The sequence below is a fragment of the Nicotiana tomentosiformis genome, chromosome 11 (genome assembly GCF_000390325.3).
Source record: "Nicotiana tomentosiformis chromosome 11, ASM39032v3, whole genome shotgun sequence".
NCBI classification, from domain to species: Eukaryota; Viridiplantae; Streptophyta; class Magnoliopsida; order Solanales; family Solanaceae; genus Nicotiana; species Nicotiana tomentosiformis.
The window spans coordinates 58,537,817-58,609,905 of NC_090822.1; the positions used below are offsets into that span (position 1 = coordinate 58,537,817).

General features: G+C 39.9%; 1 protein-coding gene and 1 long non-coding RNA gene across 3 annotated transcripts; both read right to left on the reverse strand.

Annotated features, from left to right (window-relative positions):
* Positions 1–24,501: 24,501 nt before the first annotated feature.
* Positions 24,502–25,302, reverse strand: LOC104110126 (uncharacterized). The gene is made up of 2 exons (XR_689384.3): positions 25,038–25,302; positions 24,502–24,925 (listed from the first exon to the last, which is right to left on the reverse strand). It is a non-coding gene; the product is annotated as an uncharacterized lncRNA (long non-coding RNA).
* Positions 25,303–28,767: 3,465 nt separating this feature from the next.
* On the reverse strand, positions 28,768–31,534 carry LOC104110124 (protein RER1B-like). 2 transcript variants are annotated; one of them, XM_009619551.4, is made up of 4 exons: positions 31,203–31,534; positions 29,896–30,267; positions 29,140–29,320; positions 28,768–28,987 (listed from the first exon to the last, which is right to left on the reverse strand). In XM_009619551.4, the coding sequence occupies exons 2-4, from the start codon at positions 30,246–30,248 to the stop codon at positions 28,961–28,963; spliced, it is 561 nt and encodes a 186-aa protein (XP_009617846.1). In that variant the 5' UTR covers positions 30,249–30,267; positions 31,203–31,534; the 3' UTR covers positions 28,768–28,960. The 2 variants fall into 2 exon arrangements, with proteins under 2 accessions (XP_009617846.1, XP_009617845.1); XM_009619550.4 differs by having other exon boundaries at positions 29,896–30,282; positions 31,203–31,519.
* Positions 31,535–72,089: the final 40,555 nt, after the last annotated feature.

Here is a 72,089-nt window from a genome sequence, read left to right on the forward strand (position 1 = left end):
GAGTTTTCAAGAAGCAATGCTCGCGTTCGGAGAACCTTTCAAAGCGTGTCATAATTCGAAAAAATAGCATTCGCCATAAAATAAAGATTTTCAAAATGTTTTCTAAAATATAGTAATTTGTTCCACCTACTAAACTTCGTGGCGTAACCATATCAAAGGTTGGGGCAAAACCAATATTGTGGTCGACACAAACCACCACCCCCCCCCCCCCCCGCTAAGAATTTGTCTTTGAGTGCAGGGCCAGTAAGACGCAAGGAAATGTTGGGAATACACTGGGGCAAATGGCGGATCTGCCACTCTCTCGGGATTATCACCCCTTTTCTTTCATCTAAATTTTTCCTGGTATAACTGAAACTAATTCATGAATCCTTTGCAGGTATATTGGAAACGAGCCGCTGGTTTCGCCAATTGGAGCCCTGTATATAGCAAACCGTCTACTCAACCAATTGGAGCACCTTGTACAAAATGAGTTGCCGGCTTCACCAATTGGAGCCATGTATATAGCAAACTGTCTGCTCAACCAATCGGAGCACCTTGTACAAAATGAGCCACCGGCTTCACCAATTGGAGCCCTGTTTATAGCAAATCGTCTGCTCAACCAATCGGAGCATCTTGTACAAAACGAGTCGTCGGCTTCACCAATTGGAGCCTTGTATATAGCAAATTGTCAGCTCAATCGATCGAAGTGTTCTGTACAAATCAAATGTCAGTTTCTCCAATAGAAGCCTTGTATATGGCAAACTGTTCATCCATCAACGGAACAATCCGCTTCACCGCTCCGTCACATCGGAGGCCAGAATAGACAGTCGCAAACCTCATCACCGACGTTCTGCCAATCGATGGCCGCACCTTAGCTTCGCAGTCAAGAGTATCTCTTGGGCATGCTTTTCTTTTCCTTTATTATTATCTTGAATGTTTTGAAGTTTTGCTTGTGCAACTTTAGGCATGATTACATTTTTTTACAAGTCAATCGCTCCCAAGCGAAGATTACTTTACATTTTCAGTGCAAAGCTCTCCCAACAAGCGGAGACGCACTCTACAAGTCAAGCTCTCCCAACAAGCGGAGACACTTTTCAATGCAAAACTCTCCCAACAAGTGGAGATGCATTCTGCAACTACTCGCGACACAAGGAGACTTAATGCTCTGACAGTTGTGGAACGGTACATAGCCCGGCTAACAATCGAGTCAGGTTCAAGTATCCCATCATCCCAATCTCAAATAACGGCTCACCGGCAGCTAGGCATCATTATTCCTGCATCTTTACATCACATATTAACATATTCTGCATTGCAATAAATGGGTATGTGTGTATTTCATTTTTGTAGGAACGAATATCGCAACGTGGAACTCCTTCTAAGCAGCAGACCAAACTACAACGCTATGAGGGACAGCAAACTCATTAGCGAGCCAAGGATCTGAGCTCAAGTTTGAAATGATCAGTAGGACGCTAATATTTCAAGTCAAGCCGCAAATGTAAAGCTTTCATGAGTACCGAATCTTCCGTCTTGCAGTATCGTCATAATAAGATACTGTGGCAATTCAAGCGAGCATTTCTTCCTCAAAGTCTTCACTCCAGAACTACATGAGACCTAATCCTCGTTAAGCCTGAGGTATGTAAGCAATTCAAAGTCAGAATTCGGCCCAAACTCCCCAAAATTCTCCCGGAATCTCCCAGCCCATAATCTTTGTGCCATTCCTACAATGTACGTGGTTCAATTTCTTTGCCCGAAAACTCTTTCATCGTCTCTGGTCAAAGAGGGGCAGCTGTTGACGGCCAATTTTAACCCTCCCTTTTAAAATTAATTTATTTGTACTTTATAATTTGCAATGAATATTTTAAAAATATTTTCAATCAATAACACCTATCTTTGTTAATAACTTTGAAAATTGATAAATCAATGTTATAATTAGAATTATACCTTGCTTACTATTTGTAGATTATTAGAATAGTTTATATACGTCACATATGCTTTATAATTATTACTCTCTCTGTTTCAATTTAGATGAGGTAATTAGACTCGGCACGGAGTTTAAGAAAAAGAAGAAGACTTTTAAAACTTGTGGTATTAAAAGCTTAAGGGATAAAAGCTTTGTTGTTCCATGATATTTGTATAGTTATAAAAGTTTCTCATTAAGGGTAAAATAGGTAAAATGAAGAGTTTAAAGTTAAATTATTTCCAAATTTAAAAATTTGTCATTTATTTGGGAACAGACTAAAAAGAAAAGTACCTCATCTAATTTGAAACAGAGGGAGTAATAAATTATTTCTTAATTCCTAATTGATTAGATTACTATACTAATAATTCAAAATTAGTGATACAATTTAGAAAATGGAGTATTTTATAAATAATTAATCACAATAGGTAGTAGTATATTCGATAATTATAATTTTACCATATTTTATTGAAAATAATTAAGTTTATATAATTTAATTTCAAAAGGGATTAAAAGGGCTAAAGGTTATAATTGCAATTCTTTAATTAAACATAGGTGGGCCATCTTTTAAATTAATTTAGGCCCAATGTGCAAGCCCATGTCCGAAAATACCCAGTCCAAATAACCCATCCCTCTCCACTTTGACAATCTGTGCCACTCCCATTGGACCAATCAGCGATTGTAATGTCATCGGTCTCCCTCACTCACAAAACAAACACAACTAATCTGAGCCATTTATTTCTTAGATCAATGGCCCACAATTTTACTCTATTTTGCTCTTTAATTTTTAAAACACCCAAAGATTTAATCTTGATTGTTGGATCACAAGGATCCCCTATCTGCGAATCCTGCTGGAACCTTCCTGTTTCATCACACACTTTCAGAATCTGGAGTTCTTTGAACTCGAACATAAACATGAAACTTCAAGTCTTCCCAAGCATTCGATGTTGTCACGGCCCAAAATTCACTAGTCGTGATGGCACCTAACCCAACCCGCTAGGTAAGCCAACTAATATCTATCCAATTTCAATTAATTTTTTAATAAAACAATTAAACAAAGGAATTATCTAAATCTTATACATTCCCCAAGGACTTGTAGTACAAATCATGAGCTTCTAAGAATAGAGTTTACAAAGCTGATATGAACTAAATACACTTTCTGTTTGAAAAGTATATAAACAGAGTTTTAAAATCTAAGGCTACCATGAACAAGAGGCAGCTAAAACAGGGACGCAGGTACATCTTCCAATTCAGCACACATCGAACACATCAACATCGGCATCCGAAATCTGCACGTAATGTGCAGGAAGTGTAGTATGAGTAGAACCGGCCCCATGTACTCAATAAGTAACAAACCTAACCTTAGGTTGAAAGTAGTGACGAGTTGGAATATGGTCGGGTCCAACACCAATATCCAACAACTATTTATAACAATGTAGAGCATATAAATAAGGAAGCAATTCAGAAATAAAATGCTCAGCTTTATCACAATTTCCCGAAAATAGTTCCGCTTTTCAAGAATAACAGTGAAAACCCAAATCCTTTACCGAAATCGTCAAAAATTATGAGATAGTTTGAAAACTGTAAATTTTTCCAAAATTCCTTTCCAAAATAAGTAAGATGTTTCATTCCCTTTCCAGATAGCAAGTATGAAATACCTCTCGATGTTAACATATCAATGTGTGTAAAAGTCATGAATGACGTGATACAGTACAACATGAGGAAAATGTGTCTCTATGAATGCATGTCATGTGCGCATGCCAATGCCATGTATCTCAGAGATGAATCATGTAATCACACTTTCAGAGTAATCAATCTCACTGCTTCGCACTTTCCACTCATCATGCTCAACCACTTGGTACTGTATATGGCCCATACGGCCCAGGGAAATCCATCTCGGAATATATACAACACTGACTATAAGTCACCCAGTACCGAGGAAAAAAGGCAATCCAACCCTGTGGAGAAATCCATCTCCAGGTAGTAAGTACTTCGGACAAATCCATGTCTAGGGAAATCTATCCCTCAATAGTATCATCTACGCTCACTGGGGTTGTGTTATAGACTCCGGAGGGGCTCCTGCAGCCCAAGCGCTATCATAATCATTAATATAACCGATGCGGCGTGCATCCCAATCCCATAACTATCACTCATAGTCAGGCTCTCGGCCTCACTGGGTCATCAATCTCTCCAGTCTCACCCACGGGCTCACAATGTCATGAAAACTGACCTGGAACAATGATATGATGTATCAATAAGTAACAACTAAGACTGAGATATGATATGAATGCATGAATATGACTGAGTACGAAATATCAATGAAATCAGTGAGATGACAACAAGCAACAACCTCTATGGGTCCTAACAATATGAGCATAAAGCCTAAATATGATATCTAGCATGATTGACAGCTCAGTTACTTTATTACATGGTGAAAACACAGATATCAACACAAATAGGGCCACTATACAGTGCCATGGAAACAATGGAATCACAATTCACAGAGTGCACGCTCACACGCCTGTCACCTAGCATGTGTGTCACCTCAATACTAATCACACAACACGTAATTTGGGGTTTCATACCCTCGGCACTAAGTTTAGAAGAGTTACTTATCTTGAACAAGCCAATTCTAACACCGAGAAAGCCAAGCGATGCTCCAAAAATTCCATCACGCGGATAGGGACCTTCGAATGACTCAAAACTAGCCAAAAGCAACTCAGATACATAAGATAAAGCCTAAGGGAGCAATTACAAATGATAAAGATTGAATTCTACATCAAATCCCAAATCCGTCAAAAAATCACACTGGGTCCCATGCCTCAAAACTCGACAAAACTCACAAAATCTGACAACTCATTCAATTACGAGTCCAACCATACTAGTTTCACTCAAATTCGACTCCAAATCGGTGTTCAAAACTCAAAAATTCATATTATGAAACTTTAGGCCAAAACCCCCAATTTTCTCTTTAAAACTCATCAACCAATTGCTAAAATCGAAGATAGATTCATGGAATATAATCAAAACTGAGTAGAGAACACTTATCCCAATCTTTGTGATGAAATTTGCTTCAAAAATCGCCTCAATCGGAGTCCCACATCTCAAAATATGAAGAAAGAACCAAAACCTCGATTTTTATAACTCTGCCCAGCTATTCCGCATTTGCGGTCAAATTGTCGCATTTGCGACCACCGCTTCTACGGTAATTCCTCGCTTTTGTGAAACAGCCTCACCCAACAAAACCTTGCACCTGCGGTCCTTAAGCCGCTTCTGCGATCGCGCTTCTACGCACTTGAACCGCATATGCGGTTGCGCAGGTGCGTCCAAGCGCCCGCACCTGCGATCCTCACGTCCAGCTCCTTTTCTCGCTTCTGCGATGGCACGGATGCTTTTGCGGCTCCGCACCTGCGCTCAACACTCCGCAGGTGCGATCATACCAGAACCAGAAAATCTTCAGCAATGCAACATGGAGTGAAAATTATCTGAACCTCGTCCGAAACTCACCCGAGCCACTCGGGACCTTGTCCAAATATACCAACAAGTCCCATAACATAACACGGACCTACTCGAGGCCTCAAAACACATATAACAACAACGAAACGACGAATCACACCTCAATTCGAAATCATTGAACTTTGAAACTTCAACTTCAACAACCGATGCCAAAACCTATCAAATCATGTCTGATTGACCTCAAATCATGTCCACTCCCGGTTAAACTTTCCAAAATTCCAACTTTCGTTATTTCAAGCCAGAATTCTACTATGGACATCCAAACCACAATCTGGACGCGCTCCTAAGTCCAAAATCACCCAACGGGGCTAACAGAACAATCAGAAAATCCAATCCAAGGTCAAATACTAAAAAGTCAAAACTTGGTCAAACCTTTCAAATTTAAAGCTTCTAGCTGAGAATCATTCCTCCAAATCAATTATGAATAACCTGAAAGCCAAAACCGACGATTCACATAAATAATAATACATCCTACAAAGCTGCTCATGCCCTCAAACAACCGAGAGAAGTGCAAATGCTCAAAACTACCGGTCGGGTCATTACATCCTCTCCCGCTTAAACAAACGTTCGTCCTCGAACGTGCCCAGAGTTGTTCCAAAATCCATCAAATCACCGTATAACCTTACCATGCACATACCCGGGGGTGATCCCACGTCACCTTATACCATATAGGTCTGATAACACAACATGACTGAAATTTCTTAATCCAACCTAGCCCATAAGCCTTAGAATCCAATTTCCACATCCGAAATTTTTGATAAGATCAGAATCTCACATCTACACACTGTATAAGACTGAGCAAGTTGAATCCAGTCATAGCCATAACTCAAGATGAAATCACATGATATACCACATAACTCAAACACTCATAGTGATAATTTCTAATCACAACAACTGCTCAAAACAACCCAATGCCGGTAATAAACCTCTTATCGAACAAAGCCTTATTCTAACACCTTCATATACTGCCAACGATGAAAGAAACACGCAGAAACTCATAACCATTCGCCAGATCAACAAGTTGTGGAACTCCCTCCTTTTAGATAGGAACTATAGCAAATTTCTAAGCCGATCAGCATTAATATCCTTCCAAATATACCGCAATCAGATCTGATAGCACCCAATCTAGTATGATGACCTCATCCCATCTAACATAATCACTCTAGTGACATGACACATCAATACAGATTATAGCCATAACCCGTGCACCAAATAGCAACATTCCAAATGTACTCAATCCTGAAAATGTCTCAAACGAGAGGATTGTCCCGCGCTTAATAAGTACCATCACAACACCATGCTAAGAGCCTAGCACACATCGTAGTACCAAAACACACGAATCCAACACAAAGGATCATATCTCAACATAACTTCGCTACAATGTGTGACCCCATCCAAACACTGGTTCATATTATATACCTCGAGCCACCTTGCTCAAAATCAATAACCGCACGAAATTCGACATCAAGTACCCAAAGTGAATTACCATAACCACGGAGAGAAAATAACACAATACCATAATCCGGAAAGAACATAGCCAATGTGCAATCAATCATGCAATACCCAACTACTCATCTCGCTCAAATTTTGCTATAAAGCTCAAATAGAACCGCACCATACGTGCGTATAACCAATGAATCACAACTCCTCATGGCATAGAAGAGTAATTCACTAATCATTTCAGAACACGAATAAGGTCAACAATAACTGAATGGCACATCCCTCAACAATGGCAGTATGGAGCCAACTAATCTGACTCGGTGCAGAACACACATCCATATTGGGCCTACCAATGAACCCCAAATCAACTCTCATCACCCACAATAGATAAATAACCCTCCGAAAGTCCCCAATAATTGAATCACAACACATACTATCTTCTGACTAACCTTGTCTATGTTTTCACAGTCCACAACCATGAAACAATCTACTCATGAGAACTCCCAGTCTCCAAATCCATAGAACACACGAATCAGCATATTTGATCTTAACTCCACCACCTGAATGTCTAACACTTCTCCAATACACGATCACCCCACGAGGAATACTTCTATAATTCTTCTGTGCCACAAAGAAAAATTTGAACATCAGTAGTCGATCAAACAAGAGAGTGTCGTAATACCAATGAAGTATCCATAAATCAAAACACATTGCCCCTTCTGAAATATATACCCTCATCAAACCATACTAGATAGTAATATCATTTACCTAGTCGTCCAAAATTGTCCATGCTGCATAAGGACTCATGACCTTCCCTTCAAAATTGAACCATGACTTTATACATGCAATTCTCAATCCTACACAACACACCGCACATACCATGCCATCATACAAAAAATACGAGAGCTTCGTAATCCACTCCGAGTCACAAGCAACTGCATACTTAATTAACCAAGAACTTTCCATTTGATCCCATCCAGGAGAAAATCATTATACATCACATGCTCCTCACGCCAGTAGGAAATATACATCTCTAACCGTGGTAGGAACCATCAAGAACTCTCTGAATCTCATTTGCACAAAACCAAACCGTCAGGACTGAACCTCTCTAACTCAACCAGGCTATGCAAGCTATCAAAACCTAAGATTATTGCCATAAAACACTTGTAGAAACTCACTACATCAGAAGCACCAAAAGAGCCAATCGCATCTGTTACCATGTTGATCCAACTGGTTACTAAATTGTCCTAATTCTCCAAGTTCCTTCTGAATTACCTTCAAATTGATACTCCTCCTTGCCATAATACTTTAATCATCAACCCAAGACTCACCACACGAGACCCTAGAATAAAACCACACCACCCTAAAGCTCATAAGCCGTTGAATGCTCTCTTAAGCACCACAAAAGTACCACAATCAATATACTCACACTGAAGAGACCTTCTGTGAATTTCAAGTTGTTCATCTTACCTTCCTGATACTGAAATGTAGAATCTACAATGATGTAGAAATACTGCAAGTCTTGACACCATCCAGTGTAACCCTCCGATTTTAGCCATGCACAAATCCGCAAAATTCTTAACTCCCATATTTAAATCTTACATCCATTAGAACCATTCTTGAGCGTCTTTCACTCTACTCAGGTCTCAATTAAATTGATCAAACGAATCGAATGACCTATGCCCCATTAGCACAACAACACCCAAGGAGGTAATCCACTCTTCTAAGCAACCGAGTGAATCCCTACCCCATGCACGCTACATCTTTTACAAATAACAACTCAATCATCCAATGTTTCTCATATACCCATAAAGCATAACACAACCCTTATCCAAAATTTCCTTTACTCGAATCACCCTCGATCTCAACCTCTGTAAGCCATAACCGATTCACCAGTATACCTCAAACTAAAACCAATACAACACATAACCGTGCAATCAACTTGTCGATAACGGACTCCCCCACTTGGCTCAAGGCCAAGGAATAAAGCATCTGATAACTTACAATAGCCACCCCCATACTGGCATAACACTGCAATACGATTCAACTAAATCCTTCCTAAGCTCATGTAACATAAACCACATAATACTTAAATCATTTGCAAATATCACATTCATCTTCGTAACAGCCAAGCCAACTTCCACAATCAATCCAAAATCAAATTGCACTACATATAATTTACTGGTAAAAGAGAACTCTCAACAAAACAACATAGGGATCACACAACCTCAGGACATCCCGCAGGAGATAACCCACCTGCTTAGCCTCAAACTGACATCTTTTTGTACCCTTCCACAGTCATAACTATTACGCAACTACTTAATCTTCCTGAGTCTGAACTCATATCACGAAATGAAAATCTACTCCACTCCTCAACTAAACAACATGAAAAGGATCCTTCAACACAACCATAACTCGAAACTATACGTCAAATCAAGATGGAAATCAAGCACCAAATAGTTCTTTCTACACCTCAAGCAAACCCTTCTCGTCACATTCAAATCATATGAACACATCTCGCAGTCACGTCATACTCATCACGTAGCCATCCAGCCACCAATTCCACTAATAGGGACACTACCGAACATATAAATCCAAAAGCACGTGCTCACGCAGTCAACACCTCAATGCTCCAGCTACAGTCAAAACCTAGCCTCAAGTCCCCCCAGAATGGTCCACCATCAACACACAGAAATCACATCTCGCCCTCATCCAGGAAATCACCAGTCGTCGATGCACAGCTGATACCGAGCGCTTATGTGCGCATATGAATGCGTGGAAGGAATTCGAAAGATTACGCCTCAAGCAGAATCAATGCCGCACGATAATGAAACAAAGATGGGAAGTATATCCTAAATGTCATGTAGCCTCTCGAAGATAGGTATAGACGTCATCATACCAATCCGCAAGACTCTACTAGACACTTGCTCATGACTTGTAGAACCTATGAACCTAGAGCTCTAATACCAATTTATCACGACCCAAAATCCACTAGTCGTGATGGCACCTAACCCAACCCGCTAGGTAAGCCAACTAATAACAATCCAATTTCAATTAAATTTTTAATAAGACAATTAAATAAAGGAATTATCTAAATCTTATACATTCCCCAAGGACTTGTAGTACAAATCATGAGCTTCTAAGAATAGAGTTTACAAAGCTGATATGAACTAAATACACTTTCTATTTGAAAAGTATATAAATAGAGTTTTAAAATCTAAGGCTACCATGAACAAGAGGCAGCTACAACAGGGACGCAGGTACATCTTCCAATCTAGCTCTCATCGAACACAGCAACATCGGCATCCGAAATCTGCACGTAATGTGTAGGAAGTGTAGTATGAGTACAACCGGCCTCATGAACTCAATAAGTAACAAACCTAACCTTAGGTTGAAAGTAGTGACGAGCTGGAATATGGTCGGGTCCAACACCAATATCCAACAACTATTTATAACAATGTAGAGCATATAAATAAGGAATAAATTCAGAAATAAAATGCTCAGCTTTATCACAATTTCCCGAAAATAGTTCCGCTTTTCAAGAATAATAGTGAAAACCCAAATCCTTTACCAAAATCGTCGAAAAGTATGAGATAGTGTGAAAACTGTAAATTTTTCCAAAAATCCTTTCAAAAATAAGTAAGATGTTTCATTCCCTTTCCAGATAGCAAGTATGAAATACCTCTCTATGTTAACATATCAATGTGTGTAAAAGTCATGAATGACGTGATACCGTACAACATGAGGAAAATGCGTCTCTATGCATGTATGTCATGTGTGCATGCCAATGCCATGTATCTCAGAGATGAATCATGTACTCACACTCTCAGAGTACTCAATCCCACTGCTTCGCACTTTCCACTCATCATGCTCAACCACTCGGTACTGTATATAGCCCATACGGCCCAGGGAAATCCATCCCAGAACATATACAACACTGCCTATAAATCACCCAGTACCGAGGAAAAAGGGCAATCCAACTCTGTGGAGAAATCCATCTCCAGGTAGTAAGTACTTCGGACAAATCCATGTCCAAGGAAATCCATCCCTCAATAGTATCATCCGCGCTCACTGGGGGTGTGTTAAAGACTTTGGAAAGGCTCCTTCAGCCCAAACGCTTTCATAATCATCAATATAACTGCTTCGGTGTGTAGCCCGATACCATAACTGTCACTCATAATAAGGCTCTAGGCCTCACTCAGTCATCAATCTATCCAGTTTCACCCACGGGCTCCCAGTGTCATGAAAACTGACCCGGAACAATGATATGATGTATCAATATGTAACAACTGAGACTGAGATATGATATGAATGCTTGAATATGAATGAGTACAAAATATCAATGAAATCAGTGAGATGACAACAAGCAACGACCTCTATGGGTCCTAACAATATCAGCATAAAGCCTAAATATGATATCTAGCATGATTGACAGCTCAGTTACTTTATCACATTGTGATAACACATATATAAACGCAAATAGGGTCACTATACAGTGCCATGGAAATAATGGAATCACAATTCACAGGGTGCATGCCCACACGCCCGTCACCTAGCATGTGCGTCACCTCAATACTAATCACACAACACGTTATTTGGGGTTTCATACCCTCAGCACTAAGTTTAGAAGAGTTACTTATCTTGAACAAGCCAATTCCAATACCGAGCAAGCCAAGCGATGCTCCAAAAATGCCATCACGCGCGTAGCAATCTCCGAATGGCTCAAAACTAGCCAAAAGCAACTCAGATACATCAGATAAAGCCTAAGGGAATAATTACAAATGGTAAAGATCGAATTCCACATCAAATCCAAAATCCAGCCAAAATCCACACCGGGGCCAATGCCTCGAAACTCGACAAAACTCACAAAATCCGACAACTCATTCAATTACGAGTCCAACCATACTAGTTTCACTCAAATCCGACTCCAAAACGGTGTTCAAAACACAAAAATCCATATTATGAAATTTTAGGCCAAAACCCCCAATTTTCTCTTTAAAATTCATCAACCAATTGCTAAAATCGAAGATAGATTCATGGAATATAATCAAAACTGAGTAGAGAATACTTACCCCAATCCGTGTGATGAAATTTACTTCAAAAATTGCCTCAATCGGAGTCCCACATCTCAAAATATGAAGAAAGAACCAAAACCACTATTTTTATAACTCTGCCCAGCTATTCCGCATTTGCGGTCAAATTATCGCATTTGCGACCACCGCTTCTGTGGTAATTCCTCGCTTCTGCGAAACAGCCTCACCCAGTAAAACCTCACACCTGCGGTCCTTAAGCCACTTCTGCGATCGCGCTTCTGCACACTTGAACTGCATCTGCGATTGCATAGGTGCGTCCAAGCACCCGCACCTGCGATACTCACGCCCAGCTCCTTTTCTCGCATTTGCGATGGCACTGCCGCTTTTTCGGCTCCGCACCTGCGCTCAACACTCCGCATGTGCCGTCATACCAGAACCAGAAAATCTCCAGCAATGCAACATGGAATAAAAATGATCTGAACCTCGTCCGAAACTTACCCGAGCCACTCGGGACCCCATCCAAATATACCAAGAAGTCCCATAACATAACACAGACCTACTCGAGGCCTCAAAACACACATAACAACATCGAAACGACGAATCACACCTCAATTCAAAATCATTGAACTTTGAAACTTCAACTTCCACAATTGATGCCGAAACCTATCAAATCACGTCCGATTGACCTCAAATTTTGCACACAAGTCACATTTAACATTACGGAGCTGCTCCAACTTCTGAAATCGTAACCCAACCTCGATATCAAAAAGTCCACTCCCTGTCAAACTTTCCAAAATTCCAACTTTCACCATTTCAAGCCAAATTCTACTACGAACCTCCAAACCACAATCCGAACGCGCTCTTAAGTCTAAAATCACCCAATGGGGCTAAGGGAACCATCAGAAAATCCAATCCAAGGTCAAATACTAAAAAGTCAAAACTTGGTCAAACATTTCCAATATAAAGCTTCTAGCTAAGAATCATTCCTCCAAATCAATTCTGAATAACCTGAAAGCCAAAACTGACGATTCACATAAGTCATAATACATCCTACAGAGCTACTCATGCTCTTAAACAACCGAGCAAAGTGCAAATTCTAAAAATAATCGGTCAGGTCGTTACAGATGTTGCGACCAACTCTCTCATGCATGGCACATCTCATGATGATTATTCTAAACTAGAGGTCAAATGCAATGACCTCTGGACCGCTGGTCTTTACCCGATGGATTTTCACTTGCCATGGTTGTCATGCACTCGGGTAAGAGTCTCGCTCATTCTTCTCTCAAATTCACTCTGATTCACTCTGATTTTACCCTCCCTGCTATCATCATCTATCTTTCATCATCTTCCACTATTGATTCTGAATCTGAAACCCTAGGGATTCACAACCACTATAAATTGGGGCTTTGAATTCACTCACCTAACACACAGAAAATATACACCAACTACACCTAACATTTCTGAAGAAATTAAGATACAGTAAAGTGTTGCTTAGGTCTTTTCCGTTTGAAATTTCGAGTTTTCACTCAACCTTTGCTTCTCTCTTTCTTTTGGTTCTGATTTGGTCACTGGTTAAGAGCTAAGCTTTTGGTTTCCTTAATGGCTAACTTGAACACTCGTTTGGTTTGTTGCCCCAAAGGAGGTCGGTAAAACCTCGACCTTGTCTTTATTTTACTAGTCTAAATTCCTTAATATGAATTGCTTTACTATTTTTGTTGAATGATGTTATTAATAATGTGTTTATGTTTCTTTAACTGTCTTATATGTGTGTTAATGACTGTTAAGTAGTTTTTACGATCATGAACTTCTTTAAGTTATTGAAACTATAATTACATGCTGACATTAATATGCATCTGATGATTCATGTTTACTGTTAACTTTGAAAGTGACTAAAGAACTTCTTAACGTTCCTAATACCTAGTTTCAGACCTCTTTAATGATTCTATTAGTACTATTCTGATTGTTATGCTAATCTGCTTTGAATGCTACTTTTGTAGTTCCCTTAATAGTCTAGATGTAAACAAAGTATGAACCATTTAGTGTTGAGAACCATCTTGTTACCTTTGTTTAGAAATACTAACTCATGATCTTTAAGCTTGTTTTATCTCTTTAATATGCTCCTGTGTTTCTGTCAATTACTTGATTTAGCTCATGACTGTTTATGTAAACCTATCCTAAGCTAGTTGGATCCTTGTATCACTTTTGTGTATGTTGTGAGATTACTTTACACTTAACTTAATCCATGAAGTAAGGATGAGATGTATTTAAGTTATGATAGAATAATTATTGTTAAACATGAAATGATATTTTTATGGCTATAAAAATATATCACTAAAAGTATTATTAGAAGTTTAAAGTTAAATCATTTTCAAATTTATAATATGTCATTTTTTTAATAAAGTAAAAAGAGAAAAATAAGTTATATAAAATAAATTAGAGAGTAATAATTAATCAGTGCACATTTATTCCATATTCAAGAAAACAACATAATGGAGTCATATTCCCAATTACAAAAATACAATAAACTCGCAAACTTCTGTCTGTGGTTTCAGCAAACTAAAAAAGAAAAACAATTCTTAATTATTTCTTTTAAAAAAAGGGATATAATTAGGAAGAGTTAATGTCTCTGTGTATTGAAATGTTAAAGTTTAAATTCAGTTTGTGGTGTTCATGCTCTTATTAACATTTTCCTTTATAGCCTCTGTGGATTCTTCAGCTTTTCCCTTCACTGTATTCCCAAAATACATATAGGCAACTATGCAATAAAGAATGAAAGCATGGGCAAAAATGAATCTTCAGTAAGGACTTAGATGATGACAGACCACATGGGGGCCTTTTTGGAGAATTCAGGTAGTCTAATGATGTGATATGGGCCCAGTTGGATGCTTTTATTGACTACAATAAAATAAATTATTTTAGTGGCTGACAAAAACGGTTACTATAGCTACTTGTATATAGCTTAAAATTTCCTTCGAAAAGTGGTCCGTGCTTTTTGCTAATTGATTTGCTTAGCTAAAATACTGCTGCTAAGTTCCATTATACCTGAAACCCTATCCCAGACATACTTAATATATTTTCCTAATGTGATGATACTCTTATCCTTTTCCTGAAGCTCATATGGTGATACTGTTAGTAATACTTTCATAATATGACATCTGCTAGTTGTCCTTTGTGTGTGTTCTTGTGATCCTGCACTCATTTTTGTTCTTCAGTGCCTCTATTTGTCCTTCCTGATTCCACACATGCCCACAATATTTTGAAACTTAATTAAGCTCTCTTAAATGGATTAAACTCAACTTGTGAACTCTAAAGAGGGTCTCTTGTTGCTACTGCTTGGATATAACAACATGTTTTGTTCTCAACGAGATTAGTGTGAAGTTGAAACTCTCAGAAATAAGTGATTGTGTCATTGATATTAAAGTTAAGCAAGACTGATAGCTTAGTATTCTATTAATACTCTTAGAAGTCCTAAGTGAAGTTGTGAATCTGTGATTTTGTTAATATCTGTTAGAAGTCCTATTTGCATTCTATTGATTTGTAATCTTACTAACACCTCCAGGAGTGCTAATTAAGGTTGTGAATCTTTGACCTTGTTAGTACTTTTAGAAGTTCTGATTGTAGTTTGGTATCTCTGATAGTACCAGTGGAAGATCTAATCATCGTTACTGTTCTGAACCTCTGTTAACACTTTTTAAATGTTCTAATTGAAGTCATCAATATGTGCCTCTTAATTAAGGTTATTGATTAGTATCTCTATGTGAAGCTGCTGACATGTATCTGTATTGGTACTCTTTAGAGAGCATCACTTATAGTAATTAATCTGTAGTGTTGTTAACATTCTTCAGGAGTCTTAACTATAATTGTTAATCTGTCATCTCCTAATCCCCCTTAGAAGCTAAGTGAAGTTGTTGGTCTATATCTTTGTTAATACTTTTTTAGGAGTTTCAATTGGAGATGTTAACCTATGTGTGTACTAGAGAACAAGACCTAAGTTAAAACCAATATGTGGTTAGTCTAATTGAAGGTTGGTAAGGCACATGTGTTTGTGTTCATAATTATTGCCAACTTGGACTATATGCTCTTTCTATCCTTAAGATATATGATCTTAGGTGTTTGACTCTTTGACAGTAATGTGATAATGTTCTTGCCTCTATGTGTGTTTAAAGGTGATTTCTTTTGAACCTACTTAGCATGTTACTCATAGTGAATCATCTATTTAGCTTTCAAATATGGTTATAACAATGTGGATAGGTTGTCTTTTAGTCTTATAATGTTCTGCTTTATCCATCATGGTAAAGGTATATACTTTTGTGGTATGTTACCACTATGGTATTGGGATTTACATTGAGAGTGGCCCATTGACACTTAAACCTGTGGGGAAGAGTGAATGTGAGTGGTTAGGGGTATTTTGGACTAGAGTTTAGTTTTTGGTTGGGCTACTCTCCCTTGCACAAGCACTGCCTTAGGCCTTGAGACCCTTGGAAACTTTGAACTGCCAGGGATCCAAAGAGAGCCTTGACCTTGAATGGAACTCTACCCTTAGCCTCTAGTCTATTGACATTCATTACTCCTTTTAGGTTTAGTGCTTCATGACAACGAAAGGTTTTCAATGTGGATCACTTTACCATAAGTGACCCCACACTAGTATAACTTTCATAACTCAAATTACTATTGGTTATTATAATTTGTTCAATTCATTTACTTATATTTTTCATGTATGATTGTACGTATAGAGTATTATATATAATGACCTTTTTTTTACATGTACCACCACTGAGCCTGCCGAGTTCATAAAAGAACTCAGGCCCAAATTTTGTACCAGCGCATTCTGGGAAGTTTGAAGTCAATTGCTATCCGTTTTTTGCTATCTGTTCGGCCTGCCTCTTTGAGGCCCAAAATCAGAGTCCATCCTCTCTCTTCACTCCTCTACTATTTACTGCTTCACTACTTTACAGTTGTACTACTTCACCGCATTTGCTGCATTTTTGATGTTTTTATCTCTCACATGTATACAAAAATTATCATATTGGATTGAATGCATTACTTTACCTCTTAAATTATGTAAACAACTTAGGCAAGCCTTAAAAGAACATAGGATTAAAAGAAATATTAGGCTTGATAGTAATTAGTTTTCAGTCATTAATCATATGCTACTCACGCTATTAATCTCTTATGTTTTACTAACATTTTATGAAGATTTTGAAGCCAAAAATAGCTTAGCAAGGACGGCAGTCCCTCTTTTCAAAAACTAGAAATGGAATCCAAAATCGCCTTCTAAAAAAGAGCAAATCTTAGTGCTGCCACCAGCAAAAGGTTCTTAAATGTTTCTTCAAAAATTGAGATTTGAAAGCTAAGGTACATCTTGGACTCATTTTCTTACAACACTCTTATTTCAGTAGAGTTACACAAATAGCCACATCCTTTAAACACAAAGTATTTTATAACTTAGCCCTTTCTCATATGTTTCATAAGTACAAACATCATGCACATATTTTTTAAACTCTTTTAATCATATAAACCAACATTATTTTCTAAGACTCCTTTATAAACTCATATCCTTTAAAAACTACACATCCTCTTTGTAAATATCATATTCTAATATACAGTAAGTCATACCCCTTTAGCACTAGTTAAGCAGAATACAAACAACTAATCCTTTAACTTAGTCTAAGTCCTATGGAGCTACCGCACGTAGATTTTAAGGGGTGTCTAACACCTTTCCCTTAGAATAACAAGAACTCTTACCCACAATCTCACCGGTTAGTAGACCAATAAAGGATATGACTTTAGTAATCAAATAGGTACCCTAGTATACCTTTAAATATTAGGTGGCGACTCTCTTTCATCAACAATAAAGAAACCACAAGTTAAATCTTGTTTTGACTAGTGCAAAATAGGGTGCAGCAACTGCGTCTGATGCGACCGCCTCCGTTCTACCTGGAAAAGCATAGAATCTGGCCTGGCCTCCCCCTCTAGGGCGACCCCTACCCGCCTAACCTCCACCCCTAGCTGGCTATGCAGGTGGAGCGGCAACTGGAGCAGGAACCACGGCTTGTGAACCCTGTGGACCCTGTGGAATACATGGAGATTGAGTAGTCTATGGAGGTGAACCCCTCCTGAGTCTGGGGAAGTCCCTTACCATATGTCTGGTGTTTCCACACTCAAAACAAGCTCTCCGTGGGTGTGGCTGCTGAAATTGGCCCTAGCCGGGTCGGCTAGACTGACCACTGAAGGCACCTCGTGCAGGAGGTGCACTTGATAATGGCTGAGCAAAATGGGCAACCTGAGACCTCAGAGTAGCCAAAGCACCACTAGAAGCTGGAAGTGCTGAATGAATTGGATGACTCACATAGCATCTACCATGACGGGTTGTAGCTGCAGTGTGGCTACCACTAAATCCTCATGTACCTCGAGGCCTTTTGGCCTCCTTATCCTCTCTCTCACGGCCCCTGCATACCCTTCAACCTCCGTGCGATCTCTACCACCTTCTGATATAGGGTATATGTCTCTAACTCTCGAGCCATGCTGAATCTAATACTATAGTTGAGCCCCTCAATGACTCAGCGGACTCGCTCTCTAACTGTGGAAAATAAGGCAGGTGCATGTCTGGACAACTCACTGAATCTGACAGCATACTCTGACACTGTCATAATACCCTGGCGCAGCTGCTCAAACTCCGCGCGCCACGCATCCCGAAGGGCTACCCTCCTCGTAAGCCCGCCACCACTGATACGCTGCTCCTGACAGCCAGAATGTAGTAAAATCAACTATGCTCGTCCCCATAGTACCTATGATGCGGAGAATACGGTGGCACTTCTCTAGAAAATGTTGTGCATCCTCTTTAGCTAGGACGATGTAAGTAGGAGGATGATACTTCTTGAACCTCTCAAGTCTAAGTTACTCCTCCTCAGATACCACTGCCCTAACCTCGGGCTGAACAGGAACAACATGCTGCGTTGGCATAACCTTTAGGACCTAATCAACATGGACCCTCTGTCTAGGGTAAGGTCCGCGGGAGTTTGAGCTCCTCCCCTAGCCTGAGATGTGGCTGGTGCAAGGGGAATCAACCCCGCATGAGCTAGAGTACCGAACACGCTCAAATATTGTGCTAGGGTCTGCTGAAGCGCAGGGGTGACAACAGGCGCCTCGGGTTCCTGTCCCCCAACGGAGCTACAAGTGGCTCCTCAGTCGTTGCTCGGGGTGGTTCTCTGGCTGTACCACGTGCCCCTCCTCGGCCTCTGTCCCGACCCCGGCCTCTCGCGACTCTAACAAGGGGCGCGGGTGTCTAATTGTCGGATCCAACAGTGCGTGTCCTCACCATCTGTGAGAGAATAGAAAGACAAAGATTTAGATTTCGAAGTTAACAAATTCGCACGATAAGGAATCAAAGAAGTGGAGTTTTCCTAATAGTTTCGTAGCCTCTAAGATAAGTACAGACGTCTCTGTACCGATCCGCAAGACTTTACTAAACTTGCTTATGACTCGTAACACCCGTGAACCTAGAGCTCTAACTAACTTGTCACGACCCCAATTTACCATCTTAGGATGTCGTGATGGCACCTAGTCACTAAAACTAGGTAAGCCTAACATTCACGAATACTCAACAGAATTTAACAGCTAAGATAATAAGATAATTCAATAAACTCATAATAAATCCAAAATATAATTCTATAACAAAACTCCCAAAATCGGTGAAACTGAGTCATAAGCTCTATACGAGTATATTGTAAAATCCCTAGTACAACACTGTCTAGATAAAGAATAAACAATAGTAAAATAAGGACAGAAGGTGACTCCGACGCCTGCGGACACCGGGCAGGTATACCTTGAAGTCTCCGAACTGTATGATCCACTCACTGATGCCTAGCCTGAGTCGAGGTACCTGGATCTGTACAAATATGTGCAGAAGAGTAGTATGAGTACACCACAACGCTACCCAGTAAGTATCAAGCCTAACCTCGGTAGAATAGTGACGAGGGGTCAAGACACCTACTAGGATAAGAAGAAACTGAATAGGTATAGCCTAGTCTAATAATGAAAATAGGGAATAGTGGCAATAAAGCAATACAACAAGGTAAGCTACAACTGAATTTAAAGCAATAAAGGCAACAAGAAAGGAAACATAGTAAGAACATCAAGAAAACAATGCGGACAAATACAAGTGAGGCCAATGAGAGGTAACAAAAACAATCGCAACCGAGGTACCACCTCGTAATCTCATTTCATAATCACAATATTTCCTTATACCGTCGCGTGAGCCTTACATTTAGATAGTTTTGAAAATATTTTTCCCAAAATAGCTACACGCACTTTAGCCCACCTTATGTCACCTCGTGGCTTCAAGTAATTTCCTTACTAGCAACACACACATAGATCCCACCTTATGTTGCCGCATGGAAATTAACCCTTATTCTTTTACCGCTGCATGCATATCAATATCACAATATAATTACAACTCCCACCACAAGTGCCCATATGCCACAACTTGCCAAAAGAATAAACAATACTAATATTTTCACAACAAATAACAATGGCTCAACCATAATATGTACAAGAGTCTCAACAATAACAAGATAATAGTGAATAGCTCAACAAGAATGATATCTCAACAATTAACAACTTCGCCTCAAAGTGATAACGGCTTTTACAACTTCAACACCAATAACTAAACAAGAATATATTCCATGAAATAACAACTTCAAGTAAGTAATTCAACAATTAAAGAAGTAACAAGACAATAAGGAAGGCAATAACTTCAACTAAAGCATATAAGAGCCAAATAATAAGTAAGAGGTGGAACAAGTGCTAACAATGTCAAATAAAGCATACGAGGGTAGATTAACATATGTAAGGGTAGATTAACAATGAAAGATATAACATATTATGACAATTCAATTAAAGGCATGAAAAGAGTCTAAATAGCCTATACTGTCAAATACCACATATAGCCCGTGTACCCACTCGTCACCTTGCGTACACGGCTCTCATATAACACAAATAGCACAAACAACTCCAATCCTAAGGGGTAGTTCCCCCACACAAAGTTAGGGAAGATACTTACCTCAAACAAGCTAACTCAATCCACTAGTAAGCCTTTCCACGAATATCCAACTCCGAACGGCTCGAATCTAGCTAAAATAATTTAATACCATAAATACATGTCATAGAAACTATTCCGGTTTGCAATCTTTAAAGAAAATTAAAAGGTCAACTCAAAAAGTCATTTACGGGCCCGCACTTTGAAACCCAACCAAACTTATAAAATTCGAGCACACATTCAGTAACGAGTCCAGTCATACCAAAATTATCCAATTTCGACCTCAAATCGACCTTTAAATCCCTGATTTTTACTTTAGGAAGTTTTACAAAATTTCACCATTCTCTTCACTTTAATTCACTAAATAAATGATAAAACTAAGATGGAATCATGATTAATTAATAAATCCGAGTAAAAAATACTTACCCTGATCCAAGACGTGAAAAGACCCTCCAAAATCGTCCAAAACCGAGCTGTACAACTCAAAATACAATAATAATACTCTGACCCTCGATTTGGGTTTTAACATTCTACTCCCCAATTCTTACTCTACGCGATCGCGGGAAAAGCACTCGCGATCGCAGAGAACAAACTCCCCCAGCTCACAAAAGCCTCTTACGCGATCGCGAGACCACAGCCGCAAACGTGATGACCAGTCATCCTCTGGCTACACGATCGCGTCCAAGCCTACGCGAACGCGATGAACAACGCGTGCCACGGCACAATCTCACCTTCCTTCTACGCGGTCGCGATACATTACCCGTATTCGCAATAGACAACATTCCAACCTTCCACGAATGCGTCCCCATTTATGCTATCACGAAGAACAATTATCCATCTGCCAACAAAGACCTTACGTGATCACGGCTGAACCATCGCAAACGCAGTGAAGGAAACCAGAAGCACAGAAAACCAGCAGTCTCAATACATGAACATATGTTCCGAACTCAATCTGAAACACTCCTGGGGCCCCCGGGACCCCGTCCTAACATACCAACAAGTCCTAAAATACAAAATAAACTCGCTTGAAGCCTCAAATCACATCAAAAAAATACCAAAATCACGAATCACATATCGATTCAAGCCTAATGAACTAATGAACTTACAACTTCTAAAACTAATGCCAAAACATACCAAACCAAATCCGAATGACCTCAAATTTTGCACACAAGTCATAAATGACACAACGAACCTATTCCAACTTCTTGAACAGAAATCCGACCCCGATATCAATAAAGTCAACTATCGGTCAAACCTCTCAACCTTCCAAACCTTCAACTTTTCAACTTTCGCTAATTCAAGCAAAAAAGACTCACGGACCTCCAAATCAATATCCGAACATACGCCTAAATTCAGAATCACCATACGGAACTATCGAAATCATCAAAATTCCATTTCGGAGTCATCTACACAAAAGTCCAACTCCGGTCAACTCTTTCAACTTAAGCTTCCAACTTTGCAACTAAGTGTCCCAATTCACTCCAAAACTTCTCCGGAACCAATCCAACTACCCCGACAAGTCATATAACCATAATTGAACATAGAGGAGGCAATAAATAGGGGAATGGGGCTAAAATACTCAAAAATGCCAGCCGGATCATTACATCCATAATTCCAATGAATACACACATATATACTGTTTGTCTGTCTCAATATCAAATATGAACTTTCTCCACAAAGAGGCAGTGGTAAAATCACTAAATGTTCAAACGGGATCTAAGACATTATTTATGGCTCTATTCATTAGTATTCTTGAGGTGTTACTATTAATCAACTATAACACCATTCTTGTTTCATCAAACTTTTAACTGGCTATAACCAAATTCACGTACTCGAAATTTGCAACTTACAGAGGTGATCCCGAATCCATTAGACGTCACAGTAACTATTAGTTTATAAATTAGGTTTCACAAGAAAAGAAGAAATCTTTAATCGTGTGTTTGGTACGAAGAAAAATATTTTTCGAAAAATATTTTCTAATGTTTTCATGTTTGGCTGGCTTAAATAAATTGAAAAATATTTTCCTCATTAACTTATTTTCCTCCAATTGGAGGAAAATATTTTCCCTATCAAGAAAAGGGAAAATATTTTCCAAAGCTCTTTTTCAACTTCCCCCAACCTATTCCACATCCCCACCAATCCACCACCACACCCCCACCCAACAAACCCAACCCCCAACCCCACTCCATCCCACCCCCTCCCCCAACTCCACCCCCGACCCCGCATCCCCCACCTTAAATAGAAATATTATTAATAATACTTTCTTTTCATGTTATAGCTAAAATACCTTTTTTTTCATTTCAACATATGAGTATTTTCTTTTCATGATATAAGAAAAAATATTATTTTGGGGGAAGGGGGTGAGGAGAGTAGCATAAAAAACTATTTTCCTAAAAAATATTTTCTACTCTCTAACCAAACACTAAAAAATATTTTTCGGAAAAAAATTTTCAGTCACCAACTAAACAAAGGAAAAATAAGTGATAAAATCACTCATTTTCCATTAAAATATTTTCTAGGATAATATTTCCTTTCGTACCAAACACACCCTTAATGGAAAATCATCGATTCCTCAACCGTGCTCATGATACCATGTGTAAGGATTCATAAACAATCTATATAAAATCCTATCATTAATCTTAGCATTGTGAAACTATATGATTTTCACAAATTGTAAGATATAAGAAAATCAGTCAAGAAAAACATACCAGAATCGGCCATAATGTTCTTGACTTAATCCAGCGGAAGGGAAGAACTTGATCTTCTGTTTTTGACAAAACTAGTTTTGTTTTCTCTCTCTTTACCTTGTGCATTCTTTTCAGAATCAATTGTGATGGAGTTATGATATTCTTCTTTTAATAGGCAGAGATAGGGACCATCGGTTAATTCTCACTTACCATCAAAGTGGGTTAGTGAGAGTTATAACCATAATTAACTTCCCCTAATTTTATTCAAATACTAATTTAACAAAATATATTTATTAAACCAAAATATTTTATAAGCCACACGTGGGCCATATTTTACATAGGCTTGAATCATGTTATAGTGTTTGGTTGTGCAATTAGGATCATATATAACACTTCTTGGATTATGTTAATTGTTTTACTTACTCTGTACCAGGCTTTTAATTAATTTATCGACAATGGTGGATATATTATTAGGATATTCATGGTGGAGATTCGAGGAGGTTTAGATTACTGTTGTCAGTTACTTTGCCCCTATATGGACGGGTAGAGGTGAGCAAAAAATCAATTTTCTAGAATATTTCAAATGAAATGAAAAAGAGAAGTCCAACGTAATAATTCGAGGAATTGAAAAGATCAAAGCAAGAGTTGAAGATTATAAGCAGCAGTAACAAATAAAGAAAATGGGAGAAACAAGAATGGTAAACCAGCTACAAATTAAAGTTAATCAGCTCTTTCAGGCTGCTTTTCTTTACCATCTCATAGACTCAACTCAATGCTTGTTTTTCACTCAAAGTGTATCAATCACTTTTATAATAATTGTAACGTGCAAATTGTAAAAGGCACAGAAGAAAGTGGGAAAAAGAAACAACAAAAAGAACTTCTCAATTTCATATGTACGTTAATTAATGAAACTTTTGCTGTGTACCTTTCTGCAGATATATACGCTGTACAAAATCATAGTGCCAATTGAACTCTACTCATAATGTAAGCATAACCATGTCTTAAGTTTGTCTAATTAACTGAGTAATAACTCAACTAATTCTTGCAACTAGAAAATGGAGTCCTCACACTTCACGATCTCATGCACACGTCAAGAATAATGTCTTTTCAACTTCACAATTGCGATTTTAAGGCAGGAGGAGTATTGTCTGTGATGGCACAATTTCTGGTGTCAGTGATGGAGTTGAGTCTTTCTTTCGTAGTGCTGCTGCAACAAGCGCCCTCCTTGCCAACAACCCCATCACTTTCCCGGCCTTCATCCTCTCGTTTAGCTCACCTGATTCAAACGAAAGAATCGTTATTCATATGATCTCCTCTTAGTTAAGAATAGAATTGACTTCGTTTTCCCTTGCTAAGGGAATGATAATGAAATAATAAAAAATCCTTACGGGTGTGTGTGATGACGAAAAATTCGCCATTTGCTCTGGCAGAAGCAGACAATCGGACAAGGATAGGGGTTACGACTGTAAGGACAGCCCATAAGAACAATATCAAGAGCAAGGTTCTCCCACTCATTTGTTGGACAGATGATGAACTAATGTTTCCTCCAAGGATTTATGTTGTAGGAAATATACAATGTTGTTGGGGTGCTCCAACAAGACCTTTTAATTAACTGGCCATGTTTCAGGAACCAGTCACTATGATGATATTAAAGAATTCCACACAACTAGTACTTCTCTCAATTGGACATATATTATATGTGATAATGTATAAATACTTTCCCATGTGTAAGCAAAAGTCAGATACTTTTGATAATGACATTGTGATTTTCTCCTCTTTTGGTTGTTAAGTTGTTACACCAATTGAGTGTATATGATTAAGAATCCACCTGTCATATCCTCCTATAATATGTCAAGCTTAGCATATACAGGATGATAGTGGTTTGATCAGTTTTTAAATAAAATATAAAAAAAACAAATCATAACTCAACCATCTTGACTTCGACATTACAATTAACGGTACCTCAATAATATACGGATATTTAGATTTTTTTAATTGTATTTCCTTTTTTAAAATAGAATAGACGTAAATAGAGTTGCAAGGATTAGGAAGATTCATATGGTTAAACTTCAACTCATTTGAGATTGATATGGTTGATTCATTTTCTTTTCAGAAGGAAATTGTGCAAGATAAAACTAACATGCGATACAATTGACTAGAGAGTTCAATTCAGTTATTAAAACTAAGGGTGTCTAACGGGATGGGACGAGACGGGACAGGACGACATTTAGTCGGGACGGTGGCGAGACGGGCCTAAACGGGACGAAACGGTTCGCGGACCTTAAGTGGGCAATTTATTTTTTAAAAAAATAATTATTTAAGCATTAAGTTTAGCAACGGCTAGTTTTTTGACAATGACTAAGATTTTAAAGTTTGCAACGGCTAGTTTTTTGACTTATTTAATAAACTTAAAATTTAATAAATGATAAAAATAACTAAGTAAAGAATTATAAAATATTAAAAAAAGACTTGTAATGAAATATTTTAGTAATTATAATAGAGTTGTAATTTATTTAATATAATTTCAAGCCATTAAGTAACTAAGTAAGAGTGTAAAACAATTCATAAAAATAATTCAAGGCTTAGAGCCTTTTATTTTATTAATAGAACTTTCAAATTTCACATACAAATATAATTCTTTTGAAGAGCACTTAATCTACGCAGCCACCTTCTAGGAAGGGTTCTGTTTGAACTAGGCCTCTTAGTAGCTAATTACAAATCATCATACTAATATTTGTAAGCTCCTATATAGCTTCGTTATAAGGGTATGTACAAATCGTTGCTTACATTTTTCACATATAGCACGTTTATTGACTTTATCATGTTTAAAAAATTTCCATACAAGTGATGTTTTGGTACGTTCAACCTTACGCTTACCCCTTACAGGAGGTACAGGGGTAAAGCTCCAGACCGAGATTAACTCTGAGTTGGAGCTTGTGTTGCGGGACTAGTGGGTGTTTCATCTAATTCTTCTTCCTCATTTTCTTCATCCTCATTTTCTTCGTCCTCAATAAAAATATCATTGCCAAATTGTCTTTGTAAAGTTTCATGATCTAGTTGTTCTCCGAAATTAATATTATAACATGCGGGGGGTTGGGAAAATAAAGTTTTAATCAACATGAGTCATTTCATCTATATGTTTTCTAATTCTATGAGAAGGATTAGGATTAGGACTAGGATTAAAATTACTACTACTATATATCACCTTTACTACGTTTTCTACTACTTTTTTTAAACATGCCAAATACATTTTTAGGAGCCATAATTTAAATACGAAATTAAATTAAAAAAGTTAACATAAAAATTAAACACACAAATGAAATGCGAAAATAGAACACGTAAAGTAAACACAAAAAATAAGCTCTAAAATGATACGCAAAAATTATATATTAAAATTAGGAGATGGAACGAGTGCATCGTGATTAAATATTGAAACTTGAAGAAATTGCTCCAAATACTTGACGAATTAATTTGAAGTTTGAAAGTTGCTCCAAAAAATTGCCCAAAAACTTAAACTTATATTGATTGTGAGAAAATAGAGAGAATAATATAGATAGAATGTAAGAGATTTGAGGGAGAATGATTGATTTTTGTGGGAAAAAATGAAGAAGGATAGGGATATTTATAGTTTAAAATAGGGCCAAAGTGTAATTTAATAAACTTAGGAGTTAAATTAAAAGTTTGGGGTAGAGGTGTTTTGGGGGGTGGGGGCCAAATATGGTCGTTTATATTCGTTTATGGCCGTTGGCCAACGGCTCTATTTCAAAAAGAAAAAAAAATTAAATAACACGCGGGACGAACGGGACAAGCGGGACGGAACGGGATAAACGGGACGAAATGGTCATCCCGTCCCATCTCGTGTACCGTTTAATATGGGATAAATGAGACGGGACGGGATCGGGACAGGACCGACACACTCTTAGTCATCGCTAGACTGAGAGTTCTAGCTACACAAAAAAAAATGCCTAGTCACTATCAACTCCTAGTTTAAGCACCGATTTTTGGTAAATAATGGCAAAGAAATTGGTCTACCTACGTCGACCCACCCAATCCCACCCCCTCAACAACCCCCAATAAAGCCTTTACAATATAAAGGATTCTGTTAGATTTGAGAAACAATTTCTGTTCTAGAATAACCCTTTTTCTTGACCACCCCACCTTAAAAATTAAATTAAAAAAATAAAAACCCATTTTAACATATCCTTCTAGGCCAAACATGAATCACTTTCTTCTAGTTTACACATGAAATGCACCTAATAATAAAAGAAGTCCATGCCAAAGCGACCAAGAAATCAGGCATTTGACAACTCAAAAACCGGAGATAGAGCTATATATATATTGAACTTGGGTAGGTAAGAAAAACAGAAGATGCACGAAACAAGAACCAAACATTATTTTAAATGAGATGCTAACGACTTTTCTAAATACAATAAGTTACTACTGCCCTATTAGTTTTGAATGCTCTTGAACAGTAATATTTAATCGTTTAGAATCATTTTTTATGCTGGTGCAGGTGTGGCATGAATAGTGCATCAAGGGGGCTGCTCATTCGACAAAGTGCATAATTGCTCAACTAATTTTAGATTTCCATAATACATGCAGCTAAGGTGTTACATTTTTAGGTACAACGAACTGAATTGCTCCTAAATTATTCTCAGTGAGTCTACCTGTAAGATTTTAAGCAGACTTCAGGCATGCATAAAAGTAACACGGGACGAATCCTATCTACAATTCTATAATGACGCAACGCATACTGCACAAAATTATCTAGGATAGCATACCATAATAAACACCAGATGTAACACGATTGGGTAGTTAATTCTAATAAGTAATAACTAATTCCTGTCTTTGTCCTGCACATGCACCTGATCCAGAGAAGTAAGATTGGAGATCAATTAACGAAAGAGAACGGAGCATCATAAGTCCTAACCTGGAGCAACTGTCATTCTGTCAAGGAACACAACATCACCTAATATCTGCCATGCTCCTGATTTTAGTATTATATTGAGACATAGTGGTGCAGTAACTCAATAGGTGCAATGGTGATAATAACAAAGTTCCCTATCCTCCCAAATACCTGAATCCTTGTAAGAAATCACAAGGAAACCAAAAAAAGAGTTCATGGTAACTCTCAACACTTGCTTTTATATCTGCAGGAAGCAAATCTACATATTTCGCAACATTTACATGTGCATGGGATACATGTTCAAGAAGAAGAATATTTACACAAGTTTCTCAAAACAAAGGAGGGGACATTCACTACCCTTGACAAGATATCACAAATCACTCCTGACATAAAGCTACTACTGCCTCAATCAGATTTATTCCCAGTATGCTTCTGCAGAATCCAGGAGGATTAATTTATTAAACAGAAAACTTGAAAATTATTAGACATTTGTCATAAGCTAAAGATAAAAACAATGAGATAACAAAGAGAAACAGCAAAGAGTACTATCACAAAAAATTCAATTCAAGTGAAAAACTCTTTACCTTTTTCCCAATGTTGAATGGATCATACTTGTATCTAATCATGTGTGTGATCTGACGCTTCATAGTGAGGACAAAGAGAAAAATCCAGTAACATAACAATATTGGCCAGAATACTGGGACATCAAATATAGAGCAGAAGGTCATCAGGAAGGCTACGATGAAAGCTTTTGTTGTTGCATACCTGAAACCTCAGGAAAATATGAAAGGAAATTTCCATTAGGGAAAAGATCGTGATGAATAGCAAGAGGACGAAGAAGAACTCCGCACGTGCAGCTAATATAACATTTAGGTCAGTTAACATGTGTTAATCCGTCATCCTTCCCCAGTTTAAATAGGAATCATCAATGCCTACCCTGTGTTAACCTGCCTTTTGATTAGATACAGTGACTAGACTAGTCCTTATATCATACTAACAAGCAAAGAACAATATTTTTCATGTTTTTGGAATAATAGCCTGCTCAGCAACAAGCTAATCCATGACAATTACTATGCACAAAAAAACAACTTTATTGCACGACGATGCATATTCACAACATGATCAAATGGAATCATGAAAAGTCATTCATCACAAACTTCAATAATGGAGTGTAAATCACTGTATCTTTGCTGTCTAAAACAAGAAAAGTTGATCACCACATTACATTGTAACTATACCATGAAATGAGTCAAACAGCAATAGTTGAAACAGAGATGCAAAGCCTAATGAACAAAGTAAATTACAATGAATATTTCATATTTTGAGGTCTATGATCTCACCAGAACAAAAATTCAGGCAGCCGGCGAACGAAAGGTCTAAATTCGTCATTGTCTTTAGGTGGCAAAGAAGCACCTTCCGAAGCTTCCAGCTCAGGATCCACCTTTGGTGACAGAAACCCAATCAACAAATTCAAAATATAGGTTCCTACACCATATGAGATGACGTAGAATCCACGACCATAGTAAACACGCAACATATATATTGATGCAGCTGTCAATGTTCCAAGCCACCTGCGGAAGGTATAAGGAGCAGACCTATCCAAATAGTAGCGAAATGTCCTAGAAATTTCATTTTTCCACTTTGCTAGTGGTGATAGAACTGCATCACCACCATCAACTTCAACTCCCTCCATGAAGTCAACTCAGAGACTTCTACAACGGTACAACCTAAGCATATGAAAGTAGAACCATTACAGAAAGCATAACAAAACAAAAAGATAATTCATCTAATTCCTCTTACATCCTAATAGAATAAAGACTTCAAAAGAAGAAGCACGGACGAACTGGCCTGGTAATTGCTGCCAAATACTCTAGGCAAAGCTTCTCAGCGTGCCAAAAGTAAAATTTAATTGGAAATGAACTTCCCTAACAGATACACAGACGCATATACACACATATCGCATATATATATTTGTACTATTACCAGTTAATTGAGGAGGATTGGGTCATAGTCACTAGGAACTGGGAACAATAACTGAGTTTCCCTCATACTTGTTTTAATAAATCAATTTCAACAGCGTCTTTGCAGGATTATTAATGCAGTCTAGCGGTTGCAATTTCACTTCCATCATATAAGCGCAGTGTCCTTTTTTTTTTTTTGACACCAGTAACTCTACCAATCAAGGTTTAAGCAGATAAAAACAAATCACTGAGTATTTTTTGCCTTCGCTGGCTTTTGTACCTAAATCTCATGGTTGTCCTCCCACTTTATTAACCACTAGGCGACAACCTTGGGTGCTCGTATAGGCGCAGTATTCTAATACAACCAAAGATCCGCCCTTCTTCTATCTTCACCTCTCCATGAGCCACCCCACCCAAAATTTAAAAAACAAAAGAGTGAAAAACAGAAATAGCTTTTGTTTGCTAGATTGATTTATGACCAACTAAACTAAGATATTAATAGACTATGCAATTCAAGTGCTCAACACTACAACATGGATAAGAATAAATAAACAGTATCGAAAATGTTCAATTAGTTCGGCAATTACCGAATTACGCAGCAATAGATTAAGGAAACGCCAATCAAGAACTAAAAACTGAAAAAGAAGGTTCATATCCATGAAATTATTAATTAGAAATAGAGTTACCCTTAATACGAAAGACTGTTAAGATGGAGACTTGAGATTTTTGGAGCAATCACTGATTCAATTGAGGAGTAGAGTTGGAAGCAATCTGTGAGAATTACAGATTTGAGCTTAACTTCCGATTTTCTGATCTCCGAGAAAACTTATGAACGAAAAACGATCGGAATGTTGAGCGCGTGCAGTTGAAACCGACTTGCGGGAATGAAACCGGTCTTTAATAGCTTGCTTGGTAAAAAGTAATTTATATTTGACTAATTAATTTAAATTTGAGCAACTATTACTAATCTAACTAAAAAGTTAAATTATCAAAATATTCTTTTCATTAACTAAATATCCTATTCTATTTACAAAATTAACATAAAAAAACTAAGCCTACTAACAGAAGCCAACACACGGCTGTTTCGAAGAGTTGCCACCGTTTCCCATAAGAAAGAGGTTTCTGATTTTTTTTTTTAAGGCATATTAAGTATTGTTGCTTGCACTTGGCTTCTTCTAGCAAGTATCAAACACAGTATTACATATATCGGCGACCTCTGGTCTGCGGGGCGGAGCTACGGTAGACGGTGCGGGTTCGGGCAAACTCAGTGACTTTTTCCGAGACCCTATATTTGTATTGAAAATTTTACTGATTCTATATAAATATATCATACCGAACCTAATAACAAAAGGGCTCTGGGTTCAATGGTAAGAGTTTTGGGTTCGCTTGGAGAATGCGCGGGTTCGAATTAATGCTTGAAAGCAGTGAAATATTTTGTTGTTTTTTTACAATATTTCTTTTTAAGAAAGCACAAATTAAACGACATCGTAATTCCGAAACAACTCCAAAGTCCAAACGACACTTTGCCTTCCTTTAAACTAACATTTATACTTTTTAATAAATAAAACATAAAACTTTTTTTCTTTCTAATAAACAAATTCTTCTCTAAACAAAAAGACGTATTCTCATCTTCTCAATCCCAAATGAAAAAAGCTAGGGTTCTGCCTCTGTTGATCGCTGGCGCTGCTACCACAATCTGTCGGATCCATACGCCTTTCAACTCTCGTTGTGTATCAATGTATGCTCTTTCTCCCTTAGAAGTTAGACCCTTCTTCTTCTTCAATTCTTCTTTCCTGATTTTTTTTTCTTTCATTTTTCCTCTTATATTTTATATTTGATAATTTATACAAAATCTGATTTTTAATTTTTAATTCTAGGGTTGTCCCACATTTTGAACTTCATTCTCTTTGTCAATTTGTGCTTTGGTTCTTTCCAAAAGTTCGAACTTGGAGTCTCCGATAAGCCGATAGACAAGGTATGTGGTTGTTGTCCTACTTTCTTGTTTTTAGTTTCTTAGGGAGACTAACTTGCATTCACATAGAGTGGCCTTATGTCCTTATTAAGAAGAAAACTTTCATATGTAGTTAGGGCGGAGCTACAGTAGAAGAAAAATCGGTGACTTTTTTCGAGACCCTGTATTTATAATTTAGAACCCATACACTTCAAATCCTAGCTCTGCCTCTGCTGGTCTGCTCCTTTTTCTTGGTAGAGTGCTTTTTTCGCAAGAACCAACAGGTTTTTGGCTTTTGAAATACCCTTCTTATCATGTTTTAAAGTGCATTAGTTGTATCATTCTCGTGAATATATAGTTAAACGTATGTGTATATGTGTGTAAACGTAAATATTGTAAACGGTCAAAACCGAGCTTGATCTTCGAGTAATTAGTCGAGATTAGAACATGGTGAACCGAGGGTCGTCATCATAATATTGAGATGAGATCTGAAGCTAGGTTATCGAGCTCAAAACCGATCAATACCAAGCTCGAAGTCAATATCGAGCTCGAGTTCAAATCGAATTGTGATGCGAAGTGGTGTTATCAAACTCGAGATCCAGATCAGTCGATGCCGAGCTCAACATAGTATCGAGCTCGAGTCAATATCGAGTTTGAGATCCAGAGATCAACCAAGTTCTAAGACCGACCAAGATCGAGCTAAGAAATAAAGAGCCGTTGTAGCCGCACCAAGGGAGAGAATCTCGGCGGGAATTAAGGAAAAACTAATTGACTAATCTATCATGGGATCCCCACTATGTATTTTTAATTATATCCAAAGTAGGATCCCTCCAGTATATAAAGAGTGGCTACCATTTCTGTAGGGTACACATTCAACATTGAGACATCAATACACTCTCATATTCAGAAATTATTGAGATTCACATGTATAATAAAGATTATCCTTTTTTGAGCTTTGTACATCGGTTCATCTTATTCATAGGTCATTCGTTGTTGGGCTTCGGACATTGATTTATCTTGCTTGTTTATAAATTATTCTCCACTCAATTTAGTTTGTATTTCATTCTTTTTTACAGTCAATATTCGATATTTTTCTACTTACTTTTCCAATTTGTACCAAATTATACCACGTATCCTTAGAATTACGTATAAATTCAACTCTATTCATTTTTCGGGTAAACAGTTTAGCGCCCACCGTGGGGCTAAGGATAATAGTGGTTATTTGGTACGAATCTCTGTAAAACACACTATTTTACGCTTGCCCTTGGAAGTATTTTTGATTTCAGGTAGAAAACGATAAATTCTCCATTTATGGCCCTACCTATCAGCAACGAAGCTGGTCTTCAAGATAAGAACAACAACTTGACGTCCGGGGATGAAAGGCCACTCGTTGATGCCGTTGGAGAACAGGTCGAAGTACCAATAGACGTTAATTCACATGTGGCCATCGAGGAAAACCAACGTTCCGACCCTGAAAATAGCATTCATGGTGGAACTCGATCTGCAGCTCCAAATACTCAATACGTTGAGGAAAATGGAATCAACTTGCATATGATTTTCGAAATGTTGCAAGCTCAACAGGTAGCGATAGCTCAGTTGCATAGCCAAACCCAGGCACCGAGCAGGCCGGAGCCCGGTCCATCCCGAGAAGTCACCCACAAAACGGGGCCAACTGTAGTAAGGTCGAATGAGCAAGAATCGGGGACTAATCCTGAAATTGTTAGGATACTCGAGGAACTGATGAAGCGAATAGAGTCAGGATCAAGGAGGATTAAAGAAAACGACAAAAAATAGGAAACGTATAACTCCAGGGTTGATCAGTTCCCGGGGACACCACCAATATTGAAGGGCTTGGATTTCAAAAAATTCGTACAAAAGCCCTCCCCCCCCCCCGAGCGCGGTGCCGAAACTGATCCCCAAGAAGTTCTACATGCCCGAAATTCCTAAATATAATGGAACGATCTAAAAGACGACGAGATCGAATCTGTATTATTGAAAAAATTTGGTGAAACCCTTTCAAAGGGAGCAATGATATGGTATCATAATTTACCACCTAACTCTACCGATTCTTTTGCTATGCTTACAGATGCTTTCGTAAAAGCACATGATGGAGCCATAAAGGTCGAGACTAGGAAGTCGGACCTTTTCAAAGTAAGACAAAAAAATAACGAGATGCTAAGAGAATTCGTATCTCGTTTCCAAATGGAACGAACGGATCTACCACAGTCACAGACGATTGGGTTGTTCAAGCTTTCACTCAAGGTCTAAATGAACGAAGTTCGATGGCTTTACGACGGTTGAAGCAGAACCTGATCGATTACCCAACTGTTACCTGGGCCGATGTACACAATCGGTATCAATCAAAAATTAGAGTCGAAGACGACCAGTTGGGTTCTGGGTCCGTTATTAAAAAGGACATCAACCAAGAACCAAGGCCGATCAGGGACCGATACCGGCAGTATAGTAGAGATCATAGGGGTGACGAACCAAGACGTAACCCCGTACAAGGCAATAAAAGAAGTGATTGAGGATAAGGGTCTCGGGGGATGATGAACAGGAATAGGTTCGACAAGCATACTGCACCTAAGGAAGCACCACGGTTATTAGAATATAACTTCAACATCGATGCATCCGCCATCGTGTCGGCTATCAGACGCATCAAAGATACTAAATGGCCTCGACCTCTACAGATCGACCCAGCCCAGAGGAATCCCAATCAAGTGTGTGAATATCATGACACTCATGGCCATAGAACGGAAGATTGTAGGCAACTGAGAGAGGAGGTAGCCCGGTTATTCAATGAAGGGCACCTTCGAGAGTTCTTAAGCGACCAAGCCAAAAACCATTTTAAAAATAGAGAATTCAATAGACAAAACAAACAAGAAAAGCCACAACACATCATCCACATGATCATCGGAGGGACCAATACCCCCCAGGAGCCGGTGCTTAAGCGCACTAAGATGTCGATCGTAAGAGAGAAGCGATCTCGGACTCAGGATTACGCACCCATAGGCACCTTGTCCTTTAATGATAAAGACGCAGAAGGAGTCATACAACCCCACAACGATGCACTGGTAATATCTGTAGTTATGAATAAAACTCAAGTTAAGCATGTGTTAATTGATCCAGGTAGTTCATCCAACATTATTAGATCGAAGGTCGTAGAGCAGCTTGGTCAACAGGACCAGGTCGTGCCCGCAACCCTAGTTCTAAACGGATTCAATATGTTAAGCCCCATATTTTCGTACGTGAAAGTACGCCATAAGTAAATTGATGAAAGCTCGGAAAAGAGATGTTACATCCCACATTTTCGTGTGTTAAACATTTCGTCGTAAGATAATCGACGTAAGTTCGGGAATGAGATTATTTTGGGATTATAAGTATTGTGCTACTTCAAATAAGTGATAAGTAAATTCGTAAAGGTGAGAGAGTAAGTGGATTGAAAGAAAATGAGTTACTTCAAAGTTTGACATTTTGGGATAAAATACGGTCCAAGCTACAATACCCTGTATTTATGGACTAGTGCCATACAAGGTACCACATGACCATGATAGCAAGATGTATAACGTGTGTTAAAAGTGAGTAGTATTATAAGTAATTTGAGATAATTCTTAATTATATGATAATTAGGTAATTAGTGATCCTAGTGGGAGATTAATTATTTAATTAGTGTATTTGGATATGTTTTGATTAGACTCCAACGTGGCAGCCTAAAGGACTCTTGATAATGAGTCGTAACCCACAAAGCAAGATGGCACAATTAGAGGACTTTGTGGCCAAAGTCATCAAAAGAGTGGGGCCCACACCCATTATGATAAAATACCTCTCATTCACCTAAATGAGGTGCTTGTCTCTACAAAGTAAAGAGAGATGCTTATATCTTGTCTTCAAGTAACGGATGGAGCTCACAAAGATCTCTTTAAGAGAGATTTTTACAAAATTTGCAAGGTAACGTGATTAGCTCAAATTGCAATGGTAACGTGAGGCTTCTCTATAATCACAAATTAAAGATGGTCATATTCAGCAAGGTAACGGTCTTAAGAAAAATTTCATACGAAATTATACTGCGTAATAGCAACGGGATTTTACGATTCTAAGGGAGTACGGTGCAATCCTTCTCAAGAATATCATACGGATTTCCCCTACTTCGACCCGCCGTTACGTGTTTTCGCAATTGACGTGTGTTAGAGGGATTATCAAGAGAATCTGCTCAGGTATGTTTAGGCTATCCCTTCTTTCTTTTTGGCGTGATCCATACGATACAAACGAAATGAGTAAACGCACAATTTTCATAAATTAATCTATTCATAGAAGTACTAGGGGTGTCTATATTATTGATTCCTCATGTGAATTATTATTATATCTTCTGTTCATGAGTCTCAGAAAAATACGTATTTGATAAAGTTCATTCGAAAGGCATGTTGATTTTATGATATTCCGAGAAATCTTATTAACGTATTTCTTATGCATTTATACATGTACATTGACCCATGACCAGATGGCGTTATATACGCGTATATATGTATATATATGTATATGGGATATGGGAAAAGGTTACGGTATTATATACGCACCACCTCCTGATCAACTGGTATATGTTGATGATTTTTCCCACAGTGGCCGAGATGATATGATGGGATGCTCTCAGAGGCTTGATGATGTTATGAACGCATATACCTATGCATGGTTTCCATGACATTATAAATATACGCATATGCATGACATTATAAATATTAATGATTCACAGAGTTATTCAGACTTACATGTTGAGTCTTTTACTCCATGTTTCTCTCATGTCTATTATTTACTGATTTTCATTCCTTACATACTCAGTACATTATTTGTACTAACGTCCTGTTTGCCTGGGGATGCTGCGTTTCATGCCCAAAGGTCCCGATAGACAGGTCGAGAGTCCTCCAAGTAGGCTATCAGCTTAGCGAAAGATGTTGGTGCGCTCCATTTTCTCCGGAGTTGCTATTGGTCAGTATGATTAGGACATGTGTTGATTGGTATGGCGGGGCTCTGTCCCGACCTTTATGATATTTATGTATCCTTAGAGGCTTGTAGACATATGTCATGTACGTGAATGGTTGTATGGCCTTGTCAGCCTATGTTCAGTGTACGAGTGATCATTTTAGGCTTATAGGCCCGTATTTCTTATGTATAAGTTGGTATTACGTGTTTTATTCTAGTTATCCTACGGCAGCCTTTCCGTCTCATTTACCTATGATAGTATGATACAAAAAGATACGTTACGTTAGTACTCGGTTGATTAAGGTACCGGGTGCCCGTCGTGGCCCAAAACTTATACCAGGGTCTTCTATAGTTTTATGATTGTCAACATATATGCTGCATGGATAATACTCCGAAATCTTGAGTGCGTTCATAACGTAGCTAACTCTGGATCATTCATTGATCGAATAATTTCTTTCGGAACATCATAAGACCATTATACCTTTGATTAATATCATGAAATAAACTTTATCAACTCACGTATTTTCTGAGACTCATGAACAGATGATAGAATAATATGACACATGGGGAATCAAGAACATAAGCATCGCTAGCATTTCTATGAATAGAGTCATTTATGAAAGTTGCTATTTTGCTCGTTTCGTTTGTATCATTTGGATCATGCCAAAAAGAACGAATTGAGTCCAGGTCATAGACAAGGGATTGAATTGTTAGATGATGGTATCAAGGATATTCCATAACGTCTATAAAAGGCTAAAGTAACAACTAATACCATGAGCCACAGATCGGATGGTAGCTTAAGCCTACATAAAGGTTGATCAGAGGAAAGAGGAAATTAAAGAGTTACATTAACTGAGTAAATCAGGAGTCTGATTATTGGACCCAGAAAATTATAGACATTATGATTGAGAACATTGCAGAATCACTCTTAATATCAGAGGTACAAGAGAGATAGTACAACAACCATATTCTAGAACGGCTCTACGAGAAAGCCAATTAGAAGAGTACCAGCCTCATAAGAAGTCAGTATGAATCTTCCACCGGATTATGTATGCACCAAAGGTGCAAGTGTTATAATAGAGCTTCAAGTTGTGGATGTGAATCATACCTATATGGAAGGGAGGTCATGAAAGAAATAGAAGGTGTGATGCAAGATTTTAAGGCAAGTAAGGTAAAGGTGAACAACATACGAGATACTCAGGTGCAGAAGGTTGTGAATAATCTATAACTTCAAGATGAAGAGCTAGAAGCGTTGGGATTCAGTATCCAGGAGTGATAGTGGCGTCGTCAGTGGCATATCTTCCAGCCTATGGTTTCTAGGTACCGAGAGGCCTAGTTAAGAGATTAAAGAAGAGTTTGAGACAATGTGATGTCTCGCTTGATGTTTCAGAATAACATAAGGAAATCCAGGGTGCAAGCAAGTTGAAGGAAGGTTGCGAGTAGTAATAATAGATATGTGTATATCGCAAGCTAAATTATGGTAAAATGACAAAGTTTTAGGAAGACATGAGTAAGGATAAGAAAAGGCGAGTGAGAAGGTGACAAAACTGGATAAGTCCTCGGGATTAAGCCCAAGAAAACAAGAGAGCTAATGGTTTCTCTAAGTTATAGAAAAATCAGTATAGCCTGCATGAACTCAATTGAGTCTAAGACTAATAGCATTTAGAAAAGATGGAATGCTGCCCTAATAGTATAATAAGGGTGTAACTGTGATAGATAAAGGATGGCGTTTGGGCCTTCGATAGAGTAATGATTTGAAAAAAAAAAAGAAGAGGGATTTTACGAATGACACATGATTAAAATACCCACATGAGGTGAATCACCTTGGGATGCTATGAATACGGTTATGGAAGTATAGTATCATATGGCCTCAGGTGGATCAGGAAAATTACTTCAAATGTTCCTTGATGCGACGTGAGCCCTAGCGGTAGTGTTACATAAAAGGTCAAGTTATCAGTGGTAGATTATAGATCAATATTGAGGTAAATCAATAATGGATGGATAAAAGTTACAAAGTATGAGATGAGATTAGGCTGTCATTGTTAAGATGAACAGTAATGAGAAAGCATTAAAGGACTTAGACTTATACATATGGGATAAGCAACTAGAGTAAGCTGGAAATTGGTAGCAGACCTCAACAACGATAAACCAAGGTAAGAGTTATGGTATAGTATGACCTACCTAGATGCAGTAAAGTCATACGAATGAATAACCAGGTCTATGAAATAAGAAATATCAATATTCATAAGTTCAACAAAGTATCGAGTGAAGAACTTCAGTATACTTATAGATGCCCAGAGGGACATCTTATCAAGCTCTGTATATGTTCACAAAGTGAGTCCTAGAGATTGGCTAAAAGCTGGAGGAACAAGGAGAGAAGAGTCGCATAACCGCATTTACAAGGTAAGAGTCATACAGGCTGCATGATAGAAGGTAGCAACAGTTACGAGATTGGAAGGATTTCGACCACAAGTCATGGTGTGAGAAAGAGGCCTAAAGGGGGGAATGCCTTGGCCTTTGGATTTATTCACATAACAGTTGCCTAGATGGCAAGGAGAGTACTAAAGTATTCGGAAGACATAGGTTATGAAAATGATAAGTGCATCAGTCAACATTCGAGGACGAATGTTCCAAGGGGGGAATGATGTTACACCCCATATTTTCGTACGTGAAACTACGCCATAAGTAAATTTATGGAAGCTTAGAAATGAGATATTACATCCCGCATTTTCGTTTGTTAAAAATTTTGTCGTAAGTTAATCGACGTAAGTTTGGGAATGAGATTATTTTGGGATTATAAGTATTGTGCTACTTCAAATAAGTGATAAGTAAATTCGTGAAGGTGAGAGGGTAAGTGAATTGAAGAAAACGAGTTTCGTCAAAGTTTGACATTTTGGGATAAAATACGGTCCAAGCTACAATACCTCGTATTTATGGACTAGTGTCATACAAGGTACCACATGACCATGATAACAAGATGTATAAAGTGTGTTAAAAGTAAGTAGTATTATAAGTAAATTAAATAATTCTTAATTATATGGATAATTGGATAATTAGTGATCTTAGTAGGAGATTAATTATTAAATTAGTGTATTTGGATATGTTTTGATTAGACACCAATGTGGCAGCCCAAAGGACTCTTGATAATGAGTCTTAACCCACAAAGCAAGAGGGCACAATTAGAGGACTTTGTCGCCAAAGTCATCAAAAGAGTGGGGGCCACACCCATTATGATAAAAGACCTCTCATTCACCTAAATGAGGTGCTTGTCTCTACAAAGTAAAGAGTGAGATGCTTATATCCTGTCTTCAAGTAATTGATGGAGCTCACAAAGATCTCTTTAAGAGAGATTCATACAAAATTTGCAAGGTAACGTGATTAGCTCAAATTGCAATGGTAACAAGGCTTCTCTAAAATCACAAATTAAAGATGGTCATATTTAGCAAGGTAACGGTCTTAAGCAAAATTTCATACGAAATTATATTGCGTAATAGCAACGGGAGTTTACGATTCTAAGGGAGTACAGTGTAATCCTTCTCAAGAATATCACACGGATTTTTTCCTACTTCGACCCGCCGTTATGTTTTGTCGCAATTGACGTGTGTTAGAGGGACTGTCAAGAGAATCGGCTAAGGTATGTTAAGGCTATCTCTTATTTCTTTTTGGCATGATCCATATGATACAAACGAAAAGAGTAAACGCACAATTTTCATAAATGACTCTATTCATAGAAGTACTAGGGGTGTCTATATTATTGATTCCCCATGTGAATTATTATTATATCTTTTGTTCATGGGTCTCAGAAAAATACGTATTTGATAAAGTTCATCCGAAAGGCATGTTGATTTTATGATATTCCGAGAAATCTTATTAACGTATTTCTTATGCAATCTATGCATTTATACATGTACATTGACCCATGACCAGATGGCGTTATATACGTGTATATATGTATATATATGTATATGGGATATGGGAAAAGGTTACGGCATTATATATGTACCACCACCTTATCAGCTGGTATACGTTGATGATTTTGCCCACAGTGACCGAGATGATATGATGGGATGCCCTCAAAGGCTTGATGATGTTATGAACGCATATACCTATGCATGGTATCCATGATATTATAAATATATGCATATGCATGACATTATAAATATTTATGATTCACAGAGTTATTCAGACTTACATGTTGAGTCTTTTATTCCATGTTTCTCTCATGTCTATTATTTACTGATTTGCATTCCTTACATACTCGGTACATTATTGGTACTGACGTCCCATTTGCCTGAAGACGCTGCGTTTCATGCCCGCAGGTCCCGATAGACAGGTCGAGAGTCCTCCAAGTAGGCTATCAGCTCAGCAGAAGATGTTGGTGCGCTCCATTTGCTCCGGAGTTGCTATTGGTCAGTATGATTAGGACATGTGTTGATTGGTATGGTGGGGCTCTGTCCTGACCTTTATGACATTTATGTATCCTTATAGGCTTGTATACATATGTCATGTACGTGAAAGTTTGTATACCCTTGTCGGCCTATGTTCAGTGTACGAGTAATCACTTTGGACTTATAGGCCTGTATGTCTTATGTATAAGTTGGTATTACGTGTTTTATTCTAGTTATCCTACGGCAGCCTTTCCGTCTCATTTACCTATGATAGTATGATACGAAAAGATACGTTATATTGGTACTCGGTTGAGTAAGGTACCGCGTGCCCGCCGCAACCCATCGGTTTGGGTCGTGACACACTATGGCATGTGATACTACTAAGGGCGAGATAATTCTACCGATAAACGTGGCCAGAACCATCCAAGAAATGAAGTGTCACGTAATCAAAGGCGACATGAGGTATAACGCCCTTTTTGCAAGCCCGTGGATCCAGAATATGAGAATTGTACCCTCGACCCTCCACTATGTCCTGAAATTCCCAACATCTGAGGGAGTCAAAACGGTCTACGGAGAGCAACCGGCCGCACAAGAAATGTTTTTCGTTGATGAAGTAATTCTGATATCTTCACTATCGTTGATAAAAGGATCGGATTTGAAGGGGGAACGGGATACCAAATAGCAATCACATACGTCAGTCTCGACCCAACTAGAGAATCGGAAGACTGACGAAGATGATGAACATGGGGTCCCTCGATCCTTCGTGGTCCCCGATGATTCCAATGCTACCCAATCAACGGTCGAAGAACTTGAGCAAATCACGCTAATCGAATATCTGCTCGAGCAAAAGGTATACCTGGGTACGGGGTTAGACCCCGAGCTCAGGAAAATGCTCATTCAGTTTCTTATAGCTAACATGAATTATTTCGCTTTGTCCCATCTTGACATGACAGGGATCCCACCGGGAATCACCACCCATAGACTAAGCTTGGACCCAAAATTCCATCTGGTAAAACAAAAAAGAAGGCCCCAGTCCGAGTCAAACATGCCTTCATCAAAGACGAGGTAACTAAACTTCTTAAAATAGGGTCCATTCGGTAAGTAAAATACCTCGAATGGTTAGCAAATGTGGTGGTAGTCCCTAAAAAGGGGAACAAACTTAGGATGTGTATAGATTATAAAGACTTGAATAAAGCATGCCCTAAGGATTCTTTTCCTTTGCCTAATATCGATCGTATGATCGATACCACAGCTAGCCACGAGACTCTCAGTTTTCTCGATGCCTATTCCAGGTACAACCAAATACAGATGAACCCGGAGGATCAGGAAAAGACATTGTTTATCACTAAGTACGGTACCTACTATTATAATGTGATGCCATTCGTTCTAAAAAATGCTGGTGCAATTTATCAACGCCTAGTAAACCGAATGTTCAAAAGGCAAATAGGAAAATCAATGGAAGTTTATATTGATGATATGTTAGTTAAATCCCTGTGAGCAGAGGACCATTTAAAGCATTTGCAGGAAACTTTCGACATACTGAGGGAGTACAATATGAAGCTCAACCCTAAAAAATGTGCATTCGGAGTTGGCTCGGGCAAGTTTCTTGGTTTCATGGTGTCCAATCGAGAAATCGAGATTAACCTCGATAAAATCAAAGCTATCAAGTACATCATAGTGGTAGATAATGTAAAGGTCATACAGAGGCTAACATGATGAATAGCCTCCTTGGGACGATTTATTTTGAGATCCTCAGATAAGAGCCACCGATTTTTCTCTCTGCTTAAGAAGAAAAGCAATTTTTCATGGACTCCGGAATGTCAGAATGCTTTGGAAGAACTAAAATGGTATTTATCGAACCCGTCGTTGCTTCATACCCTGATGGTAGACGAATAACTTTATCTGTATTTAGTTGTCTCGAAGATAGCGGTAAGTGGAGTCCTGATTCGAGAAGATCGAGGTACGCAATTCTCTATTTATTATGTCAGTCGAACTTTAGACGAGGCCGAAACTAGATATTCACACTTAGAAAAATTAGTGGTTGCTTTAATAAGCGCCTCTAGAAAACTAAAATCATATTTTCAGTGACATCCGATACATGTTGTAACAACTTATTCTCTTTGAAATATTTTGCACAAACCCGAGCTTCCAGGTCGATTGGCCAAATGGGCCATAGAAATCGGCGGGTACGACATCAAGTATCGACCCCGAACCGCTATCAAATCCCAAATCTTAGCGGACTTCGTGGCTGACTTTATACCGGCCTTCGTACCCGAGATTGAAAAGGAATTACTGATAAAATCGGGTACCTCTTCGGGAGTCTGGACCCTCTTTACGGACGGTGCCTCGAATGCGAAGGGGTCCGGACTGGGCATCATTCTAAAATCACCCACAGGTAATATAGTTAGACAATCTATCAGAACTATAAAATTGACTAACAATGAGGCCGAGTATGAGGCCGTGATTGCAGGTCTCGAGCTAGCTAGAAGCTTGGAAGTCGAGGTCGTAGAAGCTAAATGTGACTCCCTCCTCATGGTAAATCAAGGTAACAGGACTTTTGAAGTCCGAGAAGATCAAATGCAGAGGTACTTGGATAAATTACAGGTGACTCTACATCGATTTGAGAAATGGACTTTGCAACATGTACCTCGAGAGCAAAACAACGAGGTCGGCGCTCTTGCAAGCTTAGGTTCATTGGTCGAAGATGACGAACTCAACTCGGGGATTGTCGTACAACTCATAAGATCGGTGATTGAAGAAGGACATGCCGAGATAAAATCCACAAGTCTAACCTGGGATTGGAGAAATAAATATATATAGTACTTCAAGAACGAGAATCTTCCATCAGATCCAAAGGAATCGAGGGCTCTGCACACAATAGCAGCACGATTCACCATGTACAAAGATGAAACTTTATTTAGGAGGACGTTCGATGGACCATTGGCAATATATTTGGGATCGGGAGATACCGATTACATCCTACATGAAATTCATGAGGGCACTTGTGGAAATCATTCCAGTGCTGATTCATTGGTCCATAAAGTAATCAGAGTAGGATATTATTGGATCGATATGGACAAGGATGCTAGGGAGTTTGTTTGAAAATGCGACAAGTGCCAAAGGCATGCGCCCATGATTCATCAACCCGGGGAACTTCTTCACTTTGTCCTATCTTCATGGCCTTTCATGAAATGGAGAATGGACATCGTTGGCCCCCTCCCATCAGCCCCATATAAGGCTCAGTTTATTTTGTTTATGACTGATTATTTCTCTAAATGGGTTGAAGGATAGGCTTTCGAGAAAGTTAGAGAAAAGGAAGTGATAGACTTCGTTTGGGACCACATAATATGTCGATTCGGGATGCCATCCAAGATTTTATGTGATAATGGAAAGCAATTCATCGGCAGCAAAGTAACAAAATTTCTCAAGGATCACAAAATCAAAAGGATCCTATCAATACCTTATCATCCCAGCGGGAACGGACAAGCAGAATCGACCAACAAAACCATCATCCAAAATCTTAAGAAAAGATTAACCGAAGCTAAAGGAAAATGGAGAGAAATACTACTCGAGGTCCTGTAGGCATACCACACAACATCGAAATCCAGTACCAGAGCAACACCATTCTCATTGGTTTATGGCGTCGAAGCTCTCATCCCGATTGAGGTCGTAGAACCGAGCATCAGGTTTCGATATGCGACAAATGAGTTGAATAACGAGACCACGAATACGAGCCTTGAATTATTAGATGAAAAATGAGAAGCCGCTCTCTTTCGATTGGCCGCCCAAAAACAGCGGATCGAAGGGAAACTGGGAAGGACCATATCAGGTTCTCGAAATTGCTAGAAAAGGATCCTACAAGCTCGGTGTGATAAATGGCAAACAACTACCAAGCAATTCGAACGTATCGCACCTAAAATGATACTACTACTGAGGTACGACCCTCCCATAATCATTTATATTTCGAAACTCCTTGTAGGTGTTCGACTAGAAACAGTGATGGATTATTCAACTCGAAGCTTTTAGGCCTGAAAGCACGCGTTGCACTCTTTTTTCCTTAGACTGGTTTTGTCCTAAATGGGTTTTTCGGCAAGGTTTTTAATGAGGCAACCATTGATCGTGCCAAGTTGGAACAATTCAATAGTATCCGAGGCCTCTTTACAATTAACCTCGAATATTGGGGGGCATTGCCCTCGAATAAGTCAAGTTCGATGCAAGAAAGTCACCTCATGTCAAACAGGGTCTCGATAGGAAAAAGTGTAAGGGCCAAATGGTTAAACGAACCATGCCCGCGTAGTTTGCTCGAGCCCTGACATAAAACATGAACACATGTTTAATGACTTATAAAGAGAAATTTCTTCTTTACCGATATCTCATATCTCAGAAAGATCTTTTGACTTCATGTTCAAACAAGCTTAAGGGCCGACCATGATCGTAGTTTGAAAAATTACCCCATAAATCGGGGACAGCTAACTGAAAAATCAATGAGACCAAGTTCCATAAAGCCTAAGGGCTACATTACTTCGAGTTCGAGTAAACACTCACTCGATAACAAAGCCTAAGGGCTACATTACTTCAAGTTCGAGCAAACACTCACTCGATAGAAAAGCCTAAGGGCTACATTACTTCGAGTTCGAGAAAACACTCACTCGATAACAAAGCCTAAGGGCTACATTATTTCAAGTTCAAGCAAATGCTCACTCGACTATCGAGCCTAAGGGCTACTCTTAATGCGATTTCTGGCAAACACTCACTCGATCATAAAGCCTAAGGGTTGTTTTCACTTCGAGTTCAAGCAAACACTCACTCGACTATTAAGCCTAAGGGTTACTCTTAATGTGAGTTCGAGCAAACACTCACTCGACCATAAAGCCCAAGGGCTACTCTTAATTCTGGTTCGAGTAAACGCTCACTCGACCATTAAGCCTAAGGGCTACATTAATTCGAGTTCGAACAAACACTCACTCGACCATTAAAGCCTAAAGGGATACATTAATTCAAGTTCGAGCAAATACTCACTCAACCATTAAAGCCTAAAGGGATCCATTAATTCGAGTTCGAGCAAATGCTCACTCGACTATTAATCCTAAGGGCTACATTACTTCGAGTTCGAGCAAACACTTGACCATAAAGCCCAAGGGTTGTTTCCATTCGAGTTCGAGCAAATACTCACTCGACCATAAAGCCTAAGGTCTATATTAATTCGAGTTCGAGCAAACACTCACTCGACCATTAAGCCTAAGGGCTACTTTAATTCGAGTTCGAGCAAACACTCACTCGACCATTAAAGCCTAAAGGGCTACATTAATTCGAGTTCGAGAAAATACTCACTCAACCATTAAAGTCTAAAGGGCTCCATTAATTCGAGTTCGAGCAAATACTCACTCGACCATTAAGCCTAAGGGCTACATTAATTCGAGTTCGAGCAAACACTCACTCGACCATAAAGCCCAAGGGCTGTTTTCATTTCAAGTTCGAGCAAATTCTCACTTGATCATAAAGCCTAAGGGTTGTTTTCACTTCGAGTTCGAGCAAACACTCACTAGACTATTAAGCCTAAGGGATCTTAATGCGAGTTCTAGAAAATACTCACTCGACCATAAAGCCCCAGGGCTACTCTTAATTCGAGTTTGAGCAAATACTCACTCGACCATAAAATCGAAGGGCTACACTAGTCTGACTTCGATCAACTTGCCTAAAGCCTCGAACTTATGAACAAAACTTTCATAAGGCATGAATGAAACAAAATTTTCACAAGGCAGAAAATGAAATAAAGACAAGTCGGAAAAAAGAAATCTTTGTATATATGAGAATATTTACAAAGTCCGATCAGGACCCTACACAAAATCAAAAAGGAAAAATCCTAAGGTTCCTAATTTTCTCCGGGGGCAGCTTCTTCCCCATCGGGGTCCTCCCCGCTCTCGGGCCCGCTCTTACTCTCGGCATCATCATCATCGGAGGAGGACAATGCTCTAACATCAGCCTCACGCTATCTAGCCTTGTTTATATCATCAGTAAGATCAAAACCTCGAGCGTGGATCTCCTCAAGGGTTTCCCTCCGAGATTGGCATTTAGCGAGTTTAGCAATCCAATGTGCTCGAGTTTGAGCGGTCTTGGTTACCTCTCTCGCTTGGACTTGAGCAGCTTCAGCATCATCCTGATAGATGGCCACGATTGCCTCCGCCTCGGCCTTTGCCTTTTCATCTTCGGACTTGGCGTTTGTAAGTTCGGAAGCCAACCGGTCCTCGAGCTCCTTTATTTTCTTTGCCTGAATTGAGCTTTTCTCCTTCATGCCTCGAAGCTGACTTTTGGTCGATGACAATTAGGATAAAGTAGTCTCTTTTTCTGTAGCAAAGCGGTCCATACCTTCTTTCTATCCCAGGTCTCCGCTTTCATCATGTCGACCTCCTCGCGAAGCTGCCCGATCATCTCGATCTTCTGCTGCAGCTACAAGTTTGAAATGTTAGCCTCCATCCACGAATCGAGCCCATGAGTTTTTAAGATTTTCATTACCTGCTCGATCAGGTCGGTCTGATCTTAGAGAGCCTTGGCCAACTCGGCTCGGAGGTCCTTGGTCTCCTCTTCTCTTTTCCCACAGAGAAGTTTAAGGGAATTTCTTTCCTCTGTAAGCCCTCGAAGGTCGGCCTCATACTGACTCAGCTCAGCTCGAGACCGAGAAAATGCTTCCTGATGAAACGCTGAGTCCTACGCAAAAAGAAGAAGAGAAGTTAGACAGGAAAAGAAAAATAAACACAAGGGTAATACCAACAAGGGGAGTTAAGGCTTACCCGATTCAAAGCTTGATGTGCTTCGTTGAAAAGGCTCGATGCCTCGCCTGAGTCCTTCCTCGAGACCTCCAAGTCTCTCAGGCCGGTAGCATCTTCGACCCCAGTAAAATAATCATGGAAGGGATCTTCCCTTCAGTGGCCTATTTTGATGGAGAGGGTCTTCTAGGCCCGAGCCTCTTGAATCATCCCCTCGGAAAATGAGGGGAGCAGCAGGGAGCCTCCAATTTCTATTGCCCCAAGTGGATCACTTGGGGCGTTCTCTCCATCTCGGGGGGGGGGGGCGCTCGAGATCAGCCCCTGCAGCAGTACCCACCGATGGTTCGTTATGGTGGGAGGCATCCTCGATCCTCGACGACTCGGGGACTTCGCCCAATTCTCTATCCAAGACCCCCTCATCTCGAGATGGAATCTCTGCGGCCTTCACCGATTCAGTATCCTTTGGGGCCTCGGTGCTCATTTTCACTCGGCCACCAGCCCGGAGTCGTCTTTTTCCTCTTCTTCATCTTCATCCCTAAGATGCCGAACAAAGTCTTTGGTCAGGAGGATGATGTTCTTCCTCAGCTTACGAGCCGCCTTCTTCTTAGGTTCCGGAACCTCGGAGGTTGAGATCTTTTTCCTCTTTTTGTCCTTTAACGATTTCGGTGTCGGGATCGAAGTCTCCTCCTCACCAGATAGGGGGCTCATAACAGCATCTTTGCCAAGGCCTGTATAAAAATAAAATAAGTAAGAAATGCTTTTACAAAGTCAACAAAGACGTGGGAAAGAGGCTTACCATGTGTTTTGGCCTCCCATCGGCCCTTTGATAAATCACACCACGAGCGCTCGACGTATCCTCGTCTATGCTCGAGAACAACACTTTGGTTGCCCGGCGTTGGAGTTTTATTAACCCATCTTGATAGAGGCGGGGGCTGTATAACCTGATAAGATGGTCGAGGGTAAAAGGTATCCCCCCGACTTTGCTCATGAATAATCAGAGCAAAATAATAATTCGCCAAAAGGAAGGATGGATTTGGCCTAGGGTTATTTGATACTGGCGGCAAAAGTCAACGATAACGGGGTCTAGGGGGCCCAGCGTGAAAGGGTAAGCGTAAACACTTAAAAACCCTTCCACATGGGTGGTGATATCTTCTTCAGGAGCCGGGATCACCACTTCTTTGTTCTTCCAGTTGCAATCTTTCCTTACCTGCTTAAGGTATCCCTCAGTTATCGAGCATTTATACCTCGATACTGGCTCACATCGACCTGAAACCGACGAGGCTTTATCGGTCTTAAAATCAGAAGTGAGGACACACCCTCTAGGAACGCACTCCTCAGGTCGTGACTCCACCGGTGTTTTGTCGACGGCCGGCCGCGATGAAGAAGCGTTTTCTTTCAGTTTTCTTTCTGAGAAACAGTTTTTGACATTTTCGCCATTTGGATTTGAAGTTGAAAATAGAGGGAGATGATAAAATTTGGTGTTCCAAAAAGGGGTTAGCAGTAATAATCGCAGATTTCGGATGAACAACTCAGAAGATGCAGAAAAGAACTTAGTAGATTTGAAGATTGGAAATCTAAAAGTAAAAAATGGTGAAGAGAGGAGCTATTTATAGATTTAGCGATGACGGTTCTATATCAGTAGTGGCTGACCATCGTCTGATGCACATTTAATGCCTTGGTAACTGAATCGATGGCACATTTATCACATACGTCATGGCCGGGCTCGATGCAAATGTCAGTGTATATCTAGTCATATCGTTGGAAAATCATATCATTTTTTGCCATATTCTTTCCGAGAAACGAGGGAACTATCTGTATACAGTCAAAACCGAGTTTGCCCTTCGAGTAATTAGTAGAGATTGGAACATGGTGAACCGAGGGTCGTCATCATAATATTGAGATGAGATCTGAAGCCAGGTGATCGAGCTCAAAACCGATCAATACCGAGCTCGAAGTCAATATCGAGCTCGAGTCCAAATCGAACTATGATGCGAAGTGGTGTTATCAAACTCGAGATCCAGATCAGTCGATGCCGAGCTCAACATAGTATCGAGCTCGAGTCAATATCGAGTTTGAGATCCAGAGATAGACCAAGTTCCAAGACTTACCAAGATCAAGCTACAAAATAAAGAGTCGTTGTAGCCGCACCAAGGAAGAGAATCTCGTCGGGAATTAAGGAAAAACTAATTGACTAATCTATCATGGGATCCCCACTATGTATTTTTAATTATATCCAAGTTAGGATCCATCCATTATATAAAGAGTGGCTACCATTTCTGTAGGGGACACGTTCAACATTGAGATATCAATACACTCTCATATTCAGAAATTATTGAGATTCACACGTATAGTAAAGATTATCCTTTTTTTGAGCTTTGTACATCGGTTCATCTTGTTCATAGGTCATTCATTGTTAGGCTCCGGACATTGATTTATCTGGCTTGTTTATAAATTATTCTCCACTCGATTCGATTTGTATTTCATTCTTTTTTACAGTCAATATTCGATATTTCTCTACTTACTTTTCCGATTTGTATCAAATTATACCACGTATCCTTAGAACTACGTATAGATTCAACTCTATCCGTTTTTCGGGTAAACAAGTATGTAATGAACTACTCCCTCCGTTCACTTTTACTTGGCATGTATACTAAAAATAGATTTTTATTTTTATTTGTCGCTTTACGCATATCAAGAGAAGACAAAAAAAAAATTCCTGTTATACACATAATATTTATTACTCATTTCAATTATTTTCTCAAATCCAATAAAATATGCATCAATTAATATGGGTATCATGGTAAATTATGCACTTCATTTATTATTTCTTAAGGGGCGTGAAATGTCAAAACGTGCCAAGTAAAAGTGAACGGAGGGAGTATATCACTTTAATTGTTCCTTGAGCCCTTTAATGCACCTTTAATGCAAAAGAGACTTTTGAGTGACAAACGGCATGGATGTCAAACGTAGAATACACAGTATATTTGAAAGAATTATCCTTCTGTTGGACTGTATTATACATGACAAAATCCTTTTAATTTGTTTGATCTTCCCGGGTGCGATAAATAGTTGAAATTAAAGAATGTTGAACGAGAGGTTATTTATAACAAATCTCTGGTTTACCCCTGGTTAGTGTTCAATCAAGTACCTTTAATAGTATCTAATATGATTTGAAAAGTGTCTTAACGTATTCCTCTGCTTAGTTGTGTTGACTGACTTTGCGCTAAAAGAAGATATGTGTGTTTACCCGAAAAAACGGATAGAGTTGAATTTGTACGTAGTTCTAAGGGTATGTGGTATAGTTTGACACAAATCGTAAGAGTGAGTAGAAATGTTGAATATTGACCATAAACAATGAAATACAAACAAAGTTAAAAAGGGAAAAATTTATGAATAAGCAAGATAAATCAATGTATAAAACTCAAAAGGATAATCTCTTAATATGGGAATGTATCAACAGTATTTGAGTTGCCGTGTCTTGATCCTGCCTTACAGGAATATAGCCATCCCTATTATAGTATAGGGATCCTACTTTAGATATAATTAAAAATACATAGTAGGGAACCCATGATAAATCAGTTTTTCCCTAATTCCCGCAGATATTCTCTCCCTTAGTGCGGCTGTAACGCCTCCTGTCTATGAGCCCGATCTTGATCGGACTTGACATTGATCGGTCTCCAATGTCATAGCTCGATATTGACTCGAGCTAGATATTGATTCGGGTCCCGGTATTGATTGATCGGACTTGACATTGATCGGTCTCCAAAGTTAGAGCTCGATATTGACTCGAGCTAGATATTGATTCGGGGCCAGGTATTGATTGGTCTCTGGCTCTTAAGCTTGATACCATCGCTTCTCATCATATCTCGATTTGGACTCGAGCTCGATAATAACATCGATCTCGATATTTAATCTGACCCCAAAACTCGAAGCTCGTTCGTGCCTTCTTCAAATCTCACCTCGATATTATGAAGACGCTCTTCGGTCTATCTTCACCAATCGTACGAAGGTCGAAACGATTTTGACCATATACATATAGTCCCTTTATTTCTCGGGAAGGATGTGGCTAGAAACGGTATGATTTCCTAAAGGTTCGATTAGATATACACTGACGTTTCCATCGAGCTCGACCATGACGTACGTGATAGCTGTCCCGTCGTTTCAGTTTACCAAGGCATTAAATGCATGTCAGACGGTGGTCGGCCACCGCTGATATTGAACCGTCATTTCTCAATCTATAAATAGTCCCTTTTATTTACCATTTATCACTTTTACGTCTCCAACCTCCAAATTTTTCTAAGCTCTTTCTCGTATCTTCTGAGTTCATCTGTAAGTTTGTGATTTTTGCTGCAAAAATCTTTCTTCTTGTGATTTTCACTGCAAAATCTTTCTTTAAAATACCACATCTTCTATTTCCGATCTCTAAATCCAAAATGGTGAAAACATCTAAAATCATTCCTCAAAAAGAAAAAGCCTTTTCTTCACAGCCTGCCGTCGACAAAATACCGGTGGAGCCATGGCCTGAGGAGTGTGTTCCCGGGGCGTGTGTTCTTACCTCCGATTTTAAGGTTGATAAAGCCTCATCGGTTCCTGGTCGATATGAACTAGTATCTAGGTATATGTGCTCGATAAGTAAGGGGCACCTCGAGCAGCTGAGGAAAGATTGTAACTGGGAGAAAATAAAAGTGATAATCTCGGATCCTAAAGAAGATATCACTACTTATGTGAAAGGGTTTTTAAGTGTGTATACTTACCCTTTCACATTGGCCCCCCTCGACCCTGTCGTTATCGATTTTTGCCACCAATACCAAATAACCCTAGACCAAATCCATCCTTCATTTTGGAGGATCGTTATTCTGAATCGCATCTTCGTGAACAAGATCGAGGGGATGCCTTTCACCCTCGACCATCTTATTAGACTGTACAGCCCCCGCCTCTATCGAGGTGGGTTAATAAAGCTCCAACGCCGGGCTAGCAAGGAGTTGTTCTCGAGCATAAACGAGAACAAGGATCAGAGCTAGATGGGCTGGTTCGTTTGAGTGAAGACTTCGGACCTAATTCCGATCGAGAAGATGCCATTTCCCGAGGAATGGAACATGAAGCATAAGTATGATTCTGTTGTTATCTCCTATTGTTTTGCCTCTTCGTTTCTTTCTCATCGATATCCCCTTTTGCCATGCAGCGGCTCCTTGGATGCCCGGTGTAGTTCCTGACCTTAAGAGCTGGGTACAGGACCTGGCTTCGACCTTTACATACGCCGAGCGCTCGTGGCGTGATTTGTCGAAGGGCCGATGGGAGGCAAAAAATCATGGTAGGCCTTTTTCCCATGTCTTTGATGGTTCGATCAGAATGTTTTCCATATACTTAACCAATTTTCTGGTGCGTAGGTTGGGCAAAGATGCGGTTATGAGGCCCCCGTCTGGTGATGAACAAACTTCATCCCTGGTTCCGAAACCGACGAAGGGCAATAAGAGAAAAAGGGCCTCCACTTCCGAGGATCCATAACCCAAAACAAGGATGGCTCGTAAGCTGAGGAGGAAAATTATCCCTCTAACCGAAGAATCTGTTCAGCGTCTGATGGATGAAGAAGAAGAAGAAGAAGAAGAAGAAGAAGAAGAAAGGAAGAAAATGACGGCTCCATTCTGGTGGCCCGAGTGAAGAAAACCATCGATGCCCCAAAGGCAGCAGGATCGATGGTGCTTTATGAAGCTCCTCCTCGAACTGAGAGGATATCGATGAAAGATTCGAGCAGAGACCCCGAATCATTAGAGATAGAAGATGCCTCCGACCAAAGTCAACAAACGGTGGGTATATCTGAAGGGGTCAGTCCCGAGGCTCTTGGAACTGAGGAGAACACCCCAAGCGAGTCGCTTGGGGAAATAGTAATCGGGGACTCGCCTATTCTCCATGCTTTTTCCGAAGGGGAAATTCGGGAAGGCCAAGCTTGGGGGACCCATGAAGTAGGCCGATTTCATGAGGGGGAGGACCCTTTCTGTGATTTGTTTACCGGGGTCGAGGATGTCGTTGGCCCTAGTGATGTGTCGGGCTTTTTTTGCGAAGTGCAACAAGCTCTGAATCGGGTAAGTTTTAACTCCCTTCGTTGATACCACTTTTATGTTCGTTATTCTTTTCTAACTTTTTTTCTTATTTCTTCATAGGCCTCAGCGGTTCATCGAGAAGTATGTTCTCGGTCTCGAGCCGAGCTGAGTCGGTACGAGGCCGACCTTCGAAGGGTTACGGAGGAGAAAAACGCCCTTAAACTCCTCTATGGGCAAAAGGAAGAGGAAATCAGGGACCTCCGAGCCGAGTTGGCCAAGGCTCATAAAGACCAGACCGACCTGACCGAGCAGGTAATGATAATCTTAAAACCCCAAGGGCTCGATTCTGGAATAGTGGCTAATATTTCGATCTCACAGCTGCAGCAGAAGCTTAAGGTGGTAGGGAAGCTTCATGAGGAGGTCGATACGATAAGGGTGGAGGCCTTGGGATGGAAAGATGGCTTGAACCGTCTCGCCGCAGAAAAAAAAACTGCTCGAGCCCAATTATCATTGGCCGAAAGTCAACTTCAAGGCATAAAGGAGAGGATCTCGGTTCAAGCAAGAAAAATAGAGGAGCTCGAGGCTCGGTTGGCTTCCAAACTTGCCAAGGCTAGATTTGAAGCCAAAAAAGTAAAAGCCAACGATGATGCATTTGTGGCCATCTATCGAGACGATGCTGAAGCCACTCAGGTACAAGCGAGAGAGGCAACCGAGACCGCCAAGACTTAAGTACATTGGGTTGTTGAACTCACCAAATGCTAATCTCGGAGGGTAACCCTCGACGAGATCCATGCTCGAGGTTTCGATCTTACCGAAGAGATACAAAGGGCTAAAGAGCTTGAAGCCGATGCTGGAGCCTTGGCTTCCGATGATGATGATGATGATGGGAGCGAGAGTGGGTCTGATAGCGGGGAGGATCCCGATGGAGATAATTAGGAATTTTCCCATTTTGATTTTTTGTGTAGGGTCCTGATCAGACGTTGTAAATACTCTCATATATATATAAAGATCTTTCCCTTTCCCGACTTGTCTCTATTTTATTTTCTTCCTTGTGAAGGTTTTATTTCATTCATGCCTTATGAAAGTTTTCATAAGTTCGAGGCTTTATTCCTTATGAAAGTTTTCGTAATGTTAGCCCGTAGGCTTAGTAGTCGAGTGAGTAATTGCTCGAACTCGAAGTAAGAGTAGCCCTTAGGCTTTGATTGGTCGAGGGAGTGATTGCTCGAACTCGAAATAATGTTAGCTCCTAGGCTTAATAGTCGAGTGAGTGATTGATCGAACTCGAAGTAAGAGTAGCCTTTAGGCTTTGATTGGTCGAGTGAGTGATTGCTTGAACTAGAATTAATGTTAGCCCGTAGGCTTGGTAGTCGAGTGAGTGTTTGCTCGAACTCGAAGTGAGGTTAGCCCGTAGGCTTAGTAGTCGAGTGAGTGATTGGTCGAGTGAGTGATTGCTCGAACATGAAGTAATGTTAGCCCGTAGGCTTAGTAGTCGAGTGAGTGTTTGATCGAACTCAAAGTGAGGTAGGTCGTAGGCTTAGTAGTCGAGTGAGTGATTGCTAGAACTCGAAGTAAGAGTATCCCTTAGGCTTTGATTGGTCGAGTGAGTGATTGCTCGAACTCGAAGTAATATTAGCATATAGGCTTAGTGGTCGAGTGAGTGATTGCTCGAACTCGAAGTAAGAGTAGCCCTTAGGCTTTGATTGGTCGAGTTAGTGATTGCTCGAACTCGAAGTAATGTTAGCCTGTAGGCTTAGTAGTCGAGTGCATCTTTGCTCAAACTCAAAGTGAAGTAGCCCGTAGGCTTAGTAGTCGAGTGAGTGATTGCTTTAACTCGAAGTGAAGTAGCCCTTAGGCTTTGATTGGTCGAGTGAGTGATTGCTCGAACTCGAAGTAAGAGTAGCCCTTGGTCTTTGATTGGTCGAGTGAGTGATTGCTCAAACTTTAAGTAATGTTAGCCCGTAGGCTTAGTAGTCGAGTGAGTGTTTGCTCGAACTCGAAGTGAGGTAGCATGTAGGCTTAGTAGTCGAGTGAGTGATTTGCTCGAACTCGAAGTAAGGTAGCATGTAGGATTTATTGGTCAAGTGAGTGATTGCTCGAATTCGAAATAAGGTAGCCCGTAGGCTTATTGATCGAGTGAGTGATTTGCTCGAACTCGACGTAAGGTAGCCCGTAGGCTTGGTAGTCGAATGAGTGATTTGCTCGAACTCGAAGTAAGAGTAGCCCTTAGGCTTATTGATCGAGTGAGTGATTGCTCGAACCCAAAATAAAGTAGCCCGTAGGCTTAGTGGATCTTGATTTCTTCGGTATTTTAATTGGCAGTCCCCGATTTATGGGGGTAAGTTTTTCAAACTCCTTCGGTCGTGATCGGCCCTTATGTCTGTTTGAATCGTGAAGTAGAACGAACTTTCCAAAGTATGAGATATCGGTAAAGAAGAAATTTCGCTTCATAAGTCATTATACATGTGAACATGTTTTGTGCCAAGGTTCTAGCAAACCTATGCGGGCATGGTTCGTTTTGACCATTTGGCCCTTACATTTTTCCCTATCGAGACCCTGTTTGACATGAAGTAACTTTCTTGTATCGAACTTGATTTATTCGATGGTAATACCCTCCAGTATTCGAGGTTGATTGTAAAGAGGTCTTGGATACTGTTGAATTGTTCTAAGTTAGCAGGATCAATGGTTGCCTCATTTAAAACCTTGCCGAAAAACCCATTTGGGACAAACACCGATCAAAAGAAAAAAGAGCCAACGCGTGCTTTCAGGCCTAAAGGCTTCGAGCTAATAATCCATTCATGTTTCTGATCGAACACCTGCAAGGGTTAATTTCGAAATATAAATGAACATAGGAGGTTGTACCTTAACAGTAGTATCGTTTTAGGTGCGACACGTTCCAATTGCTTGGTAGTTGCTTGCCGTTTATTATACCTAGCTTGTAGGATCCTTTACCGATGATTTTGAGGACTTGATACGGTCCTTCCCAGTTCGGACCCAGTTTTCCTTCGTTCGGATTTTGGGTATTGAGGGTGACTTTCCTCAGCACTAAGTCCCCGATCTTAAAATGGTGATGATTGGTTCTTCGATTATAGTATCTATCGACCTCGCTATTTTTGGGCGGCTAATCGGATGAGAGCTGCTTCTCATTTTTCGTCCAGTAATTCAATGCTCGTGTTCATTGTTTCGTTATTCGACTCATTTGTCGCATACCGAAATCTAATGCTAGGTTCTCCGACCTCAACTAGGATAAGAGCTTTGGCTCCATAAACCAACGAGAATGGTGTTGCTCCGATACTGGATTTTGATGTTGTTCGGTACGCCCACAGGACCTCGAGTAGTATCTCTCTTCATTTACCTTTAGCGTTGGTTAATCTTTTATTAAGATTTTGGATGATGGTTTTGTTTGTCGATTCAGCCTGTCCGTTTTCGCTGGGATGATAAGGTGTCGAAAGGATCCTTTTGATTTTGTGGTCTTCGAAAAATTTGGTCATTTTGCTTCCGATGAATTGCTTTCCATTATCGCATACAATTTCGGATGGCATCCCGAACCGACATATGATGTGGTCCCAAATGAAGTCTATTACCTCCTTTTCTCTAACTTTCTCGAAAGCATGTGATTCAACCCATTTAGATAAATAATCAGTCATAAACAAAATAAATTAAGCCTTACCTGGGGCCGATGGGAGGGGGCCAACGATGTCCATTCCCCATTTCATGAAAGGCCAAGGAGATAGGACCGAGTGGAGAAGTTCCCCGGGTTGATGAATCATGGGTGCATGTCTTTGACATTTATCGCATTTTCGAACAAACTCCCTTGCATCTTTATCCATATCGATCCAATAATATCCTGCTCTGATTATTTTTTGGACTAATGAATTGGCACCAGAATAATTTCCACAAGTGCCCTCGTGAATCTCACGTAGGATGTAGTAGGTATCTCTCGATGCCAAACATATTGCCAGTGGACCATCGAACATCCTTCTAAACAGCGTTCCATCATTGGATAAAGTGAATCGTGCAGCTTTTGTGCGTAGAGCTCTTGACTCCTTTGGGTCCGATGGGAGTTTACCATTCTTGAAGTATTCTATATATTTGTTTCTCCAATTCCAGGTTAGACTTGTGGAGTTTATCTCAGTGTGACCTTCCTCGATTACGGATCTCGAGAGTTGAACGACAGCCCCCGAGCTGATCTCATCTTCCTCGACCGATGACCCCAAATTTGCAAGTGCATCGGCCTCACTATTTTGTTCTTGAGGTACATGTTGTAAAGTCCATTCCTTGAAATGGTGCAAAGTTACATGCAATTTGTCCAAATACCTTTGCATTCTATCCTCTCAAACTTCGAAGGTTTTGTTTACTTGGTTCACCACCAGTAAAGAGTCACACTTGGCTTCAATGACTTCTGCCCCCAAGCTCTTAGCTAGCTCGAGACCTGCAATCATGGCCTCGTACTCGGCCTCATTGTTAGTTAACCTAGAAGTTTTGATAGATTGCCTAATAATGCTACCCGTGGGTGGTTTCAAAACGATGCCTAGCCCGGACCCCTTCACATTCGAAGCACCGTCTATGAAGAGCGTCCATACCCTGATGGCGTACCCAATTTTAACAAGAGTTCCTTTTTAACTTCGGGTACGAGGTTTGGCGTGAAATCGGCCACGAAATCCGCTAAAATTTGAGACTTGATGGCCGTCCGGGGTTGATATTCGATATCGTACCCGCTGAGTTCGACGGCCCATTTGGCCAATCGGCCCGATAGTTCGGGCTTGTGCAAAATATTACGAAGTAGGTAAGTGATTAATACGCATATGGGGTGACATTGAAAGTATGGTCTTAACTTTCTAGAGGCGCTTATTAGAGCAAGTGACAATTTCTCTAAGTGTGGATATCTAGTTTCTGCTTCTCCTAAGGTTCAACTTACATAATAAATGGGAAATTGTGTATCTTTCTCTTCTCGAACTAGGACACCACTTACCGCGATTTCTGATACTGCCAAGTACAAGTAAAGTTTCTCGTCTGCCTTTGGAGTGTGGAGCAGTGGTGGGATCGATAGGTATCACCTCAATTCCTCTAACGCATGTTGGCATTCCGGAGTCCAGGAGAAATTGGTCTTCTTTTTGAGTAGAGAGAAAAATCGGTGGCTTCGATCCGACAACCTCGAAATGAATCGGCCTAAGGCAGCTATCCGTTTAGTTAGCTTTTACACGGCTTTTACACTTTCCACGACGGTGATGTCTTCGATGGCCTTGATTCTATCGAGGTTGATCTCGATCCCCCGATTCAATACCATGAAATGAAGGAACTTGCCCGAACCGACCCCGAAAGCACATTTTTCGGGGTTGAGTTTCATGTTGTATTTCCTTAAAATCTCGAACGTTTCCTGCAAATAAGCCAAATGGTCCTCTGCGCATAGGGACTTGACTAGCATGTCATAAATATAAACTTTCATTGATTTACCTATTTGTTCCTCGAACATTTTATTTACTAGGCATTGGTAAGTAGCTCCTGCATTTTTTAGCCCGAAGGGCATTACATTATTACAATATGTTTCATACTTGGTGATAAATGAAGTTTTTTCTTGGTCCTTCGGGTTCATTTGGATTTGATTATACCCGGAATAGGCATCGAGAAAAGTAAGGATCTCATGACCGGCCGTGGCATCGATCATGTGATCGATGTTAGGCAGCGAAAAAGAATCTTTGGGGCACGCCTTGTTCGAATCATTATAATCTACACACATTCTAAGTTTGTTTCCTTTTTTAGGGACTACAACTACATTGGCTAACCATTCGGGATATTTCACCTCCCGAATGGACCCTATTTTGAGATGTTTCGTTACCTCGTCCTTTATGAATGCGTGCTTTACCTCGGACTGGGGTCTTCTCTTTTGATTCACCGGTTTGAACCTAAGGTCCAGGCTTAGCCAATGCATCGCTATATCCAGTGGGATCGTTGTTATGTCTAAATGGGACCAAGAAAAACAATCTATGTTATCAATAAGAAATTGAATAAACTTTTTCCTGAGTCTGGGGGTTAATCTCATTCACAGGTATACCTTTCGTTCGGGCAGATATTCGATTAATATGACTTGCTCCAGTTCTTCAGCCATTGATTTGGTAGCATCGGAATCATCGGGGGCCATGAAGGATCGAGGGATCCCTCGCTCATCATCTTTGTCAATCCTCTGATTTTCTAGTTGGGTCGAAGCTGACGTGTGTGATTGCTATTTGGCATCACGTTCCCCCTTCGAGCCTGACCCCTTTGTTGATGAAGGCGAGGATATTGGAATTGCTTCTTCGACGGAAAACATTTCTTTGCGGTCGGTTGTTCTTCGTACATTATTTTTACTCCCTTCGATGTTGGGAATTTAAGAACCTGGTGGAGGGTCGAAGGTACAACTCTCATATTGTGGATCCATGGCCTTCCAAAAAGGGCGTTGTACCTCATATCGCCTTCGATTATGTGGAACTTCATTTCTTGGATGGTCCCGGCCATGCTTATCGACAGAATTATCTCGCCTTTGGTAGTTTCACATGCCATATTGAATCTGTTTAGAACCAGGGTTGCGGGTATGACCTGGTCCTGTAGACCGAGCTGTTCTACGACCTTCGATCTAATAATGTTGGCCGAGCTACCTGGATCAATTAACACACGCTTAACTTTAGTTTTATGCATAAGTACGGATATTACCAGTGCATTGTTGTGAGGTTGCATGACTCCTTCTGCATCTTCATCATTAAAGGACAGGGTTCCTATGGGTGCGTAATCCTGAGTTCGAGGTCGCTTCTCTCTCATAACTGATGTTTTACAGCGTTTAAGCACCGGACCTCGAGGGGTATCGACGCCACCGATGATCATGTGGATGATGTGTTGTGGTTCTTCCTGTTCATTTTGCTTACCCAAATCCCTATTTTTGAAATGGTTTTTGGCCCTGTCGCTTAAAAATTCTCGAAGGTGCCCTTTATTGAATAACCGGGCTACCTCCTCTCTTAGTTGCCTGCAATCTTCCATTCTGTGGCCATGGGTGCCATGATATTCGCACATTTGATTGGGGTTCCTCTGGGCAGGATCGGTCTACATGGGTCGAGGCCATTTAGTGTCTTTGATGCGTCCGATAGCCGACACGATGGCGGATGCATCGATGCTGAAGTTATACTCCGATAACTGTGGTGCTTCCTTAGGTCCGGTATGCCTATAGTACCCATTTCTATTCAGCAGTCCCCAGAACCCTTGACCTCGACCACTTCTTTTATTGCCTTGTCTAGGGTTACGTCTCGATTCATTCCCCCCTATGGTCTCCTCTATATGGTTGGTATCGGTCCCTGATCAGCCCTTGTTCTCGATTGATGTCCCTTCTAACAGCGGGTCCAGAACCCAACTGATCATCTTCGACTCTAATTTTTGATTGATATCGATTATGCACGTCGGCCCAAGTAATAGCTGGGTACTCGATCAGGTTATGCTTCAACCGCCGTGAAGCCTTCGAACTTCCTTCGTTCAAACCTTGAGTGAAAGCCTGAACAACTCAATCGTCTGTGACTGGTGGTAGATCCATTCGTTCCACTTGGAAACGAGATACGAACTCCCTTAATATCTCGTAATCTTTTTGTTTTACCTTGAACAGGTCCGACTTCCTGGTCTCGACCTTTATGGCCCCAGCGTGTGCTTTTCCACAAAATTTGCAAGTATAGCAAAAGAATCGATAGAATTAGATGGTAAATTATGATACCATATCATTGCTCCCTTTGACAGGGTTTCGTTGAATTTCTTCAATAATACGGATTCAATTTCATCGTCCTCTAGATCGTTCCCTTTAATGGCACATGTGTAAGAGGTGACATGTTCGTTGGGGTCTGTAGTTCCGTTATATTTAGGAATCTCGGGCATGCAGAACTTCTTTGGGATCAGTTTAGGAGCCGCGCTTGGGAGGAAAGGCTTTTGTACGATTTTTTTGGAATCTAAGCCTTTCAATATCGGTGGTGCTCCCGGGATCTGATTGACCCTGGAGTTATATGCTTCCACCTTTTTGTCGTTTGCCTCGATCCTCCTTTCTCCTGATTCTATTCGTTTGGTCAGTTCTTCAAACATCTTAGCAATTTCGGGATTAGTCCCCGACTCTTGCTCATTTGACCTTACTATAGTTGGTTCCATTCTGTGGGTGACTTCTCGGGTGGCCTGGGCTCCTGCCTGCTCGGTATCTGGGTTTGACTCTGTAACTGAGCTATCGCTGCCTGTTGAGCTTGCAATATTTCAAAAATCATATACAAGCTGATTTCGTTTTCCTCCATGTTATGGGTATCTCGAACTGCAGATCGAGTACCACCATGAATGTTATTTTCAGGTTCAGAACGTAGGTTTGCCTCAATGGCTATATGTCAATTAACGTCTAATGGTACTTCGACTCGAGCTCCAACGGCATCGACAAGCGGCCTTTCGACCCTGAGCGTCAAGTTGTTGTTCTCACCTTGAAGGCCAGTTTCGTTGTCGATAGGCAAGGCCATTTAATTGAGAGCTCGTCGTTGCTAACCCGAAATCAAAGACACTTCCGAAAACAAGCGTAAAATGGTGTGTTTTGTAGATTCGTATCAAATAACCACTGTTATCCTTAGCCTCACGGTGGGCGCCAAACTGTTTACTCGAAAAAATGAATAAAGTTGAATTTGTACGTAGTTCTAAGGGTATGTGGTATAGTTTGACACAAATCGTAAGAGTAAGTAGAAATGTTGAATATTGACCATAAACAATGAAATACAAACAAAGTTAAAAAGGGAAAAATTTATGAATAAGCAAGATGAATCAATGTATAAAGCTCAAAAGGATAATCTCTTAATATGGGAATGTATCAACAATATTTGAGTTGCCGTGTCTTGATCTTGCCTTGCAGGAATATAGCCATCCCTCTTATAGTGTAGGGATCCTACTTTAGATATAATTAAAAATACATAGTGGGGAACCCATGATAAATCATCTTTTTCCTAATTCCCGCCGAGATTCTCTCCCTTAGTGCGGCTGTAACGGCTCCTGTCTATGAGCCCGATCTTGATCGGACTTGACATTGATCGGTCTCCAAAGTCAAAGCTCGATATTGACTCGAGCTAGATATTGATTCGGGGTTCGGTATTGATTGATCGGACTTGACATTGATCGGTTTCCAAAGTCAGAGCTCGATATTGACTCGAGCTAGATATTGATTCGGGGCCCGGTATTGATTGGTCTCTGGCTCTTAAGCTTGATACCATCGCTTCTCATCATAGCTCGATTTGGACTCGAGCTCGATAATGATGTCAAGTTCGGTATTTAATCTGACCCCGAAACTCGAAACCCATTCGTGCCTTCTTCAAATCTCACCTCGATATTATGAAGTCGCGCTTCGGTCCGTCTTCACCAATCGTACGAATGTCGAAAATGATTTTGACCGTATACAATGTGCTAGCACGTTGAGGGGAGATGAAATTGTTTTTTATGGCTAGTTGAATCAAAACTTGAATTTCACACAGAGAGTTTCCTTTACAAAATAAATTTTATTAGATAAAGTTAATTACATTATTCTACAGATTTAGCTATGGGATCCCATTTAGTGATTGCTTGTTTCTTGCTTTGCATTTGATAAAGTTTAAATTACTGAGTTATTTGATGATCGTAACATAAACATGCTAGCCTAGAAGCTAACATATATAGGGTTCGTTTTTCACTCAACCTTTCTTCGTTCCACTATTTCTTTGTGGATTTGGTATTTTTATTTTCTCCTCGTCAGCATCAAAAAATTTTTTATTGCACCAAGTTAATATTTGTTTGAGTACTACTATGTCCTTTTTAATGTATATTATTTGTTTATTTTTGTTTCGTTACATATCACCTGATTCTTTTGAAAAGATTGTCCCTAGCGAATGGTCTATTCATTACAAAATAAAACAAGAGTATGAGCCTATTTGTGGTGAACGGTTCGTACTTTTGAAATAGTTTAAAAGACATAATCTAACTCTATATTGACCCATGCTCCTTTCAAAATATGACTAAGTACTCCCAACAATTTGATAATTAACTGGTTTCGGTGTATGTGATGCTGATTAGTACTTTTGATTTGTTAGATATTAGTTCTCGACTTATTTTTCATAAAATTAAAATATTCTCAACTTTGAAGTGTCCAATCTTGCTAATTTGGGTTAATTTCATACAGGAAAGAATCATAAGATTTTTGTGAGAAATATTTTATCTCAATAAATCAAGTTGCCACAGTGTTGATAAAGGTGACAGTCACAAGCAAGGTTTAATTTTCAAATACACACTGATAATAAAATTTAATATGTTACTCTGAGCTTCCATATTTTATGAAACTTTGCACTTTCATTCATAAAAACTTGTACTTTAATCTTTTATATATAATTATTTACTCAAAGTTTTATTTTTCTAATATTGATATTATCTTACGTAATCATATATTACGAGACTCGGCATACACGTGCAACGCACGTGCAGAGCAGAGAAACTAGTTAATTTAAATTTGAGCAACAATGAGTAGTTGGTCAAGTTTTAAAAAGTATTTTAAAAGTACTTTTCAAAAAGGGGAAATGGCTATTTTCGTCCCTGTGTTATTACCTAATTGCACTTTTGGTCCTTGTGATATTTGAATCAATATATTTAACCTTCAATTAATCAAAGTGAGTGATATCAGTCCTTTTACTAACGGAACTTAACGCTGCAAACATAAGTTTTGCTAATACCAAGGGTAATTTGGGTATCATTTATTTCTCCAAAAATGAATTCTCTTACATTCATTAAAGCTTTCACGTGATTGTATAGGGTAAAATCAGTTCGAATTAAATGATCGAATAATAGCGCGACACGTGGAACTGGAGACAGAGCGAAGATAAATCAAGTAATAACTAAGGTCGGGGACAACAACTACAGATGGTATCAGATAAATCCCGAAGGGAGCATAATTTTCGGGAACAGGACGAATGTTTTCCACCAGATATCATTTAATGAAGAATATTCCTTAGTATTAAATAGGCAACCATTGCAATGAATTTTAGCATTCATGGCCTGCCGTAACATATTCATCAATGGCCCCATTTATTGTCATTTACTAGGAGCTTGATCCTAGGATCTTATTTCTTAGGTATAACTATAAATAGTAGTTCAACAACCATTGTAGAGACACGAGATCTCTGGAAAAACTTGTGTTATACTTCATTCTCAAGAAAATAATACAACTTTACTTTCTGTCTAACATTGCTCTTATTGCTGTCCTCGGAAGCATTATTCCCGGAGCCATGCTTGCTATTTCCTTTGATTTTAACGCTAAGTCTTATTCTCAATTTAATTTGTTTATCATTTTAGATCAAATTAGTTCGCTATGTCTATAAACTACGTAACAAATTAAATTGTACTGTTTTACGGGTAAACAGTTTGGCGCCCCACCGTGGGGCTTAGACAGTTGCGTAATTGAGTTGATCCTTGCATCTATCACTAACTTGTTTGACTCTTTGTTTCATAGCAAAAATCAAAAAATGGCAGCTAAGAATGTCAACATCACGCACAATGTTGAGGCACACAAAAATCTGCCTCAACATGAGGATTCAATCAGCGACACCCGCAACGAGGGAGACGTAGCAACACCGGTCCATGGGGGACAATATCCCCAACATGTTAGGGAAACGACTCCTGATGACTCTGAGGACGAGCATGTTGCGGAAACAGTAAGGATCGTGATAGAGCAACAAAAAGCCATCATGGGCCATCTTTCAAGACAGAAAAAGGTCATGACTGAATTGAAGCAGGCATTATCAGGCGCTTCCAACAATGCAAACGAAAAAGATCCAGCTCCTCCCGGCATTCCCGCAAATTAAGAGGCTCAAAAAGTTGATAATAACACTCCGAGGAGTGAGGTCGGCTTCGACAGAGCCAGGGGGACCGATAGCAGATCCGGTAACAACAACAGCAATGATCCCTTTAAAATCGAACTCATGAGATTCATGAGAGAAATGAACAAGCGGGTGGATCAGAGCGCGAAAGAGTTCCACGCTCAAATGGACCAAATTCTAGGCGCACCACCAGTGTTTGAAGGTCCCGAACTCGAAGAAGTATACCCAATTACCGTTTAAACCGAGCGCATCACCAAAATTGATTCCAAAACGGTTCAAAATGCCAGACGTACCGAAGTACGATGGGACTTCTGACCCTCAGGAACACATCACAACTTATACAACAACGGTGAAAGGAAATGATTTAGCCCACCTACATGAGATTGAGTCGGTTCGACTGAAGAAATTCGGAGAAACCCTCACGAAAGGGGCCTTGACATGGTATTCACTTTTACCCGAATATTCAATTGATTCTTTTGAAATGCTTGCAGATTCTTTTATCAAGGTCCATGCCAGGGCCAGGCCCGAAATACGAACATATTCAGAATTTCGCAAGGAGAGTCCAAATTGCTGCGTGAGTTCGTGGTCAGGTTCCAGAAAGAAAGGACGTTGTTACCGGTCGTGCCAGATGAATGGGAAGCTGAGGCATTCACTAAGGGTTTGAACCCGATGAGCTCTGGAGCCTCCCGAAAGTTCAAAGAAAGCCTGCTCGAGTTCCAAGCAACCATATGGGCGAATGTCCATAATCGTTACGAATCAAAGATAAGGATAGAGGATGATCAGCCCGGGTTCCCGACATCAACCAAGGATCGGGACAGAGACAAGAACATGGATAAATTCAAAGATGATTCTGATGCAGACCGACAATATTCTAAGGGCCGATTCTTGCCATATGAGATAGCCGAAGGATGCGGCGGCAAAGTATTTCGGTCCGCAGATAGGTTCGCCCCTGATAGAAGAACTGACCATGACCGAAACAACAGGTCATTACAGGACAAAGAGGTATCGGGTTCCTGGGATTCCACTTACCTCAAGCTATCAGAATATAACTTCAATGTTAGCATTGTGGAGTTGGTATCAGCAATGAGGAATATCATAGAGGCACGATTCCTGAAGCCAATCACATCCAACCCCAGCCAAAGGGATCCTAACCTATAGTGCGAATATCATGGGACCCATGGCAATCGAAGTGGGGTCTGCTGGCATCTGCGCGAGGAGGTGGCAACATTGTTGAAGAACGGTCATCTCAGGGAGTTCTTAAGAGGCCAGGTCAAGAACAATTATGGCAGCAGCCGAGACAATGCACAACCCTCAAAGATAGGGGAAGACCCTTATCGACTAACTATCAACATGATTTTTGAGGGGAACGAGATTAACGGTGTAACTTTCTCAGCAGCCAAGAAGATGAAGGTATCAGTGACTCACAGCAAAAGACTTCGGGAAGTCGCTGAAGATGACATCACCTTCATGGAAGAAGATGCCGATGGACTCCTCCTGTCGCACAATGCCTTGGTAATTTCTCTTAATGTTCTTGATTTCAAGATTAAATGTGTTTTGGTTGATCCAGGAAGTCCAGCCAACATTATTCAATGGAGAGTGTTGGAACAAGCCAAATTAACCGTAAGCATCATTCTGGCGACAAAGCTTCTCGTTGGATTCAATCTGGCAAGTGTGACAACCCGAGGGGATATCTTGATGCCCACAAACGCCGAAGAGTTCAAGAAAACAACCTTATTTGAAGTAGTGGACGGTGACATGGGCTATAACATAATCCTCGATAGACCATGGTTACATGAGATGAAGGTAGTACTATCGATTTATCACCAACTGCTAAAGTTTTCGACCCTAGAGGGAATCAAACAAATAAGAGGATATTAACCGGTAGCAAGGGAATTGAATGTGGTATCGGTCTCCAGCAGTAAGGGGAAGGAATCCAACAAATAGTAATTACAGGAACCGACACCCACTTCCGAGCCGAGCGAAGATGGCAAAGACGAGGGGGCGTCGGAATCCCACCAGTTACTGAGATACTTTCAGGTACCAAAAGAGACAGACGCAACCAAATCCACGATGAAAGAGCTCGAACAAGTAGCTTTGTTCGAGGAATTCCTGGAGAGAAAATTCCACTTCGGTACATGACTCAATATCGATCTCAGGTCAGGGTTTATTGATTTTCTTAAAATAAACGTTGATTGTTTTTCATGGTCGCACTTGGATAAGACAGGTATCCCGCTAGTAGTGGTCGTGCATAAGCTAAGCCTGGACCTAAGCGTCCCTCCAGTGAGGCAAAATAAATGCGCAATAGCCGAGGTCAGAAATAGGTTTGTTAAGGAAGAGGTAACTCGATTACTTGACATTGGTTCAATCTGGGGGTAAAGTATCCCGACTGGCTAGCTAACGTAGTTGTAGTTCCAAAAAAGAATAGCAAATTTTGAATGTGCGTAGATTACAAAGACTTAAATAAGGCGTGCCCGAAAGACTCGTTCCCATTGCCAAAGATTGATCAAATGATTGATGCAACGGCTAGACACGAGTTGATGAGTTTCTTCGATGCCTATTCCGGGTATAATCAAATTAAGATGAACCAGGAGGATCAGGAAAAAACTTCGTTCATAACGAACATTGGCACATATTGTTACAATGTGATGCCCTTCAGGCTTAAAAAGGCTGGAACCACTTATCAAAGGCTTGTGAACAAGATGTTCGAGAAATAAATAAGTATAAAAATGGAATTCTACATAGATGACTTATTGGTCAAGTCTTGGAATGCAGGTGACCATTTAAGACACCTCCAGGAAACCTTCCATATCCTGAGGAAGCATAATATGAAACTCAACCCCGAAAAATGCACGTTCAGGGTTAGTTCTGGTAAGTTCTTAGGTTTCTTGGTTTCACAAAAGGGAATCGAGGTAAATCCCGACAAGATCAAATCCATAGAGGACATCCCAAACCAGTTGACAAGCGTGAATGAAGTCCAAAGGCTAACCGGGAGATTGGCAGCTCTAAGCAGGTTTATTTCTCGATCTTCGGAAATGTCATCACTCCTTCTTACTTCTGAAGAAGAAGAACAACTTCGAATGGACTCCAAAATGCCAACAGGCCTTAAAAGACCTGAAACGTTATCTATCAATCCCTCTGCTATTATCAAAATCAGGGGAAGCCGAACAATTACTGATATACTTACCAGTCTCGGAGGTAGCGGTAAGTGTCATTCTAGTCGGGGAGGACGAAGGTACGCAATCTATGATCTATTATGTTAGAAAATTTTTGTCAGGAGCGGAAACTCGTTATCCGTACCTCAAAAAATTGCCTTAGCTCTCGCAGTCGCCTCTCGAAATCTTAGGCTTTGTTTTCAGTGTCACTCGATATCCGTTGTTGCAACCTTTCCCTTGCGGAATGTCCTTCACAAACCTGATTTGTCGGGTCGGTTGGCCAAATGTGCAGTCAAAATTAGTGAATTTGATATTGAATATAAACCTAGGACTTCGATCAAATCACAAGTTTTGGCAGACTTTATAGCCGATTTCAGTATTAGGTTACTGCGTTTGGCCGCAAAAGAAGTGGTGATGGTGTCGGAAACGACATGAGGAGTTTGGACCTTGTTCAGAGACGGAGCTTCTAATGTGAAAGGGCCCGGGCTCGGGGTGGTCTTGATCACACCTTCGGGGAAACCCTGAGGCAGACCATAAAATTATTCCGTTGACTAACAATGAAGCGGAGCATGATGCTTTGATTGCAGGACTTGAGCTGGCCCAGGGACTTGGCTCCGAGGTCATCAAAATCAAATGTAATTTCCAATTGGTAGTAAATGAAGTATATGGAATTTTCAACACAAAGGAGGAGCGCATGCAACAATACATGATTAAAGTTCATACTTTGCTAACACGATTCAGGGAATGGTCGATCACATACATCCCGAGGGAAGAGAATGTAGAAGCAGATGCATTGGCCAATTTGGGGTCGTCCACGGAGATGAAAGGATCTGACTTCGGTACTATCGTTCAACTTATACATTCGGTACTAGATGTGGACGGCTATTGTGAAGTAAAAATAACCAACTTAGTCTGGGACTGGAGGAATGAGTTCATCGATTACCTTCAGCATGGCAAACTGCCCGAAGACCCGAAGGCATCCCAGGCACTGCAAACCAAAGCGCTCGCTACAGTCTCTTGGGTGGACAATTATATAGAAGATCATTCCAAGTCCCGTTAGCCCAATGTCTAGGAGCCTCGGAGGCAGACTACGCTATAAGAGAAGTACATGAAGGAATTGGTGGGAACCACTCCGGCGCAAATTCGTTAGTACTGAAACTGGTTAAGGCAGAATACTACTGGCCTCGGATGGAGCAAGACGCAAAGGCATTCATTTAGAAATGCGACAAGTGTCAGCGTCATGCACAGTTGGTGCACCAACCGGCGGAACTCCTGCATTCGGTATTATCCCCGTGGCCATTCATGAAATGAGGGATTGCATTTATTCATGAATAGTAAAGGAAGAATGCGGTAAAAAGGTGAAAGGAATGGGATTGTATTTATTCAGATCCAACAGATATGTTGCGACTCCAGAACGTTATCCAAGCACAACGTCGGGGAGAGGCAGTAAGAGTTCCCTGCCAGGATGTTATTGATAAATAAGTGCGAATGAACACTTGACACATAAGAAGCCAGTGCGAGGGGTAAGTTAAGACAAAGGACATAACCCAAGAGAGATTACGCATAATATAGATATAAGAATGGACCAACTAGTAGTTAGTAGTTAATTCAGGAAGAGCCTAGTTATGGCTAGACAAGAGGATACGGACAAATCGGCAGATTGTGCAAGATAAACATAGTGAACCCCAACATAGTGAATTCAGTCTCGCAGATATGACATCATGATCCTTGAGAAATATTCAGATAGAAGTTGGGATAGATAAAGGTACCATATGTGTTATGGAAATAAAAAAGAGTGCCACTAAGGAGACAATTTAAATTTCAGTTCAGAAGCAACCTACGAGCACAATGGCGCGGAGATAATTAACTAAGGATAATTATAGGCGAGTAAGAACATCAAAAATTCCTTCGGGTATATGATGTAATAAGCTCGCAGCTTTACAGGAGTTAGAGGGTCACCTCTAAGTACTACAATGAAATACTAGCTGGGGAAATAAGGAAGAAGGATTCAACCTAAGCATAGAGGAAGTGGTCTTGTAAAATTAGTCTCACTACAATATTATATACACTCAATGAGAAAGTGGCACCTACTGTGGCTAACAAACGAGAAAAAAATCAAAAGTAATATTCGAGCTCATGAGTTGCATGAAATTCTAGTATTCGTGGGCACTAAGATAAGCCAAGCATTCATGCAGCAAGTGGCAGGACGACCAGAAAAAGTAATTGCTTGTGTTTACAGGCAACTAAGAAGGCACGAAAGGAAATCTATGGTGCTAGCAAGTTAAGGAAGGTTGCGAGTAGTATAAATATATATGTGTAGGTCGCAAGCTAAAGTATGGTAGAGCGACAAGGTTTAAGTATATAGGAGTAAGGATAAGAAAAGGTGAGTGAGAAGGTGACGAGAATAGGTAAGGCCTCGAGATTAAACCCAACAAGATATTTGATAGT

Bases quoted from the DNA above. Each gene is read 5' to 3' on its own strand.
- LOC104110124 (XM_009619551.4), bottom strand. From the start codon at position 30,248: ATGGAGGGAGTTGAAGTTGATGGTGGTGATGCAGTTCTATCACCACTA. The intron at 29,321-29,895 runs GTGAGATCATAG...CTGAGGTTTCAG, and splicing joins CTGCCTGAATTTTTGTTCTG to GTATGCAACAACAAAAGCTT. The intron at 28,988-29,139 runs GTAAAGAGTTTT...TGGATTCTGCAG, and splicing joins CATTCAACATTGGGAAAAAG to AAGCATACTGGGAATAAATC.